This window comes from Neopelma chrysocephalum, unplaced genomic scaffold (assembly GCF_003984885.1).
Source record: "Neopelma chrysocephalum unplaced genomic scaffold, ASM398488v2 Primary Assembly neopelma1_141, whole genome shotgun sequence".
NCBI lineage: Eukaryota > Metazoa > Chordata > Aves > Passeriformes > Pipridae > Neopelma > Neopelma chrysocephalum.
The window spans coordinates 1,806,281-1,876,705 of record NW_020897803.1 but is presented as its reverse complement, the minus strand read 5'-3'; the positions used below and the strand labels follow the sequence as shown (position 1 = coordinate 1,876,705).

The 70,425-nt window shown below is 49.3% G+C and overlaps 1 protein-coding gene across 3 annotated transcripts; it reads right to left on the bottom strand.

Moving 5' to 3' along the window:
- Positions 1-16,846: 16,846 nt before the first annotated feature.
- Positions 16,847-58,369, bottom strand: SLCO2B1 (solute carrier organic anion transporter family member 2B1). Of its 3 annotated transcripts, none has more exons than XM_027699826.1 (15): positions 58,100-58,177; positions 48,739-48,829; positions 44,414-44,502; positions 44,119-44,281; positions 41,843-42,061; positions 40,706-40,804; positions 38,866-38,996; positions 30,529-30,637; positions 26,637-26,801; positions 25,099-25,291; positions 24,044-24,203; positions 20,788-20,951; positions 19,130-19,194; positions 18,207-18,327; positions 16,847-17,433 (listed from the first exon to the last, which is right to left on the bottom strand). In XM_027699826.1, the coding sequence occupies exons 1-15, from the start codon at positions 58,175-58,177 to the stop codon at positions 17,259-17,261; spliced, it is 2,022 nt and encodes a 673-aa protein (XP_027555627.1). In that variant the 3' UTR covers positions 16,847-17,258. The 3 variants fall into 3 exon arrangements, with proteins under 3 accessions (XP_027555627.1, XP_027555629.1, XP_027555628.1); XM_027699828.1 differs by having other exon boundaries at positions 17,259-17,433; positions 44,365-44,502; positions 58,100-58,369; XM_027699827.1 differs by lacking the exon at positions 58,100-58,177 and having other exon boundaries at positions 17,259-17,433; positions 44,365-44,502; positions 48,739-49,072.
- Between the last annotated feature and the right edge of the window lie 12,056 nt (positions 58,370-70,425).

Genomic DNA, 70,425 nt, shown 5'->3' with positions numbered 1-70,425 from the left:
CTCCACCTTTGCAAAACAGGGAAGGAAATTGCCAATAAACCCTCGCTCCTCGCCACCGCCGGCATTTATTGTGGGTCTTTGCCTTTCTCATTTATGTGTAAATAAGCCCTTTTCTCTCTGCCAACAGGCAGGTGCTGCAGGTCGCTCTGGGCACGGAGCTCACGCCGCAGCGAACCCCGAATGTGCAGATGGAGTTTGGGAGAACAAAGGGCTCCGAGAAAACCTCCTGTCTGGCTAATCCCACATGACCTGACATCATCCTGAGCGTGGAGAACAAGGTGTCAGCTGAGCACACCTATTAAATTGTGTCTGCTCCGTCATGAATTATGGATCTTCGCATTTCCATTTCTCCACTGCCGCCTGTTTGATGAAATTCTCCTCAGCTGATAAGGATTAAGGCACCTTCTTCAAAGCCCAGCAGCGAGGCAGCCCCGCGCTGAATAAAGCCGCGGGTGAGGGTGCTGCATTCCAGCATCGTCCTCTGGGGAGGGTGGGAGGAGAGGAGAACGCAAACCGAGGGTGGGCACCCAAGTGCAAAGGGTTTAACAGAGCTGATGGAGGTGTTTTGTTCAGTGTACAGGCTGGGGGGGTGGGCTGAGTGCTGCCAAACCTCACCCTGATCTTCCTTCTCTGAACCCCGGACCCGATGCTGGTGGAGATGCCCTGTAGCATCCAGCCCATCACCCGGGGGATACTCCAGGAGCAGAGAGGCTTCCCTTGGGTTGTGTACCCACCTCCCAGCCAGGTGGTGATCAGAGATCATGTTTAGCTGCCTGTTTTCACTTCAGACCTTGCAGATGGGAGGGAAATTACTGACTCAGCTATCACAACCTGGCACGAGAGCAATCCTCATCTCTGTCTCCATCTTATCTTTTGTCTTTCCTCCTGCTGTCCCTACAAATCCACGGCTCTGCTTTGGGCAGGAGCCAAACCTGCCTCAAAACTATCCTGAGACACAGCTCTGATTGCAACATCTCGGGGGTTAAACAGCTGAGGTGTCACACAGCCACTTGTAAATATTGGTCCAACACAAACAGCAGGGAGCATGTGGGCCTGCTGCTCTCCTCAGTGACAGGAGCCAGGGAGGGTTTGTCCTGGTCAAACACTGTCTGGGAGAGGAGGGATGAGTGTGTGTGTCTGGCTTGGACTTAGTTCTGAGGGATGTGGTGTCCAAAAAGGGGTTCAAGGACAATCCAGTTGCCGGTCCTCAAGAGTTTCCCCTGGACTCTTTAAGATCCAGCGTTTCTACAGGAGAGCTGTCCACCAGGGAAGAGGCTGGAGAGTACCTGGAGAAAGGAGAAATTAGGGAGACAGGGAGTCAGGGAACACCAGCAAACAAAAGCATTTTTTCTCTATGGAAAATAGTGATTATTTGTGAAACCAAGGGATCAGGAGAGTTCATGGGAGCCAAGATTGTGGTGTTAAAGCAGCAGGGGCACATCCCATCTGGGGTGTAGGTGCTGTGGATCCTCAGAGCAGCTTGTGCTGGCAAGGGATGGTGCCCACCCACTCCTGCAAGGAGTCGTGCATGCTCCTCCAGTAGCTTGGCAGCTTCCAGCCCCACAGCTGTTAACAGGCTTTTTCTTTGGATTTTACCCCAATATTCCCTCTGGAGTAAAAGAAGAAGCCACCACCTGCCATGAGGCTCTTTCAGGGGAGAGAAACAGAAGGTAAGAGGGGAGAAGAAACAGCTAAATGAGATATACCCAGTTTTGACATCAGGCCCTGGAGAAGAGGACACATCTCCTGCCTCTTTATTCCCCTTGGAGCAGATATTCCCAATGAACAGGCAGGGTCCACAGTGGAAGTGGGAATCTCTGGGAATGGCTGCCTAGAGTGGTGTCCACACCACAGCACTTCACTTCTGCAGGGTAGATAATTATTCCTGTCTCGAGAATTCTTCTTTCATGCTTCCCACCAGCTGAGGTCTCCTGCTTTTCCCCTCCCAAGACCTCCCTAACCCTCATGCATTGCCCCAGGCCTGCCTGAAATGCTCCTGCTCCATTTCAGACTTTCTCTGATGTCACTGTGACACAACTCTTTCAAAAATCCAACACAAACAGGAGCAAAGGATCCAGACAGCCTCATTCTCTGTTTGGCCACTGAGACAATATTTGCCTTGGTGTTTATTTCCTGAGGCGAAGGAATATTGATGGGAGAACCAGGAATGTGCTGATGTCCCACCCTTTGCTTGCAAAGTCCATCTCCCTCCTCTTGGAAGGAAGGAAACACTTGGTTTGTCTGGGAGCTGGTTAAAGCAGAACCCCCCCTGCCCCCTGATGTCACCACTGTTAACCCAGCGAACACTTGAGGGTTATTTCTCTGCTGAAAATCAGATTACTGAGGCTGGATTTCTCTTAACCTGGATCATCTTATTTCACTGGACTTGCTTGCTGTGAGCTGCAAAGGAAGGGTGAGCAAGCAGAGCCAAGCAGAAGAGGCCCCCTAAATATCCTTTGCTTTCAGCCTAACTATGGAAAGGAAAGTCCTTGCATGGTATTCAGAGCCAGCAAGAATCCCCAAAGCTCTGCCCCAGCCCTCTTCAGAGTGTGCTGTAAGTGCTTTTTGGCTGTCCTTAGCTCCCCAGTGCCTTGCTCACACCTACTCAGCCTCTGAGGATTCCCTGAGTTCCCAGCAAACCCCCCATCCTTGACCTCTCCCTGAAACTTTTCTCTTGGCTGCCATTATTTGAGGACATTTTCCCCCCCCTCCCTTTTACCAGAAAGCAGCAGAACTGCTTCATACACTGTTTCTCAAGTTTATTATCTGCACTAGGTTGAGCCCACAAAGTCGATGGATTTAATGCCTGCAGAGTTGTCAGGTGCAAGGTCAGCAGTCTCACTCAGATGGATAACATCTGCATGGACTTGTTTCTCCTCTCGTGCTCATCTGAGGGTAAACAGTTTGGAATGACAGTAGGAATCTTACAGGGACATGTGGAGACACTGCCAGATTTTTCTGCAGTCACTTGTCAGCTGGTTAGTCATGAAACCAGCCAGCAGGCTGGTGCTCTCCACCAGAGGATGGACCATTCTCCTTGAGGAACCTACTAGAAGGGTTGGAAAGGACCTCAAAGGTCACCCAGTTCCTGGGCAGGGACACCTTCCACCAGACCATGTTGCTCCAAGCTCCATCCAACCTGACCTTGAACACTTCCAAGGGATGAGGCAGCCACAGCTTCTCTGGGAAACAGTCTGGGAATGCTCTGAGTGTGGTGTTGCCTCTCCCTGTCAGTGTCTATCAAGGCAGGCAGAGCTCTGCCACCTGCGCTGCTTGCCCTCAGGCAGAGCCTGAATATGGACCCAGGACCTGCCTGCAGCTCCCTTGCCCACATGGGCACGGAAAAAAGGGGTGAATGGAATGCTGGAAGGACTCTGGGAAAGGACTTAGGCAAGGAATGGGCGGTGGATGCCAGGGAGAGATCAGGGGAAGGCTGGACCTTCCCATCTTTATCCTGGAGCTGGTGGTGGCCACCATGACCATCCCAACCAGCATCCTGGGCTCCAAGGGGCAAAAGCACTTGGTGCATCTGCAACACCCCCAGTGCACAAAGCTGTCCTGCTTATCTCCTTCCCCTCCCCATCCCCACAGACACCAAGCCCTGAACAATTCCAAGGCATTTAGACCCCTGTGGGCATGGGGCAAATGTGAGGATCCAGCTCATCCCCCTTCTCCTCTGCACAGCAGGAGCCTCTCCTTGCCCAGCTGCACCCCCAAAGAGGGCAGGCAGGGCTGGGTCAGGCCGTGGTGGTGCTGCCCAGGAGCTGGAGCTGGGATTATCCCTGCAGCCAAGGGGTTTGTGACAGCTCCTGGTGCAGCTGAGGCTGCTTGGATGGTTTTCAGCACAGGGTGTGATGCTCTGGAGTCTCCAGAGGACCCATCCACATGGAATAGCGGGATGAATTGGCTTTCTTTATCTCTGCTTCCTTTCCCCAGCAGTTTTTCAGTAGATCAGAGAGATGTCAGATGTTATCAGCACCTGCAACTCTTTTTTTGGAAGTGTTGCAGAAGCGAGTAGGTGACTTTGAGAGTGCTGGGAAAAAAAAAAAGGGAACAAGAGGTTAATAAATATTCTTCTCAGCAGTGTCCATCCCAGTGTCCTTACCCCATTCCTGGCCTTGCAAAGAGATGTGACACCTACCTTGCAAAGCTCTGCTTTGAGCTCCCTCCTCCCTTTCTGGAGATGTGGTTGCCCCACCCAGCAGCCAGACCTGATCTTCTCTTTCCTTTGCCCTTTCCAGATTGTTTTCCAGGAGTGCAGCTCCAGCACTGGGAGAGATCTGCCATCTATTAATTACCTCAGTGCCTGACGGGTGTCATCACGCTGGAGGGATTTTTGAGGACAGCATTGAAAATGATGAAGGGTTAGAAGGCAGTGATTTATTGGAGGAAGATTAAGAGAGTTAAATATGAAAAGCTCAAGTGAATGATGGCAAAGGAGAAGCTGATGCCTGTGCAGAGTGGTTTGAAGGGTATAAACACCCCAAAAAAGGTGGTGGCATTGCTGAGATCGGGCAGTTCAACAAAAGCCCCCGGGGAAGGGAGTTGCCCTTTGCCAGCCTGAAGTTATCAGAGTCCGTACTTCCAAGTCCTTCAATTTTAATGGAGTGAAGGATTATTGGCTCTAATATTGAAGAGAAATTATTACAAGGCCAGAAACTCAGTTTCTCCTTCCTTTTCCCCAGCACAGGCTCCCCAGTGCCTCCAATTGCTCTGTGCTCAGTGCTGCTGCACCCCTGGAGCATCGGGGACCCCTCACAGGCTTGTCCTGGCACATATTGCAAATGCCAGGCAAGGCAGAGGCACAGAGAGAATCCCTGCTTTTCTCTGGAGCACTGGATTTTGCTGTCAGAAACCTGCTTGATCAGAAGCTTTGGTTTGTAAGTGCTGGGCAGGAGCTGCCTCTGCAGGGAGAGGGAAGTGCAGTGGGGGAAAAACATAAGTTATCCAGGCTGGAAAAAATTCTTCCCTGTGAGGGTGGGGAGGCCCTGGCACAGGGTGCCCAGAGAAGCTGTGGCTGCCCCATCCCTGGAGGTGTTTAAGACCAGGCTGGATAGAGCTCTGAGCAACATGGTCTGGTGGAAGGGGTCCCTGCCCACAGCAGGGGGTGGAATGAGATGATCTTTAAGGTCCTTCCAACCCAAATGAGTTTGTGATTCTATGAAAAAGCCTCTCACACAGGGTTGTTGATAGAAAGATTCATCCAAAGGAGTTATGGATGGGCTGCGCTTCTTTCCACAACCAGTCCTGATTTCCTATTTGCAGAAATGCTCATTCCCAGCAATATTGGATTCCCTGGATTCCCCCAGTTCCCCTCTGTGTCTCAGTGGGCTGTAGAATGTTATCACCCTGCTCAGATCACAGTCAAATGATAACCCAGCTAATGATCCTTGGTGTTAATCAAGGCAGCTCAGAGGTCACTGCCAAACTTTATCCCACCTCATTCTTGCACAGAGCTCTGAGAATTCCCCAAAACTTCCAGAAGGTTTATAAAAAAAAAAAAAAGTGTTGCGGTTAGTCTGGATTTTAATCATTTTTTCTTTAAAGAGTTTGTACCTCTTAAACCAATGCTAATTATACCTTTTTTTATGGGCAGCTTTTTTGCAATACAGACAGCTGGGACTGGGACACCAATTAAAGTCAGGGAGAGAGCTACAGCTGCAGCAGAACACCTGTTTTTTTCCCCAGAATTATGACATCAACTTAATTGCAACTTTCCAATCCATTTTCCCCCCAATTAATCTGAAGTGCTCTATTCTTAAGAGAATTTCAGAGGTGCGATAAAGCAAGTCAATAACCTGTTTTCTGACCCTCTGCTAAACTGCTAATGACTTTTTTTGGGTTTCATCTCCCTTTTAATTGATGATGGACAGAGTCAAAACCTGCTTAGGAAGTTGTAAGCAAAGTTGTGCTCTGCCTTCTGCAGCAGGGCCATCTGGTTCAGCTTTGGGTGTGGAGAGAAAGAGGGGCTGAAATGACTCAAAACTGAAATTTGAGCTGCAAGAAAGGGAAATAAGCAGTGCAATTAATGCTGGCAAAAAGATCCCAGCTTCCAACATCTGTCCTTACCAAAAGCACCCTGGAGAAGAATCCTTGGAGCAGCAGGAAGGACACGTGAGGGGCTGTAATTGGAACAGTGCTGGAACAGGCAATTCCTTCGGGGTTAGAGTGCTCCCAGACTTCCCAGGAATGCCACCTGAAATCAGCCACATTCCCTAATTTCTGGCTATCCCCCAGCCTGTGCCAGCCAGGGCTTCTTCAAATAATCCTAGAATGTTCTCAGTTGGAACAGGCCCACAAGAGTCATCCAGTCCAGCTCCTGGCCCTGAAGAGGACACCCCAAAATCACACCATGTGCTTGGAGCATTGTCCAAATGCTTCCTGAACTCTTGAACTCCAACTCAAGGATCACTGGAGATCCCTTCCTATCCTCTGTCTTCAGCAGCCTCTCAACTTTTGTTGCAACAATCTCCACAGCCAGGGCTTCTTTCATCTCTCACGTGCTTTTCCGGCTCCTGAATCATTCCTATAACTCTTCCCTGCAGCCTCTCCCATCTATCTCACTGTTCTTTCAGAGCCTGGACACAGGAGCAGATCCATCATGTCAAAATTGCTTTCCAAAGGTAATGGAAGCTCCCAGATCCTGCACAGCTTTCTCCTCTCGGCACGTCCCAGAGCAGGGTCACCCCAAAATCTGTGGTGCTCACAGCAAACACAGGGAAACCAGCTGGGGTGTTCGGGCTGTGTGAGACCAGATTAGTCAAAACCAAGACTGGGAGGGACTTGGAGAGCTCAGCTGGACACCGTGGTGGGTGCACCTGACCCCCTGAATGGAATCAGCAGCAGTTTGGCTCTGAAGGAGGTGAAGGCTTGAGCTGCAGCTGAGCCAAGAGTTCCTCCAGGAAACCCACAAAGCAGGAGAGTGACCCCGTGAGAATCGCTGTGTGTGAGCTTGGGAACCCCAATCCTGTGATTAACACATGAGTTGTGGTGGCTTTTCCAAGTCTCATTCATCAGGGGACACAGGCAGCTGTGGGTACAGGGAGGCTCACGCTCACCTTTCCCATTGTATGCACTTTGGCCATGAGCCAAACACTTTATTCCATGGATACAATGCCCTGAGAGAGCCTTCCTGGAGCTCTCCCTGCATGGCTGTGTGGTGGGGACCTCCCCTTGAGCTGGGATGTCTCTCAGGGTTTGAGATTTCTCACCCAAGACTGGAAGACCCAAGGCAGAGAGACCCTCTGTGCACATCTAAGTCTCTGACAGCAAGCTGAATTAACACTAATTAAATCCATGTAGTCAATTCATTTAGCCATAAATCCTTGTCCAAGTCTGAGACCGAGACTGGACCTGGCTAGACTTAAGTTCCATCAGGAGTTTAAACAGTAAGGGGGTCTACTCTGAACCTGGTGACTGAGCAGGAGGGTCTTCCTCACCTTTTTGTGTCTCCAGTCTCTGTGTGAATCATTCTAAATTGATTGTAACTTGATTTTCTTCTGTATGTTCCATCCCTGTGGTCAGTAATGGAGTGAGCCTTGCCACTGAACTTGGTTAAACTGCTCATTTATGAGTTTATATCAAATCCATTTTAGCTAATATGGTGATTCTTTAAGGGACCTGAAGGCACTAATTCATCACAGACCCTCACTGTCCCAAAAACAGGGGTCCCAATGAAACCCCTCTTGGCTGACACCTGACTAAAACCCTCCCTCTCTTCACACTCAGCCCCAGGCTGTGTCCTCCTGGCTCTAAAGACTCTCTGTGCTGTAATTTCAGTCCAGGACTGCTGGTGCTGTCCCGGGAAGTTCTGTTCTCCCCCTCTTTGCAGTGACCTTTTGCATAATTGAACACTGCTCTTGTGTCTCCTCTCGTCGTCCTTCCTCCAGGTTAAATGACACCAATTGCTTCCCAGGGGCTCATGTTTTCCTGGCCTCTGACTATCCTTATTCCTGTCACATGAACTCTCTTTGGGCTGCCCTTGAGGAGAGATGTTGAAACTGGACCCAGTGGTCCAGCCATGGCCTGGAAGGGGAGAAGAAGGGAAGTGCCACCCTTGCTGTCACCTCCTCACTGTGTCAGCCCTGCAGGGATCAGCCAGAGCTCTGCAAAGGGCAAATAAACCCAAAAGGGGTGGGATTGGTCATGAAATCACAGAATAATGGTTTGGGTTGGAAGAACCTTTAAAAGGTCACCTAGTCCAGCTTCCCTGCCACAGGCAGGGACACCTTCCACCAGATCAGGTTGCTCTGAGCTCTGTCCAGTGTCACCTTGGACGTTCCCAGGGATTTGGCAGCCACCACCTCTCTGGGAAAACTGTGCCAGTGCCTCACCACCCCCATTGGAAAAAATTATTCCTTATGTTTAGTCTTAATAAAGTCTTCCCTCTTTTAGTTTAAAGCCATCACCCCTCACCCTATGGCCCTCTTAAAAGTCTGTCCTCATCTATCCCCTTTAAATATTGAATATTGTCGTTATTTATCCCCTTTAAATACTGAAAGGCCAAGAGGATGCTGCTCCTGGGAATTGTGCTGTTTCCCTGCAAAATCATGGAGATAACTGGACTGTGGATCTCCAAAACCAGTTTCATTCAGGGAGCCACAGTGACAGCCCCGAAACTACTGAGGACATTGCTGTCACACAAAGGAAGGCTGAGGAGGGATGACAAGAGGAAGGTAATTAAGATGCTCCTAAGCTTTCCAAAAATGTGATGCACCATTTGTTTGGGACAGGAACCCTCACGTTTGTCAAAGCTTGAAGAGGAACCAACACAACTGACCTGGACTTAAAAAAACATCAATGAGAAGCAACTGACAGTTGTAGGAATGAAGCAGGTCAGATTTGACTCCCTGTTCACAAAGGAAATTATTAGAAATCACTGAACCAGATTTTTTTTTTGGTGATGCTTCTCTAAACTAATGAGTCTGCAAGTTCCCCGAGCCTGTTTTACTGCCTGTGCTGCTGGAGCAGGGTGGTTATTGGGGAGGATATGTGTATTCACCATAGATTTGAAGGTTTCTAAAGAGGAAAAAAAAAAAAAGCTGTTTAAAAACTGCCCCAAATTTTACAGTCAAAGATTTCTCAAGGTCAAAATTTACACAGAGGTGAAGCTCTTTGTGGTGTATTCATAGCATGTTAAAAGCCCCAGGATCACTCAGTGGAAAGCTGTTTCAGGGGTCTCTTGAAGATTTTGGCTCCAGCTGAAGCTGGTTTTGCACTTATTTCTGGAAATCCCCAGTGGAATTGTTGACCTGCCCCAACATGGCCCAGAGCCCAGGCACAAACTCCTCTGCTGCACCAGGGCTTCTCCTTTTCCTCTCTTCCCACTAACCTCTAACTGAGATGTTATTTTGCATTCAGAGACTTGCTCAGAGTTGGCTGGAGAAGACAGACAACAGCCAGGACAGGAATGAGAGCAGGTGGAAGTGCTGGCTGAGGAAATGGAGTATTTTTACGCTTACGAGGTCAGTCTTGAGGCGTTCATACAAAGAAAAAAGGCATCTGAACTGCAAAAAGTCTGTAAAGGATGGAGGATTTACCTAAACTAAGCTTAATCTTGCAGCCTTGAGCCATTCTTATCCACACTCATCCAACTGTGACCACCATAGCCAGGCTCCTCCTCTGAGTATTCACTTGGAAATAAAGAAAATGATGGAAAAGAAGAAAGTAAAGTCCGAGGAGGGTTCACATATCCTGTGGTGACCACGCTCTTCTTAAAGCTGGCCACAAAGGATGTCCCATTTCACAGCAACCGAGACAAAGATCATCCCAAGGCAGCAGGAACAAGAGCTGTGCCTTCTCCCAGGTATCCCAGCACAGTGGGAAGGACATCCCTGGGATCATGGCAGGGGATTTCCTGCCCCCAAATCTTCACCAAAGGGTGGTGGGGAATGGCTGGAACCCCCTCCCTTCATCTCTTGGGTTCTCTGCCCACCAGCGATGGCACAGAGCACCACACTGAGATGGGAGTGAACAACATGGATTTCCTCATACCCTCCAACAAGGGAATCTTTCCCCATTCCTCCCCTTCTTTTTCCTTCTCTATGCTCATCATCACCCTGAGGACCACTTGGATCCCCCATTCCCCATCAGGAATATCCCTGGAGGTGTCTTAGGGTAGGAGATCCCACCCCCATCCCAGAAGGGCAGGCACCACCTGTCATGGCACAGGGATGTCTCCTTGACCTGGGATGGAGTCCTTCAGGCTGGAGCTGAAGAAGCAGGAGGCACACCTGGGACTCACAGGGGTGCAGGCTCATGGCTTTTTGGAGCACAAACCTCTTGGCAGTGCAACCATCAAAGTTCTAATGAAAACTTTTCCTATTTCCCCGGGGTGTCATTTCAACAACAAAAAAAAGCAATTTCCCGGTTGGTTTTAGTTCTTTTTGATATGCTACCTTTATCTTTGGTACTTTGTGGTGTTAAATAGCTGCTGCATTTCACTCTAGGAGAGCACAAATCCCTGTATTTCTGCCCCAAAAGGGCAGGAATAAACATGGATGTAGTCACAAGTGAAACCACTGTTCTATTTCTGTCTCCCTTATCTCTGGTACTTGAACAAGATTTCTCCCAAGTCTTTCTTCTCCTTGATCTTGCTTTTTTCTGTTCCCACCATCTTCTTATCCTCTTTTCTTCCTTCCCTGGGTTTCTGGAGTCTCTGCCTTTTATGCACAAAGCCAGCAGCTCTCTTTAATCAACCACAGCAATTAAGAAGCTCTCAATTACAAGTGTCACCCATGTCACGATTTATTCCTGGCTTCAGGACTTTGAATTCCCTTTTTATTGCTGTGTCTGAACAAATCTGAGGGGAATGAGGCACAGAGGGCTGGATCACAGGGAGCAAGTGCCCCCAAGAGCAACATCCCTGTCTCCAGCAGCCCCAAACTGTCACTCAGTTCTCCAGCTGAGGTGTTTTTGCAAAGCCAAGAGGCACCCAAGAGCTTTCTGAGAAGTGTCCCCTGCCCTTCCCATGGTACATGAGGAGACTCCAAGCTAAAAGGAGGATGAATCTTTGCTGGAGGGTTTCATATCCCTGTATTTCTGCACACAGCCTCCACTTGCAATGTCTCCCAACCTCAGGAAAATGGGTGGGTGAGAGTCCATAGGGGCAGGTCCAGAGGGTGGGAATGGGATGGTGGAGACAACACAGGACATTGGGCATCACCCTGCTGGGAGATGTCACTGCCTTGCAGCATGTCCCTGCAGCAGATCCCTGCTTGAGCTGCCACACACTCCTGGCTTTTTTTTTGGATACCCCTCACTCCTGCATCCTCTGTTCCCAGAACATCTCCTGCAGCTGCTCCCCCGAGGAATGAGGAACGCAGGAAACTTCGCAGCTGGGCTTTCAGGGAACAACATTCCAGCTGCTAATCACAGCTTTTCCCCCCCAATTTCCTGGAAACTGGAAAGCTGTAATTTCCTCTGGGTTTGCCTGTCAAATCGCCAGGGTCCAAGAGAAACCTCAACACGGTTCACAAGGCAACTCTTGTGTGCTCAAACATCCTCAGGCCAGGAGGAGCCCCAGCTCAGCCCTGGGACATCTGGATGTGTCACATCCCTGCTGGAGGGGACAGTCAGGAGGGCTGTGCCCCTTTCTGCTCCAGGGGTGGGAGAGCAGTGCAACAAGACTCAGTGTGAGACCTTTTCGGAAAAGAAGGTGATATTTCTTTTAGTCCAGCTGAGTTTCAGTCTTTTGCCCCTGGATTTCACCCATTCCCCCTGCCAGCACCAAGGCTGCTCAGGATCACCTGAGGAATTATGCAATGATTCCAAAATGTCTGTGCCATTCCATCTGTCTCAGATTCCTTTTCAACGGCAATAACAACTATTTTTTGGAAAGGGGTCTGTGCCAGGTGTCTTTTTCCTTCAAATCTTGCTTATTTTGGCTCTTTTTGGGAGTGTCTGTGATTTTTTTGTGAAACAAGTAAAGCTGCTGCATCTCCTTTCCCTGGGGATGGACATGGATCCATCCTGTTTTCCCAGGGGACATCAGGATGAGGGGCATGAGATGGTACCTCCTCTTGGCCTCTCCTACCAGAGCTCAGCCTGGCCAGACCCTCATTCTCCCTCAGTGACCTGTTTGCAAGGATTTTGGAATATCTCTATTTTATTTGTGCCCAGCCTTTGTTCCAGAGCACTCCTGCAGAAAGAAATCAGAAACTGGGGGGTAAAGAAAGACGAGTACAGAGTCCCCAAAACTTCCTGAGCACACTTTGGATACACAGAGTGGCCAGTGTGTATTTAGGTCACAGCACTGGGAGAAACAGGAGATGGGGAGAGTGGAAAGGGAAAACTTTTTTTAAGAGCAACTATGAGGATTCAATAGCAAGTTTAGTCTGGGAATGTTGTTTTTTCTTCCTGAAGTTTGGTCAGAAAGTTATCCCAGTGTGCACAACTTGGAACCATCCGGGGTTCTGGTCTCTTTAGCAAATGACATTTTAACTGGAAAAGTGAGGGATTAAAATGTTCCGGCAGCGTTTTATCAGCTCTGTCTGAAAACACTCCTGTCCTTCAGCACCCTGAAAGTAGCAGATTAGGATGAAGCTGGGAATATGCTCAATGATGCAGTGTCAGCTCTTATCAGATCCTTGGGATAAAGGATGTTGTTCCCTCGCCACAATCATTTCAGAACCTTCCACAACAAGCTCCTGCACAACTTCGGAGCGAGTGCATTAAGCCCCGAAGATGAATTTCATATTTCATGAGCAATCATTACTCAACCTGTCTCCAAACACAGCAGATAATTCCTGATTTATTCTGCTCTGTTTGCTTGGACCTTCGAGTGAGCTCAGCTGGGGGAGATACACTCTGCAATAAGAAGGAAAACATATTCTATTTAGCAACAGGGGGAGATAATTTTTATGCCTCAGAGTGCAAGGGGTTGTATCTTCTCCTCACAGGACAGCAAGTGAATTCTGGTGAATGCCAAGTTAATTTGAAGGGATCATATGAGCTTAAAACTCCTGCCTAAACCCTTCCACCACTGGATCCAGGGCACTGCAGCTCGCTCAGGCTCCTTGTTGAAGGGAAGTTTGTTCCTGTCCCTCCATCTTTTCCCCAAATTACGTTTTTCCCCCTTAAAAACAACTGATCTTCCCTCTGCCTTTGGATGAACTGGCTGCCGCATCCCCTTTCTCACAGGGCAGATTTTGCACTCCAGCCCTCCTTCCTGTTTTGCTCTGGGTGTTAAATCCCAGTATTATCCATTTCAGGCCATTTCTCCCAGTCTGCTGGGAATTATTTGAATTCCAACCCTGCCATCCACAGCACTAATTTTATTAGCTCCTGCTTCTCTCATCACCCAAGTAATTAATTAAAATATTGATTAGCACTAGAGACAGGACAGATCCTAGTGAGATTCTTCTGGAGAAATCCTTTTGAGTAGGCAGCAAACTACCTGAAACCCCTGGAAGTGAAGCTTTCTAATTAAGCCTGTTCTTTCTCCCTTTTTTTTTCCCTCCTCTCTGCATAATTCCATGTGTCTGAGAATTATGAGGTTATGAGAATAAGGTGGGGTCAAAATCCTTCCCTCAGTCAAGAGGTAGCACAGCTTCCCCAGGTGGGCCACGAACCTGCCCAAAGGAGAAATCAGATGTTTGATGTGTTCTCCCCGTGACAATTCATGACATCATAATCCAGGTGATGGATTAGGAACTTCTTCAGCATCTTTCCAGTGCTCAATGGGTCTGGATCTGCCTGATTTCTGTTTTCCCTAAGATCCTCCAGAAACTCCCAGCTTCTGGGAATTGTGGGGTTAATTGGCAGCAGCTCAGTGATTCCTTGGCTCATCTTTCCAGTGTCCTGGTGGGAACTTCCCAGATTTTCCTAAACTAAGCATTTCTGCCTTTTATATAAAGGTATTTGGATTACTTGCCTTCCTCTTCCCCAGCCTGGGGACTGGATTTTATCCACAGTTCCAGGCACAGCAATTCTTTGTCTTTTTGCTACAAACTGTGTCTCTTCAACAGAGAAATCTGGGAACAGATTTCAGGTTGCCAGAGGCAGTTTGAGTGAATCTGAATGGAAACATGCTCAGAGTTTTGATACACATGTTGTTGGCACTCTGTGAACAGTCACCAAATCCACATGGGACCGGGACCATCCCCTCTGGTGAAAAACCTGCTCTTGCAACAGCAGGAGAAACCCTCTGGGTTTGGTTGCAGTGGAGCAGTGGCCCAGGGACACTCCAGGAAGAGATGGAGCTGAGCTAAATACACCACAGGAGGATTGCAGGTTATTTAAAAGCTTCAGCTTTGCTCTTTTTTCCAGAGCAATGAGCATCATGATCAGCTATAAAGCAGCTCTGGGCTCTGTGAACGCTTTGTTTTAATTCCTCCTCTTCTCCCTGTGCAGTTCTCACCAGCACCTTCAGGTCTGTGACCTCCTGGTACCACAAAGTGCTGCATGAAAACATCCAGTGCTTCAGTTCCAGAAGTCCATGGAGTTCTGGTCCAGCTGGATTCACCCCTGTTAATCTCCCCAAGAAACGTATGGCTGCTGAGGTATGTCCTGAAGTGCTCTGTACATTCTATTTTAAGCTGCCTCCAGGGGAGTATCTCCCCTGGGGAAAACCTGGAGAACAGAACAGGGTGGCTTTTGCTGCTGCAATGCCTTCCTTTGCTTCCTTCTCTTTGCAACCCTCCTACCTGCCTGCCACTTGCTCCCCATCAAACACTCCTCCTCCTGCTCCCTGGGTGCTGACAACCTTTTCATATTCCCTGAGTTTTATCCTCCTCTCAGCCTTTCCAAACTGCCTCCTTTTAATCTTCTCTGCCAAGTCAGTTCCTTTCAACAGCCTTCTCAAAGAGCACAGAGGAGGGGAAGGGGGAAAAGTGGGTTTATTTCTCTTGATAGAAACTCCAGCCCAAATTGATGGAAAGTACCAGACCAAAGGCATAATAACAGGCCCACCACAAAGCTAAGACACGCTGTTTGCAATTACCTTGGATGTTTATCCACAGGGATCTCTCCTCTGCTGGAGGGGTAACCAGGAAAGGAAGAATTCAGGCTGTGCCACCTTGTGCATTGCCTGGGCAAAAAACCTTCATGTGATGGGATAGGAGTTTTCCAAGTGGAAAATGGAAGTGGAGCCCCAAGCCCAGCAGGGAGAACAGGCCTTTCTGGGAGTGAAAGATCATCCAGTCCCACCTTCCTGCCACGGGCAGGGACACCTTCCACTAGCCCAGGTTGCTCCAAGCCCCATCCATCCTGGCCTTGGACACTTCCAGGGGTGGGGCAGCCACAGCTTCTCTGGGCCAAGAAGCAAATCTGTGGCAGATTCCTGGCAAAGCACGTGGCAGCTCCTGACTTTTCACTCCATGCAAAACAAAGTGTGTTGTTATTTATTTGTTGTGGTTTGGAAAGTACCTTGGAGTGACTTGGGATTGTGCAGAGCAAGGCAGGAAACCGCCTGCGAGCCGAGGGCTTGTGCAGAGCCAGGAAAGAACCTTCTTCTCCACAGGATGCAGCAAGGATGCCACAAATTCCTGGGCTGCCAAGAGCTGGAGTGACCCTGGAGAGCATCCTGAACTGTCTCTTCCCTACCCAGGTCCGAAGAACCTCATTCTTATTCCACTCCTGTCTGGTTCAGCAACAGATGCTGCCTTGAAAACTGAAAACAGTGCAAAACTCCCCCAGATCTGGGGTGTCATGGCCAGCATATGCTACTTGTCTTTCTTTGAGTGGGTCCACCCACATCCACTCACACAACTGTCTGCCTTCTAGTACCTTCTCTGAGCCAGAAGTCAGTTCTGAGTTGATACCTGTGAACAGGGCTGTAGACTCTCTCAACCATCTCCATGAACACGAAGCACTGCACAAAAATAGGGGGGAAAAACCCCCAAGACCCTAAAAAATTCAAATTAATCTCTCAGTCTGCACTGTGATATTTGGTCTCTCAAAATGGCTGGGCTAAGAGCCTGGTAAATATTTAGAAATATCTAAACCAGTCACTTACAGGCTTTCCCATCCTCCCCCACAGCTCTTCTCTGCACACCCCAGCCCTCACCAGGGGACTATTTGCCAGGGTGGGAGGAGTTAGTGAGTTTTCTCCACTGTGTGTTTCTCTTCTGCATATTTGGGTTGAACTTAGAGGTTTTGTCTTCTCTACTAAATTCCATTCTGGAGTCAAAAATGACAAGTTCCCCCGTGGTCTGTGGTTGCAAACTGGTGGTAGGAGAGCAGCAACACAACCTGGGCTTGAGAGGAAAGGAGCCCCAGGATGGGATAAATGCAGAAAATAGAGGCAGCTGCACCAAAATAACCCCAGACTCAACTTCTACCCCATAATCACAGACAGAAACCCCTTCAAGGAGCACAAGGCTGATGGGCTTTGTGCTCAACTCAGAGCTCTGCCCAGTCTGGACAGGGATGGCTTCAACCTCCCTCTGTGATACTGCATCCCTGGGAAAAGTCCTGTCTTTGTCAAGCTGCAAACTAGGAAGGAGCCTGAACACTCAGGTGTTTTAGTAACCTCCTGTGAGAAGCACTGAGAATCAGAAAATAAGTACTGATAACTCAAAAATAAGAGTTGTTGTTATTATTATTATTGCAAAATATGGCCCTGCTGGCAAAGTGCCCCAAGCCTGCAGGTATTGAAGTTTCTCCAGTTCCTTTTGATGTCCCCCACTCCCCAGGATCCTCCTCCCTGCCCCTCACCACCAAAGCTTCAGCAGATGTGTAGGCTGGTCCTTGGAAAGGTCCACAGCCAGTGACAAAAATCCCAGCAATGTCAGGTGGAGCTGGATGAAGCCTCCAAGGAAGAGAGACCATCTAACACCCCGAGAGGAAAGGCAATAAGCACAGGTGACATTCCGGGGGCAAGGACAGACCATCACTCACGGAGATCTATGGGTTCAGTACAAAACCATTTCTTAAAAATGATTTATTGCTAAAAAACCCCTCCCCCCACACACAAAATTCTTCAGCTGTGTGGTTAATGTTCAGTGCTGGCATCACCGAGACTGTCAGCAGGAACAAATGCTTTGGAGGACATAAATCCTGAAGGCTGCAGCATCCAAAGGTTACTGTGAGTGGAATAATCCTTGTGAAGGAACAAGTTGCACCACCGAGGTGGAAGAGGCAGAACAACGTGTGGATGGACTCCCAGGGCAGTGCAGGAGGAGTTACTCCCACCCAGAAGATCAGGAAAGCAGCCCCATGGTCCATCACCATCCACCCTTCACAGTTCAGGGGTGGGCGGCTTCACCCACAGGTGGCTTCACCTCCCCGGACACAGATCACGAGTCACCTTCTTGGTGTCACACTTTGGATTCCGGGGTCTTTGTGGACTTCCCTGCCAGCTTCTCCTTCTCTGGGTCTGCCTTTGTCTCCGCTGCCTCGCCGGCTTCCCTCTCCTGCTTCCTGAGGATCACGTACACGGCCACAAAGCACAGGAAGGCTCCCACCTCAAAGAAAAACTGGAGACCCAGGTACCTGTGGTGTGGGAACACAACAAATCAGGGTGGCCAGGGCACTGCCCTGGGCTGGAGGGTGGAAAGGACTTGACACAGCTACTGGTCAGAGAGTCATTCAATGATGAACCTGCCATGGGGATGGGATATCATCACCTAGAGCTCCTTCCCACCCTCCTCACCATGCACAGGCTGCATTTGGTGTCGAGTTGGGGTGTTTTATTGGAAGATGAACCCCAGGGCACCAATACTCAATGTCCCCAGGCCCCCTGCAGCACCTTACAGGCAGGTTTGGGGCTGGGGTCATCCCCTCTGCTGCATTTCCCCCATGGAGAAGACATCAGGACAGGCTGCTTCTGTCTGTCTACCACAGCATCACACAACAGCTCAGGTTGGGAGGGACCTCAAAAACCCATGTGGTCCAACCTTCCATGGGAAAGGGAGCCTGGGGGAGATGGTCTAGAGCTTTGTCCACTCTCATCCTGAAAGCCTCCAGTGATGAGGACTCTACTGTGTCCCCAGGGAGGTTGTTCCAGTGAAGGATTGCAGGGGTTCTCCTGGAACTGGACCTCTGTGGGCTACAGCAGCAAGTTTGCACAGTCCTTGGCGGGGTTTGGGCCTGTGCCAGTGGTTTTCCAAACCATTCCTGGCCACTGCTGGGGGTTTTCCTGGCCCAGGGGGTTGTGAGTGCCCCTGTTGTTCACCAGCAATTTATCCCATGTCAGAGGTGGGTGCCACGTTCCCCCTGGGTTTCCCTCTGCCCCCTCGGCCCTCCTACTGCTGGGTCAGCCCTACCTTTGCCTGAAGAGGGTGTTGTCATAGTATCTGCAGGCTGCCTTCCTGTCACACCTCTTCTCCCACAGGATGCAGGTGGTGTCGATGGCGCTGCCGTACAGGATGGGCCCCGGCATCCACGCTGGAGGCACAGGGGGCTTGGTTATGCCAAGGAAGCTGCTCTGCTGGCACACACCCAAGCCTGGTGGCTTCCCCGTGTGCTAAAGGGCTGGGAAGAGCCTTGGGATGGCCTTTGCTGTGGCCCATGAAGCCACTGGTCCCGCACAACACGCCAAGGCCTGGCTGTGCGTTTGCTCCCCATGGAGATGGAAGTTCTTCTTCCTCATTGCTCATCCCAGGAATCGCAGAATCATCAAGGCTGGATGAGACCTTCAAGATCTTCAAGTCCAACCATCAACACAGCACCACCATAATCACCCCTAAACCATATCCAGGCACCTCTGGAGCACTCCCAGAGATTGTGATTCCACTAACTCCCTGAGCAACTTATCTCAGTGCTCAGCTCCTTCATGCCCTGAGCATTTATGCCCCTTTCCACCACTGCTGTGGCATGTTCTGGGAGCCTCCAGGTGAACATGGATTTTCACCATCGGAAAAATAACTAGTGGGATTACAGGACGAGGTTTGGAGCCACCCTGATGTGCTGGAGGCAAACCCAGCAATATCTACCCACAACCAAGGGCCAACCTTCTGAATCTAAAGGTATTTCCAGCCTCCTTTTATCTTATTAAATTATGTAATTTACCCCCATGGAAGTGCCTTGTCCCCTCCCCATGTGCAGCCCCCCAGACCCTGCAATGCAGCATCTTTCTCTGGCTTAGGACAGGCTTTGATTAGTCTGCTGCATCAGGGATGAAATCCCTACAGACCTCCAAGAGCTGCCATTATTCTCCAGGATGGGTTTTTAACACATTTTAATTTACCTAAAACTCTCAGCAGCATGAACTGTATCCCAACAGCAAAGGATTTGTCTTCAGGCTGGATGCTCCTGAAAAACAAAAAGGAAAATTTGCCCTCTGGCCAATCTCACAAAGGTGGACGTTTCCCTCCCTGGCACAGCACCTCACCCAAAAAGCTGTCCTTCATCCCAGCCACCAAGGACCCCAGGGAGTTCCCATTTAGGTCAGCAAAGATGATGAGGTTTCATTCATTAGGGCCACACACTGACCACAGCTTTTCCTTGGCCTGAAAATCCTCCCTGAAAAATGGGGAGGAGCTCAGGTTAAGTATTTTTGCTTTTCATTTAAAGAATCCCTGTGAGTAAAACACAAGCAACACAAGGGATGCTTTTTGTAACTGAACAAGGGATTTACATGCTGAGGAAGTGGCTGGTTTTGGGCTGGGAAGCCTCAGTGTCTATTTTGGTGGTACCCCAGTTTTCTGGAATCAATATTCCAGGCTGTGGTTCCTGCTGGTCACACATGGGAGAGGACTGGGTGGCAGATGACATCCAGGTCATCACCCTCAGGGGACTCAGCTCCCCTTTCCTCTTGGACTGCCTGGAGCACTCACAGCTCCGGCAGTCAAAGTAAAAACAGATTTTTAACCGCAGGTTTTCTCTAAAAAGCAACTGTTTGGAATGTTTCAACCACAGAAATGTGCTTGGAAACATCATTTATAGATTAATACAAGGATTCCTCCATGGTTTTCCCCTCTCTTCCAGCACATTCCCAGGTCAGCCCATCCTGGGGTCCAGCCCCACTAGTCTGGGTCTCATGTTTAGGCTGTTGCTGCTGCCCCATAGGCACCTTTCCAAGGGGGTGGGAAGCTGGAGACCTGATTGCCTCTCTGCCCTGGGAAGGGAGGCTGTATCCAAGCACAGGAAGGTAATTAAACTTCTTAACTCAATACAGAGCTGCATTAAAACGAGCCAAAATACTGCTGAGCTAAATCAATGCCGAGTTAATGGTGCATCTCCTTGCTGAGGTACCAGCCGTGGGTGGGGAGCAGGAACAGGATGGCTGCTGGCTCTGAAGGCTGTGCTGAGACCAGGAATGGGGCTGCTGAGGGCAATGTGGGGTTCCTGTGAGCCTCATGGCCCCATGGGTGGGTGGAGATGCCGTGGTGTGACACCCATCAGGTGCTGCTTGGGTGTGACACCCACCACGGTGCCTTCCAGGAGCAACTGGCCACGCAGCTCCATGGCAAAGCCTCCACTTGCTGCTTAATTCTGCAGGATTCAGCAGCAATGGCCAAGGAGACCTTGGAAGAGCCTTTGTGGTGTCACAGCAGCAGGAACTCTGCCAGTTCAGGGTCTTCAAAAGCAAGTCTCAGCTTGGAGATACTTCTGATGTTTCTGTCCTGCCCAGCCACGCCAGGGCTTGCCAGCAAAGCCCAGCCTGCTCCCATTCCCGGTCTGGAAGGTGGACATCCACGTGCAGTGCCAGATGGCAGGAGCAGAGGCACCAACACATGCAAAATCCATGTCAAAGCACCGGGAGGAACCGGGCACGAGGTGTAACACAGGGCTGGTTTAACCCTCAGCTGGAGAAAACCTTCCTCCTCAACCCAAGGACCCCCAACCAACCCCTCTGGAGGCCTTTGTGGCTGCACCCAGCCCATGACTGACCCAGCTGCTCACCTGAGGATGAGCATGAAGGATGGGGTGTGGGATGTGCTGGCGAGGATCCCGGCCAGGCAGGACAGGACCACGAAAGGCAGGAAGAGGTGGGAGCAGCCGGTGCCGCAGGTCCCGGGAGTGGCGAAACTCCCGTTTTCCGAGATGCAGCTGCAGTCGGTGTAGTTCTGGAAAGGGGAGAGAAAAGCCAGAGGCTGCTCATCTGAAGTAGAAGGGAAAGCTGCCAGCTGCCATACTGACGGTGTCTGTAATGAATTAGTGGTAATTAGCACTCAGGGACACCTCTCTTCCAGTGCCCAAAGGGGCTCCAGGAGAGCTGGACAAGTGATTGAAAGACAGGACAAGGGGGAATGGCTTCCCACTGCCAGAGGGCAGGGTTATGTGGGATATTGGGAAGGAATTCTTTGCTGTGAGGGTGGTGAGGCCCTGGCATAGGTTGCCTGGTCTCTGTCAGCTGTACCCAGGTTGTGTCCTGCTGGGAGACCCTTCATCCAGAGACTGTGTGCAGGGCAGAGCTGCAGCCAAAGCCAGAGCCCAGGCTCAGAGGAGTCTTAAATCAGAAAACTCTTACAAGGGGAAAATATAAAACCTCACCTTTGAGAGAGGGTCATAAATAACTGGCAAAGCCTTAGCAAAGGGAAGATGCCTCGAGGTGATGGATGAGGATTTTTTTCCTTTTCTCCATTTTTTAGTTCCAGTTCTCTTCTTTTTTTTTTTTTTTTCATTTTTGGAAGAGACTTTTAAATAAAATGAGCATGATCTTTTGGTTGCCAGAGGGGCACAGTTTTACAAAGGGGTGGCAGTTTGCAGAAGGGTGATCCCAGAGGCAGGAGCAGCTCAGGGTCCCCCAAAACCCTGTTCCTACAGCACTGCCTGCAGAGTGGCTTTGTTGACCACAGGGAACTGCTCCTGGCTGAGAGCGTGGGGGGAGAGTTAGGATGAAAAGGGACACAATCCCTCCTCCCACCTCTAGCAAAGAGGATCCAATATTTGAAATGAACACTGGGATTTATCTTCTTCAGCCACCCGAAAAGGACTAAACCAAACTCATCCTTTGGGCTCCTTCTGCAGCCATGAAGGAAGAGGTGGGTCTGCAGAGGATCCCCCACAGATAAGTGAGAGCTGGGACGAATTTGGGCCCAAGCAGTGAACAAAAAAGCAATCAGATAAATAAAAACTCTCTCCATCTGTGTCACCACCACCTTCTACAGAGAATCAGGGTCACCACACTGAGGGGACTCACACGAAGCCAAGTGGAGACAGAGGGCTGGGGATGAAGGCTCTGCCCCTTTCATTCCAAACCCCAGAGGATTGTAGAGCAGGGAGCATGACCCCAGCTGCAAAACCCTCTGAGCAGAGGGCACAAACCACAAAGCCTCTCTGGGGGGTCTGTCCCTGGGAGATGCACTGTCTGGGCAGCAGTGCCACCAGGCTGATGCAACACCAGGGCTGGGAAAAACTACCTGGGGAGAGGAGAACAACCCAAGAGCAGCCTCAAAACCAGGACTGTGGCTTCTGGCACACAGCCAGCCCAGGGTTTTTCAGGGTCAAACATCACCAAAGCACCATTTAGAAATTGTTTTCTTCAGAGAAAGCAAGTCCCAGCTGGGACCTCGCTGGACTCTAAATTCAGGGATGTGTGCTGACCAGCTCAGATCTGACCTGGCTGGCAGCTGATCCCACCCATGGCTGTGGACAGGGAGAGCTGAGGGGGCACAGAAACCCAGGAGAGCCCTGTGGCAATGGAGATTCCAGCAGGGAGAGCTTCCCAGGGAAGTCCATGTGGCCACCTCACTTCAACAGGTCACACTGCACCCAACCAAACAGCAAAGCACCTACGGGTTGTCACTGCAAGGTCCTGCTCTTGGGTAAAATTTGGAGGTTCCTGCTGCTGCCCATGGAATTTGGGGATAGCAGCTGATGCAAAGAGCTTTCAGTGTCCAAGAACTCTAAAAGGAGTCAAAGCAAGGCTCCTCTGGAAGGGATGCAGGAAAGCTGAGCACACAACTGTAGGTTTTTCTGCACGCTGGGAGGGTTTCTGGAAACCCTAGGACACGGAAAGCAGCAGGCAATGAGTGCCACGGGTCCCTGCACTGGCAGAGAGGCTGCAAATGGTAAGAAAAGTGTAAAATTTCCAACAAAACAGGTGCTGGAACAATGCCATAAATGCAATAATCTCTTTTTTCCTTTCATTCAACAGGTAATACCTGAAAGGAAGAGCTGATGGTGGCTTTGCCAAGTAGAGTTGGCCTGGCACCATCAGAGGAGCCCTGGTTTTGCTGTAAGCTGTGGCTACACATAATTATAGGAATAATGGTTGCAGGAGTGGGACATACTGAGGAGAACAGGATGTCAAAGGGCTGGAGGCATCTTTGAGCAAGAAAAAAGCAGCTGAAAAGGATCTGCTGCACAAAAGGCAGGCCCGGGGATGCAGAAAAACACATCTGGGACTAAGCTCTGGCAGAAAACATAATTGTTATTAAAATGAAGAGCTGTTAATTAACAAAATGCTGCTAACTGCCCAGACAGTCCCATGCTGACATTATATCCTGTGCCAAGAACACAGCGGGAAACTACTCATCCTATATGGATTGTTAATGATTTTCAAGGTATTCAAAGCACTCAGAGCTGCTCCCTGAGGCAAATCCTCTTGGGAGAGCAGCTTGGGTGACACCTGGTGCAAGACACAGAGGTATGTGACAGTGGGCACCTCCTGTATGGATATTTTCCCTTCATAACCCCAGAAAAAAGAGGAAGCACATGGATTCCATCCAGTTCCAGGGAACTTCAGGTATGTGGTGCCTAAATTGGGATCCTGGTTTTGGGAGGGCAAATCACAGCAGTATAAGGGGCATCCACAGACTTGGGGTCATGCAAGGTGCTCTGTTTGGCCTTCCCATCCTGCACATCCTCCTGTGCCACCACAGGAAACACAGCTCAGGAAGGCGACCTTCCTGGTGACCATTTGGGGATGAGGGGAAAGCAGAAGGTCTTTGCATCTTCCGGGGAAAAAGTCCACCCAAGGAAGGAAGCCAGGGTTTGGGAAGCAAAACCTGCCCTTGGGGGTCTCAGGTGAGTGTGGAAGGACACCTAAAATATTGGATGCCTCAGAGGTTTCCCCTTGCTGTTTTGCCCAACCTTCCCTGCTCATTCCACATGGATCACACAGAGCTTGTCCAACACTAACAAACACCACTAATTGCCAGTGCCTTGGTCATCCCTCCTCAGCCATCCCACAGGCACGGTGGGAATGACTCACCAGGACTGTGTTGGTGCCCTCCTGGATGTTGACAGCCCTGCAGCCAGCAGAGCAAGGCGAGGTGTACTCGATGGAGTTGGAGCCACAGATGGGGTTATAGGCCTTCTCGGGGCAGTTGCACTGCAGGTTACACTCCAGCTCGTGGTGCCCAAATTCAGAGCTGCAGCAGGGAGAAAATATTAATGCAAGGTATTGAGCATCACTAATATGCATCTTGCATAGAAAATATACCACGTGTACGTTGAGATTAGTAAAAAACCCCTTGATTGCTCAACCAAACCTTCCCCATACGTGAGTGGGGAAATTCCACTGTAACCTCCCAAGGCTTTGCTCTGCCTGGGCAAAGCATCCTGACCACAAATGGTCAAGGCAGTCACCCACTTCCCTCATATTTGGTCCCAAACGTGGGGGTTTGGGGTACTTGCAACGTTCTGAGCTTCCCACTGAGGGCCAGGACCGGGTTCCACCAAAACCGCAAGACACTGAACATGTGGATTCACAGAAATTTGGATCAAGCCTTGAGAGAAGACAAGAAGCTCCTGCCCACGTTGTAGCTGCACAGGGAAGCAGCCACAGCTTTGAAGGTGTGATCCCAGGGCTGGCCCCTGCCCAAATTATTCACAGGTGCGTACTTGTTCTGCTTTCCAAGATGGAATTTTAATCCTGTGCTGTTTGTGCCAAAAATGTGTTTACTTCAGGTTCCACACTACACTTGCTCTTCAGTAGGAAATCCCACCAACTGGACTCTTATAACTCTGCTCCTAAACATCTTTATGTTAAAACAGTTTTAATTTTAAGGAGATAAAGCTCAAATGACCCCACGCACGGGATAAATTAAAAATATATTTTCTGCCCTAAACCTGAGGACGCAGCGGATTCAATGTTTATCCATAATAATTCCTAGCCTTATTTTATCACCATTAAATGTTTCTCCTGAGGGAATAAACCTATTTCTAGGCATTCTGCTTAACTCACACCTCCCCCTCGAGGAATGCACCTGGACTGGGGTGTGCTCACAGCCCTGGGAGTGACCTGCCCGTGCCCATGCCTGGTACCTGTCGCTGTAGGTGACGCCCGCGACCTTCTGCGTGGGGCAACCGAGGAAGAGGAGGGGGAAGGCCACCAGCAGGCACAGGAGCATGCCCAGGACACACATGGCACTGCACTGCCTCAAGGACATCTGGAACCGCTTCAGGATGGCACCGCCCACCACGATCCCCACCATGGCCCCCGGGATGTTCACAGCACCTGGGGAAAGGCAGGTCAAGGAATCACAGAGTCACAGAATGGTTTGGGTTGGGAGGGACCTGAAAGATCACCTTGTTCCAAACCCCTGCCATGGGCAGGGACACCTTCCACTAGCCCAGGTTGCTCCATGCCCTGTCCAACCTGGTCTTGGATGGGGCAGCCACAGCTTCTCTGGGCAACCTGTGCCAGGGCCTCACCACCCTCACAGCCAAGAATTCCTTCCCAATATCTGATCTAAAGCCATTCCCCCTTGCCCTATCATCATATGTTGTTTTCCATGCTCTGAGCCATCTCAGTCCCTTCACACAGCAAAGGCCCAGAAGATTTGCTGTTGAAGTTCTATTTTTCAGCACAGGTGATCCAGAAGGGACCAAGGTTTTTGCAGGGACTGCTGGAATAATGCTATGAAAAAGCTGCTTTTCAAACCCAGGAGGATCCCACTGCAAACTGGCTGCCTTTTGTACCCATGGATGAGGGATGTAGGGAGCAGTGGGAAGCTGTGCTTCACCCAGAAACTGTGACTTTTCAGTGTAGACAGGAGGAAACACAAAGTAAACCTAAAATGTTTGATTTTCACACAGTGCAGGATTGTCACCCTTGTAAAACTGTGAAGGTTTCCACCACAGACTTGGTGTTCTGCAAACCCCATTTTTACAATGGGAGCCCAAAGTTCAGCTCCAGAAGTGCAAACTCTTTTAATTCAGCGAAGAACCAATGGGGAGGCTGCTTTCAGCCCATAAATACCCTGCAAGGAAGGAATTTTCAACTACAGAAAGCTTTTTGATCTATCAGAAGGCGGCGAAGCAAGATTCAGTGGTGGGAACAAAGAGTAGGGAAGTTCATCCGTGAAATACAGAGAGGGTAAATCAAGGCTGGGGACAGCTCAGCTGGGCAGGACACAACTGCTTCAGCATTTAACCTTCCTGCCTGTGTTAAGCCCAGGGTGGTGGGCTTTGCCAGCCTGCTCTGCTCACTGCCTTCTGATTTATTTGTTGTACACCTCAGCTCGTTAACCCAACGATGGATGTGAAGTAATCCCTGATAGAGAACACGCAGAATTCATATCTGATGTTTCCCTGCTCCCTTGATGCAGTGATTTCCTTTCCTCTCCTTGATTACAGAGAACAGCTTTAGATAACACACATTTCTCCAGGTCTTAAAATATCCCAGCAAGCTCAGGCTGCAGCGGAAAGGAAGGAAAGCAAGCAGATAGGAGCTGAGCAAGTGTACAGGCAAGGACCTTGTGCCGTGTCTGTCTGTGGGTCACGGAAGGAGACCAGCAGCTCCAGAGGAATTCTTTGTAATTTCCACATTATTTTTTTAAGGAATGCTCAGCAACACTTACCAATGATCATGTTGGCAAAGGATGCTGTGAGGGAGAACTGTCTCTCCAGGAACTTGCCCATGAACGTTGCTAAACCAGCAACCATGGCAGAGATGTTGACCTGAGCCAGCACCACCAGCAGGTAAACGGGGTGACGCAGGTTCCTCAACAGCACCAGAGGAAAACCTGAAAGGAGAAGGGCAAAGCTGTTGCATACAGAGCAGGGGTACAGCAGAATATTAATCCTAGAATCACAGAAAGGCTCGGGGGGGGGGAAGGGACTGTAAAGCTCATCTCGTTCCAGCCCTTTCCCTGGAGCTTTCTGGCAGGGCTTCTGCTAACACAAACACAAGAGGAGATGGGAAGTCATTAAAAGTTAATTTATTTGTTTGCTGCGGTTGCAATTTCAATGTCCTTTTTGTTTCAATAATAAAAAATGCAATTTTTCTTTGTTTACAGGCAAGAAACACTCCAGCAAATTCCCCTGTGGCTGAACCCTGGAGAAAGAGGGATCTTCAGCCTGCTTAGCAAAGACAGACACCCCCAGGGGAATCAGGGTGCCCAGTGCTGACATCCTCCAGCTGGGAGGCTGGAATTGTCCATCCTGGAGTGATTTCTCCTTTGTGACACCCCAAACCCACTTTCTCTGCTGCTGTTGCTCCCCCTGAGCCATTGCCTCCCCCCCGTGCTCCCTGCCTGGCTTTGCAAAGGGCAACTTCCAGACAAACAGATGACGAGGTTCCCAGATGAGGTCTTGGAAAGCCAATATGCTGGAGCAGAGATAAGGAATTAACAGGGAGGATTAATGAAAGGGCCTGCCATAAATTAATGGTGTTAACTCTTAGCAGCTCCCAAACAACTGGGACAATCTTTCTATCTGCTCCAGCACAGCAGCTCTGGGAGAACTATCTGGTGCTCTTCTGGGAGGTGCCCCAAGCTGTGTGTTTATTTTAGTTGTCCTAAATGTTATGTGAAGAGCAAAAGGACCCTCTGTGGATGCAGCAGGGTCCTCCAAATCCACAGGCAAAGCTCCTGTTCATGGGAGTGTTGCCTCTCCAGCTCAGCACTCTGCTCTCAGGGTCAGGCAAGCAGCCAAAAATGTTGGGGAGTAGCAAAAGCAGGTCATTAGAGAGGGTCCAAGCATGCAAGACGTGGTCAAGGACCCTAAAATACTGACCCACTGGAGAGCTGGGAGGGCAGCAGGCAGCTGGAGAGGGAATGGGCTGTTAGACCAACATGAACCCAAGAGGGGAGGTGGTTTTTCTCCTAAGTATCACTAAAATCCTGATTTTTGAAGCATATTCCAGCCATATCGCAAATATGAAACCTCAGCTGAGACCTCCTGCAAGCTAATCCAGCTTTTTCTGGATGTTGGTGGGAATCTTCCACCAAAAAGCTCTTTTCCCCAGAGTTTTTGGTCTTTTCAATCAAACTATGCCCCCTCTGCCACCCCAGATCAGAGCTAAAAAGTACAACACTGAGCAGGTCACAGGAAGATTTCTGTCCTCTGCAATCACCTCCTCATGACTAACTGGATCTCCCTCCCAGCTCCAGGGAGGAAGCTAAGCAGATATTAAAAGCAAGTGGAAACTGTACAATAATAATCAAAAAATGTCTTTGAAACTGTCTGTAGGGACCATAAGAGTAACAAACAAGTCACAAACACAGTGTTCTAAATGCTCTGAAGATCACCTTTAATGGATTAATTCCCAGTGTGTGCAACAGAATCTGCACGTCCTCCCAGGTGTTTTCAACAGAACCCTGGAAATTAGCAATGGAAATTACTCCAGGCTGGCTAAATCCTAGTTTTTTCATTACTGTGAGCAGATCCAATGCCTGCAAAAGGAGCACCTTGTGAGTGTGAGGAGCAGGGTGCAAGCCAGTGTCACACCTTTCCCCACAGAGCTCTGGCTTTCCTAGGTTTGGAGAACTCCAGGAGGCAGAGCCTGCTCCCTTCTGGGGCAATCGACCTCCTTGCTTGGAAATTTATCCTGTCCAGAGCTCCATCCTCTTATTGCTGACTGGGGATGGAAAAGCCCTTCCTGTCCCTGAGGCAGAGTTTCCAGGGCTTTGCAAACTGCTCATCACACCTTGCTCCAGAGAGACTCAAAGCCCAGAGAAAGAGACACCCTGAAGAACCTCCTGGCTCTAACCCATCCTTGGTTTGTTTGCTCTCTGCCTGTCCCCACGTGCCACAGGACATGTGGCAAAATGCTTCCTTTTCATGGAATGGTTTGGGTTGGAAGAGACCTTAAAGATCATCCCATTCCACCCCCCTGCCATGGGCAGGGACACCTTCCACTGGCCCAGGTTGCTCCAGTCTGGTCTTGGACACTTCCAAGGTGATTCAGGATGGAAAATCTCCAAATGCTGTTTTCATAAATTAGTTTGTAATTAAAAAAAAAAAATAGAGAGAAGAAACAAAACAAGCAGGAGAGTGACAAAATGGGAAGGAAAAATCTTTAGACTTCACCCGAATTGTCCCCATCTCAGCATCACACACACTACCCACCACCCAGTTTCTGGCTCTAAAAAAGGGGTTTGTATCAGAGATCCCGGTGATTTCAGCAAAATTGCTCTCTTGACAGAAAATAGACACTTCGTTTCTTTCAGAACTGGGTTTGAGGGGATAAATTCTCAGAAATAATGAGTTTTTAGCACAACCCTGACACAGCAACTCTGATACAAGCCCCAAGCCAAACCTGCAGCTCAAGCAGAGGTGGGATATCTCCTTCTCTCTCCACCCAGTGGCAGGGAGCTCATTTTTATTCATGTTTCAGAGGCAAAGTGTCAGTGTGAAAGTCCCATCTGAGCACTATAAATCTGTTCCCATGCAATTGCTTCCGAAACACAGGTTTTCTAAATGACAGTGCCCCAAGGTCAGGGGGGGAATAACCCCCTGCCTGACTCCCCTAATTGAGCATTAGGCCAGAGAGCAGCAGAAGAAAAATCTGCCCACGCTCATCTGGCTGTGTCTGCCCTGCACTGACCTTCAGAACACTGACAATTTCCAACAAATTAAAGGCACAATATTCAGGAAATATGAAGGAAGCTGACATGGACTGACTTCAGAAGGCCACTTCTTATAAGTAATTACCAAAGTGCAGAGTATTTCCTTCAAAAAACACCCAACCAAACCTTTAGCAGTTGCCTCCCCAGACTAAAACCCAGCTGAAGCTCTTCAGCACAAAGAGCTCACTCACTCCTAAACAAGTTAATTGCAGTGGATTACTGGATTCTAACCACTCTTCTGCTTTGAGCTGCTCAGACCCTGTCTCCAGGCAGTGCCAGCCACCCTCAGTGGGACAGGAGGTCAGTCTGGCTTGGATACTGTCACCAGCCTTTATGAGGGGGTCTGGAGAGGTTTTCTGAGGATGAAAAGTTGCCAGTGCTGCTGTGGGTGTGATTCCTGCTGTGCTCTGAGAACCGAGCAAGGGCAGCTGGATGCACCCAAGCTGCAAAACCCCTCCAGCTGAAGGGGGTCTTTCCCTTCCCATGGCTCTGCTCCAGGCTCACATGTTGCACCCCTCTTTCCTGCCTGGATCTGGGCTCTGATGAGATTTTGGCCTCTGTTTCCTGCCCACCTGAGCCATAAAGCATAGACTCACTGAAGGGTTTGAGCTGGAAGGGACCTTAAAAGTAATTTTGTTCCAGCCCCTCTGCCATGGGCAGGGACACCCTCCACTATGCCAGATTGCTCCAAGCCCCATCCAACCTGGCCTTGGACCCTTCCAGGGAACCCAACAGTGTGCCTAAGTTGCATCTTGAGGGGTTCCCAAGGAAGTGGGCTGAGCACAGGGAGGAATATCCCTCTTTCCTGCCGGCATTGCAGCCCACGGCACATCCCACTGCTCATCCTCTGTGCCGGCACAGGAGCCCTGTCCGTGTGGGAGGGGGGAATTCTCACACTTACGTTTGATGAACTCGCCCAGAGAGAGGTTCTGTGTGTGTTCAGGCCTCGCCCTGAGCTGGCTGAGCATGTCCTCCTTCTTCTTGCTGTCACTCTCCTTCCCACTCACCACCTGGGGGCAGAGGACAGGCTGTCACCGCACAGATCATGCCAGGGTTTCCCCTGATCTCACTTCTCTTCTCCTAAATCCCTGCAGACACCAGATCGTGCTTCTTGCCGATGGAGTTTGGAATGTTCCTGGGCTTGGCCATCACTGTCCGTGTCCACACTGTCAGGATTCCAATGGGGCTGAAAGCATCCATATATCCATGTTACAGGGGCACAGAGCTTCCCCACCTTTCCCAACAGGAATGGATCACACTTCAAAACGCCAAGGTGTGGCATTACCCAGGTACAGCACACTGTGTGCTCAGCTCCCAGGAATATGGAAATCCAGGAGGTGTAAACCTTTGCAGTGGGAAAGACGGATACCCTTAGGGAGATGGGTTTCCCCCCCAGAGGTTCTTTTTTACCTCTGAGTGTGTGGGGGGAACAGCCATAAGAACCCAAGGGGTGACACACCTGGATCTCCACCCAGCCTCCAACCAGTCTGGACACTGGTTTTGGGTGGAGGATGAGCAGGTCCCCTGTGCCTCTGGGTGCAACAACCGGGTGTGCAAGTGCCCTCTTACAGCAAGGAAAGAGGCAGCAATTGTAAGGGGGAACAAATCCAGGCAAGAAGGGGGTCTGGGACGGAGGCAAAATGTTCTTCACCTCCCAGAGGCTGCCCAGGGCAGTGGGGGAGGCCCCATCCCCAGAGGGATTTAACAGCCTTGTGAATGTGACACTTGGGGACACGGGTTAGTGATGGCTTTGTCTGTGCTGGGGGAATGGTTGGACTGGGTGGTCTCTGAGGGCTTTTCCAACCTAAACAATTCTGTGATTCTATGGTTCTGTGTCCCAGAGCCACCTGGAGCAGGGATGTACTGGCAGAAACAGGGAGCAGCCACTGACCCCTGACCTCTCCCAGCCCCTTTTAATTCTTCTTCTGCTCCTGCAAACTTCCGCTGGATTCAAGCAACTCCTCCTCCTTTAGTGCTTTTAATTTCTTTTAGCCACACTGAATCATGCTGTGACTATCACTGCCACTATCCCAGGATCATGGAAGATCACCCAGTTCCACCCCCTGCCATGGGCAGGGACACCTCCCACTAGCCCAGGTTGCTCCAAGCCTCGTCTAACCTGGCCTTGGACACTTCCAGGGATGGGGCAGCCACAGCTTCTCTGGGCAACCTGTGCCAGGGCCTCACCACCTATGGAGTGCTTGGAGCATCCAAGGTCCTCTGCAGCCTCACTAGATGACAGCCTGCCAGAGGCAAGTGTCCAACATCCCATGGCATCCTTCCCCCATCAGCCAGCGGAAGCCAAGGGAGTGGAGGATTTCTTGGATGAGCTTCTGCAGGCTGCAGCCTACTCTGCAGGCTTTTAGGGGAATCACTGGGCCAGAGGGCATTAATTAGTTTAGATGTGCTACTGTGCATGAGTAACAGCAGAAGGGGTTCGAGCAGGAGTGTGGTTTTCATGGAAAACCACAGAGTATTTCCAGGCAGAGCCAACAGCCTCAGTTCTGACATCCCCCACTGGCTCAGCAGCAGCTCTGCTGTAGCTCCCAGCACGGATCTGAGCTGGACAAATGAGTTCATTCAACAGCAATTAATGTTCTTAATGGACAGAAGGAAATGGGCAGCTCTTGGGCTAAAATGATCTCTTTTGCCCTGAAACCCAGCCTGGTTATTAAACACCAGAGAGGGCAAAGTGCCTGTGCTGCAAGTGCCACGTTCCCTTTTTGAGGGCAAAAGTGATGAAACCCCTTTCCTATTTTTTTTAATGCTGGAGCTCAGGGTTTAATACATTTTTCAAATGCACAGATAAAATCCAGCTCTCCCTTTCACTTTTCAATTAGTTACAAGGTCTCTCCGCTCTGAAGCTGCAGCGTTTTCCAAAAATATATTCAAGCTGTTACTGACTGTAGCTTTCTCAGCTTCCACCTGATTATACTTCTGGGAGTCAACAGCCTGTACATTCAGAAAAAAAACCAAATTCCCCCAAATTCTCCAGTCTGGGATGTCTCTGTGTGAGTGTGACCCTTGCAAGTGGGATTTCTGTGCTGGCTCAGCACCCACCCCAGGAGCAGCTGCTCCCTGCACATGGAGCAAAGCCCTCCTGGAGGAGGAATACTCCTCTCCCCACACTGGCTTGGCCCCTGCTATATTTTTTTGCTGCCTGAAAAGATCAGGAAATGCCTTCCTGTGGGATGAAGGAAAGCAGCAATCCTGCCTGCTTGCTGTGGATGATGCTGGAATGATGCTGGAATGATGCTGGCTGTACCATCAGGGATGCTCAAGCCCTGCAAGGATGCTGTGCATCATGCCAAGGAAAATCAAACTGAGCTTTGCAAAATGCCCCCACACTTGGATTTTTCTGGGTGATTCCTCAAAGGACTCCGTTTCCTGGTGCACCCGATGTTTCTGCAATGGGATTTTTAACTGTCTGGAAGATTTTGCCCAGAGAAGCTGTGGCTGCCCCATCCTTGGAAGTGTTCAAGGCCAGGCTGGATGGAGCTTGGAGAAACCTGGGCTAGTGGAAGGTGTCCCTGCCCATGGCAGGGGGTGGAATGGATGAGGTTTAAGGTCCCTTCAACCCAAACCATCCTGTGATTTTCTATCACCATCCTCATGGGGGATGGAGGAGGCAGACAGGCTTGTGAGGAAGGAGGATGAAGCTCCCACACACTTTGAATTAGGAAGAGCATCCCTAGTGTGACCCTGACCTAGGGAAACCTCCCATTTCCCTGTACAGACATGGATAAATCAGGTATGACTGAGTGGCTTTGCAGGAAAGGATAACAAAGGCAGCTTCCCTGCTTTCACCCACCTGCTCCTGCACCTGCAAGAAGGGCAGCCAGAGGTGCCAGCAGCCTGGTTTTATCCAAATCCACCACTGGAAACAGGGATAAATGACCTGCTCTGTGACAGAGAGGTATTCTTTATTTAATTTGAGGTGTCTGCAGAGTTCCTCTCTGGCTGTGCAGAACCTGGCACTCCCAGCTCAGTGAAAAGTAAGGTCAGATAAGTTATTTTCATGTTAAACAAACAAAATGTAAAACCTCACAGCTTGGAAAAGAACTATTTTCCTCTTGACAAGGTCATGCTCCCTACAAACACTTCATTATGGCTCTTCCAGCAGGTGTGGGTCCCACCAGGGACCCTATTTCCTGGAGTGTTAAAATAACCAGCCAAGGGGCACCTTGCTCCTGTGAAAGGGGATGAGTATTTTTAGCTGCTGTTTGTGCCTGTCTTTAAAGCTCCCTGGGGAAAATCTTAACGTAGAGACCAGCCCATTCCTTTCCTGTGTCCTGCCTCTTGGCCCCCTCTTTACTCCCCAAATGATGCCTTGTATTTCTAGGCTGCCTTTGGTGGTGCTTTAGGAGCTTTAATGAGGCATCACAGAGCAAAGGTTTCCAGAAAAATGCCCCCATTTTCAGTACCTACAGGAATGCTGGAGAGGGACTTTTTGCAAGGGCACAGAGTGACAGGACAAGGGGGAATGGCTTCCCACTGCCAGAGGGCAGGGTTAGAGGGGATACTGGGAAGGAATTCTTGGCTGTGAGGGTGGGGAGGCCCTGGCCCAGGCTGCCCAGAGAAGCTGTGGATGCCCCATCCCTGGAAGTGTCCAAGGCCAGGTTGGACGGGGCTTGGAGCAACCTGGGCTAGGGAAAGGTGTCCCTGCCCATGCACATGGCAAGGGGTGGAATGGGATGGGGTTTAAGGTCCCTCCCAACCAAAACCATTCTGGGATTCTGTGAAATGAGAGGAGGAGAGTGAGAAACATGTCCAGGACCAACTCTGCACAAGCATATGGGGGATCCATGGAAGGAGTTAAGTGTGATGTGAGGAAGAACTGAAGATGGTGCTTCCAGCAGGCCCTGCTGCATCACTGGAAACCAGATCCAGACTGGTCCAGCACTGGACAAACCAGCTTGTGGATGGGATGGGTTACAAGCAGAGCTGCTGGGATGGAGAAACAGCAGAGGATCAGCAGCTTCCCTGACCCAGCCAAAGGAAGGCTTTCCATAACCACGCCAATACAGCAATGACTGGGAGAATGTTTAATCAGGATTAGGGACAGAATAACTAACTAATGACTGAAATGTAGACTGGAGATTGGACAGAGCTCTGCAACATGCAGGGAAATCAGTTTTTGAAGCCTCCTGGCAGTGAGGCATAGGAGGAAAGCACTGGTGAGGTGACCTGATATCCAGAGAGGGTCGTGTGAGAGCAAACTGGAGCCACCAGGGCTTGGACACGACTGTGACATGTAAACCTATAAAAATCCCAAACAATCCATCAGAGCTTTGTCATGAGACATCTGTCTGCAGATGCCAAGTGCTGACACTGCAGGGGAAGTGTATGCAGATGTTTGGGTTTGTGTTTGGAGTGTCACCTGAACCAGGAGATATCTGGGTGGACAAGACAGATCTTGCACACGAGAAATGCTGAGCGAGGGCAGTGCTCCTGTTTCTGTTTAAGATGCTGCTGAGAGCACTTTTCCCCTTTTCAATCCCTTTTCATGTCACCCATGGAGCTGCCAAGACAGAGACTGTGCCCAAAGAACAGCACAGGGATAACCTTGAGAAGTGGGAATACAATCAGCTGGGGTGGGATACAAGAACAGCAACAGACAGCAAAGCATGAGCTAAACCTTGGCTACACAGCCATGGGAAAGTCCTTAAATGCTGTAGTTGCTCACAATACAGGACACAACTCCAAGGAATGTTTCCGGCTCATGGAGGCAGGACTAAGCTGGAATTACTGGAAAAAAACCTGATCTTGACTGAAAACAGTTTTTCCTGTCTCATCCCCTTCCTGAGATCATGACAACTTCATAGCTTTGCCCTCATCATCCCTCAAATAGGATTATTCAGGATACTTTGGTGCTAGAAACTCACTGACAACTAGCAAAGCAGAGAAATAGAAATGTTCCGGGCTTGGAATGACTGATGTAGGAAAAAAGATCAGAAGAGCAACCTCACATGATCATGTTTACAAGGACAGCTGGGCCTGGGGCACCTGAAATGCCTTTTTTGGCCTCTAGAAATGGAAGCCACAGCTGATGGTGCAGAACTAACTCAGCTGCTTCTGTGGGCAGAGCAGAGCTCTGCTCTTCCCATGGGTGGTTCCCGTGCTGTGCCTGGAGGGATGGGCTGTGGGGAGGATATTTCTGGGGGCTCTACAAACACTGTGGAAAAGCCCAGTGGATGCTTCAAATACTTGCAGCTTGTGTTTATTTCCTGTTTTGGACAGGCAGACAGGCTTCCAGGGACGGGGCAGCCACAGCTTCCCCGGGCAACCTGTGCCAGGGCCTCGCCACCTCACAGCCAAGAATTCCTTCCCAATATCCCCTCTAACCCTGCCCTCTGGCAGTGGAAAGTCATTCCCCTTGTTCTGTCCCTCCATCTGTTGTCCAAAGTCCCTCTCCAGCTCTCCTGGAGCCCCTTTAGGCACTTTAAGGGGCTCTGAGGTTTCCCTGGAACCTTCTCTTCTCCAAGCTGGACTCCTCCAGCATTCCCAGCCTGATTCCAGAGCCCTTTGTGATGGAAAAGCTGTCCTGTTTGTGTCCTTAACCTAACACTGATTTACTCCAAGGCCAAGCAAGAGAAAGTGATTTATATATACACATATATATATTTTTAGATACACATATTAATATATATATGTACAAACAGAAAAACACCCGTGACAATGCAGATTTCCAACAATTCTTTGAGTGCTCCCACAGCAGACATGTTTTACCCAGAACAGCACCTGGCAAAGTTTCTACAGAGGCTTTTATTTTCATTTTTAAGCAGGGCCCCTTCCTGCTGCTGATGGTGCTGATACCCCCATGGGACAGGCCTGGCTGGCCCTGGCGTCTCCCATCCTGCAAGGAGGGCAGGATTTTGCTATCACTTAGACTATTTTGCTATCACTTAGACTGTTTTCCTGTTGTTGCTTTTTAACTGTCAGCAGATTCCAAAGGCTTTCTGAGGGAGATGGTAAAATGGGGAGAAACTCAAGAAGATCTGGGCAGCAGGGGGATATGTGGGTGCTCAGCCATGTGGGAGCATTCCCTACAGGTCCCAGCCAGTGGAACGGTGAAATCTGTTCTTTTTAAATCAATATCCACCCATTCCTTCCTTAAATTCCTCTGAGCAGCTCAGAGTGCAGAACTTGCCAAAAAGTGCACCTGTTTTATTTCAAAGTACATTATTTTCACTCCAGAGCCGTTTATGAAATTAATATTCCCCTCAGCCCTAATAAAGAACCTTTCCCCTAAGATAGAGTGTGGTACCCTGAGCAGGCTCTGCTAATACAGATTATCCCTAAGGACTTCAAAGCCATCCAAGCTGCAGGAGGATAAATCAGGCACGTTGAATTTAGGAGCACACTCATCCTGCAATGCTGAGCAGTTTTCACCCCGTCACCTCATAGCACCTTTGCAAACCTCAGGGCCTATATAACCCAGGAGTAAATCATTACATCCCCATAGGTTTAACTGGTAAAACAGGTCGCATTTTCCCAGGCAGGGAAACCCCAAACCTCCCTAAGAATCACTCATCCCTGTGGAAACTCAGGCAGAATTATTCTGCACCAGACAGTGCATGGACTTGTTCAGACAGGAAAGTTTTGATGCTGCCTCAAGGTAAAACATGTGGAAGGCAGTTACACAGGTCAGAGTGTGGCCAAGAAATCAAGATGAGCACAATTTCACCAACTAAGCGTGTCCCAGCAGCGTCCCCTAAAAGCACAGTTTGTTCTGTGTTATTCCTCCCGACACGCCAGGAAGCGCTTGGGAAGCTCACAAGTTGTTTCCCATCTTGGCATGAGCACTGAAGCTCTCAGGAGGGCTTCAGAGCAGGAAAAACCCTGGCAGTAAACACAGAGTAAAGCAGTGTCCTTTTTTGGACAGTGGACTCCAGTGGGCTCCAGAAGGAGGAGCGTCCCCTGAGCGAACAGACGCTGTTAGGACATGCAGCAACAGGCTCAGGCTGCTGGAGGTTTTTCCCTGCCAGTTATTTCCAAGGACTTCACAGAGCCAGGGTGTTTATGGGCTGGGAAGCATTTAAAATCCTTTTGGCCAGCAAAAAGGTTCCAGTGAGAGGTGGTGGGAGTAGCTGGATGTGGGAGCAGAAGCTGAGCTGAGAGGATTTGCAGTGGAAACAAGACAAACCACCCCCCAGCCTGAGTATTACCAACACCCCCAGGGGACACCCCACTTCCAAGAAAAGGCTCCTGATGAATTATTCACATTTCCTATAAACTGGATGGATCATCTCACCCAGCACATGTGGCTCCCCCGGAAGGGAAACAAGGGCCACTGGTGCAACATCTCCCACCAGCTCCCCAGAGAGATCATGGAATCACAGGCTGGGTTGGGTTGGAAGGGATCATTTCATTCTACCCCCTTGCCATGGACACCTTCCACTAGTCCAAGTTGCTCCAAGCCCTGTCCAACCTGGCCTTGGACACTCCCAGGGATGGAGCAGCCACAGCTTCTCTGGACAGCCTGTGCCAGGGCCTCCCCACCCTCACAGGGAAGGATTTCTTCCCAATATCCCATCTCTCCCTGCCCTCTGGCAGTGGGAAGTCATTGCCCCTCGCCCTGTCCCTCCAGGCCCTTATCCCAAGTCCCTCTCCAGCTCTCCTGGAGCCCCTTTAGGCACAGGAAGGGACTCTGAGGTCTCCCCAGAGCCTTCTCTTCTCCCAGTTGAACAATCCCAGCTCACCCACCAACATCCCCAAGTCCTTCTCCTCAGGGCTCCATCCACACCCCACCCAGCCTGTGCCTGAGTTTGCAGAAGGAGCGGGACCATGGAATCACAGAATCACTTAGGTTGGAAAAGACCTCTGAGATCACTGAATCCAACACTGCCATTGCTTCCCTAGGGAAGCCAAGGAGATCCACCTGCAGGTGAGCCAGGAGGGTGGCTTTGAGAAGAACCACAATCCACACAGAACCTTTCCACTGCTGCACATTCCCACGCAGAGGAATCAACACACAGGCACTGCTTCAGTGCTCCACCACAAAATGATCACATCCATAAGCTGCTGAGCCTCACAAGGACCTCTGACATGAGAGGAGAGAGCAAACCAAGCTCCCCTCCAACTCTGGGTTGCAGCTCTGAGCTGCACCACCACTTCCCTGCTTGTGTTTCCCATGGGTGCAGCAGCTTCTGCCTCTGCTGGTGAGGGAGGGATGTGCATTTAAACACGAGGGGTTTGTGTGCAGTGCCAACAGGTCCACCTGCAGCACCTCTCCTACCTCTTTTGGCATCTCCCGTGGGAAGAAGAAATATGGCACTGCAGACAGAGCCACCAGGCTGGCTGCCACCAGGAACCCGAGCCACCAGGCACCCACCCACCGCGGGTCCTCGTGGGTGAGCTGGACTTCAGCTGCAACACAGACAGAGAGAGGGGCATCAAACCAGCAGTGAAAACAGGGAGGGACCCCACTGCACCAACAGGATGGTGATGGGCGGCCCCTGGCACCCTGAACATCAATCAGCTCCAAAGTGGTGGCTCCCAATCCGGGGACCATCAGTTCTCATCCCACGGTGTTAATTCACATTTCATTCTTTGCCATTGCCAGGGTCTCCAAAAAGCCACTCAGCTCTTTGGATGGAGACAACTGGGACGAGGATGTCCTACAGCTGGGAAGGCAAAGGAAAGCACCCCTATCACAGCTTTTCCAGAGAAGGGACACCCATATTGTGGAAAAGCTTGGAAGTACTCACTCAGGGGGATTAAGTCATGATGGCTGTCAATACAGAAGGAAGAATTCCTTCTGAAGTTTAAAATTAAATTAATTACAGTTAACTTTTGGCATCCAAGAGCACTGGTTTAGTTGTTTACAATCGCTCTACCCGCACAAGGATCCCCTGTTGGCAGAAGACTTGGATCCTGGAGCGGTGCCCACCACTCTGGTCCATCACCCAGTGCCTGCTTTGCAGCTCAACCAAAGGAAGCTGATCTTTAAAGATGCTTTAATAAGAATTATATCCCATTCTCCTGTCTGTCTGCCCTCAGTTTTCCCAGCCTCCTCTCCTGCCATCCTCAGGGCTCTGTGCCAGCAGTAACATCCCCCACAGGGAGGGTACCTGGCACTGATAAAACGGGACATGCAGGAGCCACAATGTAAATTCACAACAGGGTGAGTCTGAGCAAGACATATTTCTCCAGAAGAAGGTGGTCCCTGTGGTAAGACGGCATTCAGGAGCATATCCCAGAAAACAAGTCCTCCCAGAAACCTCTTCCTTGAGGTTTAACATCAGTGAGCTGTTCACACCAGGGAGGTACAACTGAAACTGCAGTTTACTGGGTTTTGGTACAGCCACATCTGATCTCCCATCTCGAGAAGTGACAAGTGATAGGAAGAAGAAATTGATAATCTCCTCTCTGCATTTCAGTAAAATGCAATTTGAAATCCTTTCCTGATAAACACCAATTTATTTTTTTCCTAGTAAAACAATAGGTTTAACTCTAGGCAGCCACAGCTTGCCAGTTTTTCCCAGCTGGCTGAAGACACTTTTAGGCTGAAGGGAGCCTAATGTCCCATCTAACCCTGCCCTCTGGCAGTGGGAAGCCATTCCCCCTTGTCCTGGCACTCCAGATCCTTGCCCAAAGTCCCTCTCCAGCTCTCTTGGAGCCCCTTTAGGACTGGAAGAGGCTCTAAGGTCTCCCTGGAGCCTTCTCTTCTCCAGGCTGAATATTTGCTCTGTTAACAACCAGGAAAGAGCCTCTTATTTTCCAGACCAGGATTCAAGAGCAGCCAAAAAGGAGATGACTACAAATGCCTTAATAGCACATCTCAGGGAGAGACATTTGAAAAGGAAATCCCTTTTGTGCTCCTTTCTTGCCCTATCCAGCATTTCCCTTCTCCTTGTTTTCACCTTCCTCCCATCCTACCATACTTCTTCACACCTCAGGGCTGGTACCCATTTTCCAGCTTCATCTTTCTCCTTCATGTATCTCCCTGGGTTTTGGTTGTTCTCCACATCCCCACTACTGGCTGGCAGCAAAACACTCCTGCCAGTGGTGCTGGCATATGGCAAGAAATTCGTGGAATTCTGCTCAAAAATCCCTCTCAGGGCACGTTCACTCACCTCCGCTGACTTTGTCGATGTCCACGTAGAATTGCAGCATGGCAGAGCCCAGCATGAAGGCCACCCCTGGCCCAATGACAGTCACAGAGAACAGGATTCCTGCAGAGGGATGAGAGCAGAGAGGGCTCAGTGCTGTGGGAAAGGACCACAGGGACAGGAGGTGCCTCCAGACAGGATCAGGCTCCTCCATGTCTGCCTCCAGCACAGCTGATTTTCCTGGCAGCTTCCTCAGTGCCCCTCTCACACAGCAACAGTCCCGTGCTCCCTTCAAAGAAAAGGTTTTGCAAGGCTCAGACCTTTCCTGCCCCTCTTCTTCAGCCTCCTAGAAAGACTGGAATACGCCCAGGAACAAGATGTGCCTCTCAGCATAAGAAATCCAGGAAATGCCGAGATTTTTTACAGGGGAAGGAGATAAAAGTTATCAGTGAACTCTCCTGTGTGAATTACTGATTAAAAGTATATCAACACGTGTGAGATTCAACTCCTGCCTTACATGTGATCCTTTCAGCTGTGGTTCAGAGGTTTGAATCAACCACCAGAGCAAAATTTCATGCTGTACTTCCACTTTTTGACAGTGATGACCTCGTTTTGATCCACCTTTGCTGTTCCATTCAATTCAATTCAACTCAATGTTACTCACAGATAACAGTTAGAAAAGGAGTAGAAGGACCTGCAAGGACCATCTTGTCCATCCCACCACTCTGGGACATCCCTTTTAGGCCTGTGCCCAAGTAGTTCTCCAGCACCCCCCTCTGCTGAAGGATACTCTCCCATCCCCAAGATGCTTCCTATAATTTTGTAATAATATTTAAAAATTTTTGAATTTTTAATTATTTGATATTTTTTAGCTTCCTATAGTATTCCTAACATCTAAACAGAGTCTTCATTGCTGCACCTTAAACTCATTGCTGCCTTTTGTGAACACAGAGATCAGATTATTCCTCTTTGCCTTCCTGAAGCCTTTTTGGAGGAGGACATGGTTATTAAGTCTGTCTCCAGGTTATCACACTCAGGCCAAAAATCCCAGCATTTCCCTCAAATCATGTTTTCCAGCACTCCAGGTCTGTCTGATGTTTGTTCAAGCTTGAAGCTTTGCCATCAGTCTCCTCCTGGCTCCCCCTCTTCCCACAGCCTTACCCAGATAGAGGGGGGAGTTCCTCTTGCTGGCAAAGTCGTCGATGTAGGAGATCCCAAAGGGCTGGATGGGGACACCACCGATGCCCAGCAGGGCCTGGGCAATGAACATGACCAGGAGAACCTCGTGGTTCTCCCTGCTGGCACGGGGGGTGCAGTTGGCATCACTGAGGTTCGCCCAGGACCTGGGCTGGCACAGGTCGGTGGTGTTGCTGAACGTGCCTGTGGGTGACAAGGGGAACAGGTCTGAGGAGCTTGGTCTGGATAAAGGAGCTTCCCAAAGATAGCAGCATGTGGGTAGTGACTCAGGAGATCAGAGAGTCACCCTGGCCTTGGAAACTCCCAGGGATGGGGCAGCCACAGCTTCTCTGGGCAACATGTGCCAGGGCCTCTCCACCCTCACAGCCAAGAATTCCTTCCCAATATCCCATCTAACCCCACCCTCTGGCAGTGGGAAGCCATTCCCCCTTGTCCAGCCACTCCAGGTCCTTGACCTCAGTCCCTCTCCAGCTCTCCTGGAGCCCCTTTAGGCCCTGCAAGGGGCTCTCAGCTCTCCCTGGAGCCTTCTCTTCTCCAGGTGAGCCCCCCCAGCTCTCCCAGCCTGGCTCCAGAGCAGAGGAGTTCCAGCACTCTGAGCATTTCCATGGCCTCCCCTGGACTTGCTGAAGCAGCTCCACATTCTTCTTATCTTATCCTTAGATGTTATATGGGAGAAAATTTAAAGCAAGTGCAAAGGTTACTGTACAGATGTTCACAGAGATAGATGCACATGCCATGAAAAGCCACCTCCACTGAAGAAGTGGGGCTGAGGTCACTTCCAGGACCTTTGATATTCCTTCCAAGAAAGGTAAATGAGCAGAACCGCAGATTTTGTGAACAGCTACTCGGGAAATGAGAACTCATTTTCCCCAGAAAAGGCTTACAAAGCTGCCTCAGTGAAAGTGCTGATTCGGGCACCCTTATCTTCCTCAAAATACTGAGGGAGAGGTGCTTTTAGCAGGATTTCCATGGTTATCCCCTAAATCCTGTGGAACTCTGAGTGCTCAGACATGGGGTCACCTGCACCAACAGGTGGCTAATTGTTTCCAAACTGCCATTAGCATCCTGTTTGCAACCATGACTTATTCACCTGTTAAGTCTTTCCCTGGTGCCTATTGCAAAGTGGTGCCTTTCTTCAGCTGAAAAGTGGCTTTGGACAAACAGATCATTTCTGTGTGAACCAGCTGAGCTCCCTCTGCTGAGCCAGAGGAGGCTTCTTAAAGATTTGCTGGAGCAAAAGTTTTGGAGATTTGGGGAGGTAACAAGAAAGTGCTTTTCTCCTTCTTTTCTCATCCCTTCACTTTCTTTCAGGGAAAAAATCCCAAATCCACCCTCGTCTGTTCCCTCCATGAGTGATTTAAACTGCATGTTCCTCATGGGAGGTTGATTTTCTGGTGGGGTCTAAAACCTCAAAGCATTCCCTTGAGCTCAGCTAGGCAGGGGAAGACAGGTGAGGCTGGAGAAACAGGAGAAGTTGGGTGTGAAACCAGCACCCCCTCATTGCAGACAACAACATTTCACCCATTGGGGTTAGCCAAGCTCCTTCCCAGACCTCCTGTTTCCTTTCCATAATGGGCTACAGGTGACAGAGCTCACGAGACTTTATCTTATTCACATTATAATAAGTTCGCATTCACGAGGACAACTTGGCTCAACCCATGGAATATGAGAGCCCTGATGGCTGGAGAAGACCTTCCTGGCACCCAGAATTTGTCTGCTGTATGGGTGTGCACAAAACAAGGTCAATCAGAGGCACAGCCTGTGTTTTGACTGTTTTCATGTCCTTTCCCATGGTTCCAGGGTTCCCATGTCCCCTGGCTCTTCTTCCCGCCACAGCTGTTGCCTCTCAGGACTGAAATGGTTTCATTCTCAGAAAAATAAAATTCCTTGAGGACAAACTTGCAGCTCCCAACCTCCCCATGGAAGGAAATTTTGTAATGGCTTTCCACTGCCAAAGGGCAGGGTTAGGTTGGGTATCGGGAAGGAATGCTTGGCTATGAGGGTGGAGAGGCCCTGGCACAGGTTGCACAGAGAAGCTGTGGCTGCAGCTGTGGCTGCCCCATTCCTGGAAGTGTCCAAGTGTCCAAGGCAGGGCTCAGAGCAACCTGGGCTAGTGGAAGGTGTCCCTGCCCACGGAAAGGGATGGGGTTTAAGGTCCCTTGCAACCCAAACCATTCTGGGATTCTGTTATTTCCCTTTTCCATCCCAAAAGGCCTAAAATAAGTTCCTAGAGCACTTACTGGCAACAGACTGGTCAAACTCATAGGGCCCAGTGATGAAGTGGGGCAGGGACATGAGGAACCCGGCCAGGGACACGAGCAGGGCGCCGGCGCCGATGAACCGGGGCCTGTGCACTCGGCTCCCGAAGTAGCTGATGAAGACGATCAGCAGCGTGTTCCCCACCTGCAGCAGGACACAGAGGGCGAAAGGTCTCGCAGGGGAACACGAGGAGCGTGGGGAGAGCAGGAGAAGAAAGCTGGTTTCACCTCGTTGAAGGAAGCCAGCAGCCCTGACGTCCGGCTGGAGAGGCCGTACCGTCTCTCGATGGTGGAGATGGAGCTCTTCAGGTACCCGGAGACCAGGAGCTGGGAGAGCTGCAGGAGCCCGTGGCAGAACACAAAGAACTGCCAACAAAAAAAAGAGAACATCCAGCACGGTTACTGAGACCTGCAGCACAACAAACTGCATCTCCAGAGAAAGGCACAGTTATTGAACGTAAACCTTTGACCACGAGCCTTTGAAATATTATCCCTGCTCTGCCATCAGTGAAATCTTCTGAAATTAATAGGGACATGAAATAGTGCTCTGCCAAAAATAACAATGGGGTCACTATCTGCAAGGAGGGTGTAATTTCTCCAGATGAAAAGTGGCCTTGGACAAACACGTTGTTTCAGTTGGGATGATGCTTGTTTGTGTTGGCCTTGTCCCTAAGATCCAGAAGCAGAAGTGGGAGGTTGCACAATTCCTGTTCCCATCCAGCCAGAGACAGCAGCCATCCCCAGTGCTGGGAGCAATTCTGGGACAGGAACTTGCCCTTCCAAACACAGCAACAAACAACTTCTTCAGAGAAAACCAGGAGAAGGTCAGGGAGAACAATTCAGACTGTTTTCCTTTCCTTCTTACAAAGCCCTGGGCGTAAAGGACATCCCCTTTGGAAAATGTGAGGGTTCTTTTCCACTTCCAGAAGGACCTTGCCAAAGTCCATCCTCTCCCAGAAGATAATCTGACCTCATCTCCTCCAGAGTTTGGGATGTGCAGGTGCTGGGCTGCCCAGGGGAACACGTGGCTCGAGCTGCCCCACAGAGAACAGAGTGGCTGGTCCTCTCACAGAAGCATTTCCCAAGTGCCAAGTGACCTGTCCAAGGAGGGAAGAGGAGGGATGGACCTTCCCTTTATCCACAGCTCTGCGAAGTACTCAGCAAAGGGAAGGAGCTGGCAAGTCATCTCCTTCCCCACATGGCTCTCCACGGGCATCCTTCCAGTGCCCAAAGGAGGCAAAAAACCTGACCAGCCCAAACATTCCACATTCCCTAAGGAGGCAGACCACCCATCTCACTGCAGGACAGGCTGGATGCCTCTGGGTCATTCCAGAGCTGCTGCCTCAGCCTTGGATGATGCCCAAACCCTCAGGGCACTGCTTTTTGCAGATCTTTACTCTCTTGCTGACCAGAGCAGGGCACTGCTCCAGCTCTGAGGATTTTGCAGCTCCCACCACAGAGCAGCCTCACCTAGAGGAGCTGCTCAGCCTGGCCTGAGTTCTGCTACATCTCCTTCTGATCCAGGGCTGGAGTGGGATCACTGCCAAACTGGGCTGCTCTGTCAGCCAGGGGAGTATTTACAGCTCAGAAAGGGACAACGAGGATGGTCAAGCCCCCCTGGGTCCCTGAGAACTGCAGTGCTGGGGTTACCACCACCCAAAGTGATGGGTGGGTATCATGCAAACCAGGATACAATCCAGGACCTTCCCCCTTCCAGGCTCATGTCACCACTGATGGGTGCAACGTGTGTGGACAAGGAAAATGTCACCCAGCCAAAGGAAAGCTTTCCCAGAGCCAGCTTTGCCAAAACTCCTACATTCCCACAAAACACTGGCTTTGTCCAGGCTCTGTTTCCTGAATACATGAGCTCAGAACAGAAAGGTTGAAGCCAGATTCATTTATTCCACACATCCACAGCACACAGCCCAGTGTGTATCCAAATCCAGGACCTTCAAATCATGCTGGTTTACATCAGCCCAGCAGCTGCCCACCACTGCCCCACATCCTCTGCAGCTCAGGAGGTCAAAAGGGGTTGGGAATCTGATGTTTTATCCTCTCATCTAGGCAGAGTAAAGCGCAGAAAAGAGAGAGGGCCCTGCAAAGGACCTGCAGTGGGTTGGGGTCAGCACCAGGCAAGGCCCCCAGTTCTGGCTCCAGGGGCTGTTTGCTGTCAGCCATCAGAACACAGCACAGCTGCTCTTCTGTCAGGGAAAGAAAGGACAGACTCCTGGACTTTAGATCTGCTGGACTGCTGGGGCTGGCCTGGGTCTGATGGGCTGCCCTAGCAGCTGACCTGGGTCTGCAGGCACCAGCCTTTTCCCAAGTGCTGTGTCCTCACAACACAACAAATCCAGGAGCAGCCCCAGAGCTGGGTGCTCCCAGAAACAACCCCAAGTTCAGCTGTCTGGCACCTGTTTCCCATGGAAAGGCCAAGACATGCTTGTAACATCTGCCCTCTGCATCGGCAGAATTAAAACAACGCAGAGAATCCACAGGAGCACTTCCGTAGGGTGAGGAGGAAGGAAGGGAGAGGTTTTGCAATGGCTTTTTTAAATAAACATCTGTGAAGCACTAATAGAAGAGCCTGTGTTGAGGTGACACCAAACACCTGAACCAGGGACAAGGGGTGCTTGGTACCAAAAATAATCCCCTTGCAGTGCCAGGGTGCAGAGCAATCTCCTCCACTGTCCACACCCTCCACAACCAGCTCTGGGAAAAGTGCATTTCTGCTCTGCTACACATCCAAGGAGGAGCTTCTCTGATCAGATTTGCTGCTTTTCTACTTTTCTAGATAATTTTTAATGTATTCTTGCTGACTTTGCTCTTCTAAGCCTTGCGCCACGTTGCTGAGGTGTTGCTGCTCCCACCCCAGAGAAACACACTCCATCCCACGCAGCCAGGAAACTGCAGACCTGGGGACTAAACACCAACATCTCCTCTCTCTTAGTGGTCCAAAAAAACCTCTTTACAAAGGTTACATGTGTTTCTACGGTTGGTTGTGCAGTTTGGCAACAAATCCTCCCCATGAGGGCTCTGAAAGCTGCACACACTGTCCTGCCCCAGCTGACACAGGGAAGTCCCTGTCACGCTGTTTCCATGTGTTTGGGAGACTTTGGCTGCTATTTTAAGGAAGGGTTTTGTGCCTTAGCACATGGTAAACCCCTGTGCACTGGGCTGTGCTTACAGAAAATGGGGCTGGGAGGAACCAGCCTGTTCCAGTTTAATCCAAACCAGGTTGGTTGGGTGTGTAGTTGGAAGCGACCTTAAAGATCATCCAGTTCTAACCCCTGGAGAGCTTCCACTAGCCCAGGCTGCTCCAAGCCCCATCCAGCCTGGCTTTGGACACTTTGGGGCAGCCACAGCTTCTCTGGGCAACCTGTGCCAGGCCTCCCCATCCTCACAGCCAAGAATTCCTTCCCAATATCTTATCTAAATTTTAATGCTCCTTGAAGCCAAAACAAGCCAGTTTTTAGTTATGCCCTTCAATTGCCTTTTGACACGTGGCAACTAGTTTTTTTGTGACACACTCTCTGGGGATATAAATACATATACAAACTGCAGTGCTGTGATTTTTGGTCCTCCAGCCACTTCAAACACGTAAACCACATTGTGCAATGGTTTTGTGTTTCTGCAAGAGCCATTGAAACCCTGCACTGGAAGTTTTGTTTTCTGAGGAAGTCATTTAGAAACCGGACAGGGTGACCTAAGTTCTTGAAAAAAACCCAAGAGATCTGGGGAAAACATCCTGTGCTGAGCATAACTGTGTGAGGATAATGCATGGTCAGCTCTGCCTTGGGGGTGAAAACAAGTCTCACTTAAGAGACATTTTAAGCCTTTAACACCAGCTGTCACCTTTTGCTCTACAGGCTGGTGAGACTCTCTAACAAGCCAGGTAATTGGCTTCCAACTACACCGAATGTAGCAGTTAATTAATGTTGTTAATTACTGATAAACGCAATTATTGAGCCAAAAGGGAACAAAGCAGATGCTGCAGCACAGGGGGAGCCACCCCAGGTCCAGCCTGTAGTTCTGCAGAGCTCTTCAAACACTCACCTGGAGGACCTGGGGTTGCACCGAGTCCAGGAGGGCATAACACTTTGAAGAATGGTTTCCATCTGGCACAGGGCAGGGTTAGATGGGATACTGGGAAGGAATTCTTGGCTGTGAGGGTGGGGAGGCCCCGGCACAGGTTGCCCAGAGAAGCTGTGGCTGCCCCATTCCTGGAAGTGTCCAAGGCCAGGTTGGAGCAACCTGGGCTAGTGGAAGGTGTCCCTGTCCATAAAGATCAGCTTTAAGGTCCCACCCAACCCAAATCATTCTGTGATTCCATGAAGTTAAATACTGCAGAACCTGGAAGTTAAATATGCATTTCAGCCTTGCCGTCCCACCGCTCGCTCTTGGAGGGAGATGGTTCCACACCAAACAGTGCTTCTGCCACAAGCATGTGGAAAGCCACGGGAAGCACATGGAAAACTTTCCAAATACACTCGGTAATCAGAAACGCTCTCAATGCCTTCTGCAGAAAGCCAAACTCCTCTTTGCCAGGCCAGTGATCCAAGGGGGTATTGCAGAAAGCAGGATAATCACAGGAAGCACATTTACCTTGATACTGAGGAACGGGCTCCTGCAAAGTGTTTTCCGTGTTGGATCCGGGTAGCTGCTCTTGGTAGCTGTGCTTGTCATCCTGCCAGGCCTGCCAAAATAAATCATCCAGCACAATGCTCAGTTCCTCTGCCTGAATCGCCCTTGCTCAGCACGGCAAGATGTTGTTGTGCTCTGCAAACACCCACACAACGAGCACAAGAAAGTACTAATCATTCCTGGGTTTCATTCTCTCGGAGCACTCCCGCAAAGCAACAAAGCAGCCCTGCAAAACATTGATCACCAGGAGGCCTGGGAGGTTAAATGCTGTGCCACAGAACCAAGGACAATGTGTATAAACATTATCTGGGATCATCTGACATCCTTATCGATGACCTGGGTGAGGGGGCAGAGTGCAGATGGCAGCAGAAGAAAAGACTGGGAGGAGCAACTGGCAAAGCTGGTGGTTGTGCTGCCATCCAGAGGGACCTCAACAGGCTGGAGAAATGGGCACTGAGGGATCTCAGTGGGCTGGAGAAAGGAGAATCCAGAGAGATCTCAAAGGGATGGAGAAATGGACATTGAGGGACCTTAACGGGCTGGAAAAACGGGCATCCAGAGGGATCTCAAAGGGTTGGAGAAACGGGCACTGAGGGAGCAAATGGGCTGGAGAAATAGGCATCCAAGGGGAAAAGGGCATTGAGGGATGCAAATGGGCTGGAGAAACAGGCACCTAAATTTAACAATGCAAAGAAAGAGGGTGGGAAGCCACCCCACCCCCCTCCCTGCGCTGTTTACCTCCTTCCCTTCTCTCTGGACCCCCACTCCCTCTTTCCTGAGTGACCCATGATGTCTTTGTTGGGATTTTAGGCTTCCCACTCAGGAAGCTGCATTGTTTGGAGGCACGCTAAAGCCATTAGGCTTTAAATTCAGCACACTGTAATAGATGTTTTCATCTCTGCAAGCGCCAAGGCAAATGGGGTGAAAGGCTTTCCATTATTATTTCGTGTAATTCCATTTCCCCCATGATGGGAAGCAAAGGAGCGAGGACCCGTAGCCTCAAACAAATTAAAAAATGCAGGGGTTGATGTAAATTCTAGCAGGAGGAGACTGTCTTAACTGTGGTGTTTATAAACCCTTAAGCACAGTGCACAGGAGAGGTAAATTCCAGAGGGGCCCTGCTCATCCCTGAGTTACAAGCTCCACAGCATCCTCTGCAAAAAGCAATTGCTGCCCCGTTTCCAGAGATATTGCTGCAACAAAATCCAGGGTGGAATCAATAAAGTAAATTTGATCATAAATTAAAGCAGCCACAAAAAGCTCTCCTGAACCTCTGGAGGGTTCAGCAGTGCTGGAGCAAAAGCACCTGCCTGTCTCCAGCCTGCAGGGTCTGATATCCTGGCTCTCGAGCAGGGCTGGGAGGAATTATTTACAGCCACTGAGCCCCTCGAAAGCTCAGGGGTGACACAGTGGGAAGGGAAGGAAAAGGGTGGAAAACCAAAGGGAGGAAACCAAGAGGAGTCTAAGGCTAGATTTCCCTGTTCATGGAGCTGGGAACCACTGTAGGTTTAATGCCCTGGTTAACTGTGTTAATGGCTTTGCCAGCCCTCCTCACCAAACATGCATTTAGTTAGACCTGCAAACCACAAATCCCACGGGGCGTTGGAGTATTTTAGTCCTCCTGCCCATCCTTTCCAGGCCCTGCTTTAAATGTGTGCATCCTTTAACCTGTCCTTTAACACCTGGGATTAGCCCAAGCTCTTCCATAATCAGCTTTCAGAGTCTTCTTGGGAGAAAAAAATGCTAGAAAGCACCAGTAGAAATGTTTTCACTAATCCCTGCCCAAGCAGGGGGTAAAAGCCCCTCACCCTTTGCTGTGCACCAGAATGTCCCCCAATTTCCCATGCTGCTCTGGAGGAACTCAGTTCTTCTTTCCCCAGGGATGGCCTTTGGATTAAGGGCAACCTGCACCACCTGTCAGCAGCCAAGGAGGCACAGCCAGGTCTGGCTCCATCCCACCATCCACACCTTCACCTCACTCCAGTGAGCTGTCCTGCTCCCATGTTACCTGTGGAAGAGGGAATGTGGCTGAGCCCCGAGGGGAAATGCTCAGCAGGGATCTCAAATGCTGCAGGGCTTTGCCAGCAGTTCAGAACGAGAATAAACCTATTAAATCCCATTCATCCACAACACTCCTTAAAGAACAGGAGGAAAAGTACTTTGATCCAGCCCAAAGGACAACGAGCAGATCAAACAAAAAGCCAGATAAGATTTAATTGATTTTAAAAAAAATTGCATGAAGAGAGCAGCACACTCAGGTCAGTCTGAGTTCCCTTTGGCTGGATCGAGCCCAGATGTGGCAGCAGCCTCTGGGAATGGCACTGGCTTGGCAAGAGCCACGTTTTTCTCCATCTCTGGATGGAAAGAAGGATAATTTTCGTTCAATGCAATTTCTCCCAGGTAAGGTCAAGAGGTGTGAGTGAATCTGCTCCTCTGCAGGAAGGAGGCAGAACAGGATTAGTGCTGTGGGCTGGGGAAGGAGGAAAAGGAGGGATGAGATGGCAAATCCCAGAAGATATCCCCAGGTCAGAGGAAGGAGAGAGCAGAAAGAGCAAAACCAGGGGAACTGGGGGACACACACCTGCCTGTATGAGATCTGCAGCCCTCAGCTCCCTGATGGCCCAAGTCTCCTCCAGCACTCCAAAAAGGAAGATACACAGTGGGAATTGCTATTCCTGCCTTGCTCCAGGCATCCCAGCAGGTTTGCCATGGAACATGGGAAAAGGTGAGAAATAGCCAATCCCAGAGTGGCATCCCTGGATTCCAGAGACCCTGACCTGGACACACTCCCAGAGCAGCCCTGCAGGACCAGGACCAACAGCACCCACTTCCCAACCTTGGCTCCACAGCCAGCTGCTTCCCATCTTTGTGCCTCAGCTTCCCCAGGAACAAGTCAGGGAATAGATCTGACCCCATCTACCTGTCAGAAGTGTTTGGGGAGCAGGGGGTGAGCTGGGCCAGGCAGAGCCTGTGGGTTGGGACAGCAGGGGCTGATTTTCCCAAGGCTGAGGCATTTTGCAAAGCCTTTTTGGGCGTCCGAGGCACCACGAGGAGGGAGCTGCCCCTGGTCCAGGCTCTGGCAGACACAGATGGGAAGGGATATGTTCCCTCATGTACAAGGCAGAGGTGCCACCCCAGCCCAGCCAGGTGTTTCTGACACCAAACACTGCCCTCAGAGCTCTCAGTGGTGTCTTTCACCTCTTCTCCCCCAGATCACGGGAGCGTGAAATTGGTTTTTTAGGGAGACACAGACATGGAGAGCCTGGTGCAGGGTGGGACACAGGGTCAGGCAGGGGTGGCAGGGTCTGTGACAGAGAGTGGTGTCCCTGACTCTGCAAAAAAGCCCTTAGAAACCAGTGCTGCACCCCGATGGAGCAGAATATTGCTTCCTTGTGCACCTGCAAGGGAACTCTCCAGGGAAATTGCTTCTCCCATAAAACAAAGAGGGACTGTCCATGCCCACCTGGTGTGTTTGGGAGCCTGGGGGTGTGCACAAGTGGCCAGGTTTCCCCAGGGGTCACCTCTGATGTTCTCAGTGCAGGGGCTTAGTGGCAACTACACATGGGCTGTGCTCAGATACCCCAGGGAAGGTGATGGATGGGTGGTTGTTCAGAGAGCAAAGGTGCCTGATGCTGCACATCCATCAGCTGGTGAAGGAATTGTCCTCAAACACTGTTTTCTCCCTGCTTCTGTCTTGGGTCACTGCACCCCTGAGAAAGGCAGGGCCTGGCATGACAAACCCGGGATGGAGTGGGCACAGGGAGCTCAGCTTGGAGGGGCAGCAGCTCAGCCCCACACCAAGTGATGCCATAAAACACTGCCATTAATTCCAGCCTTGCTTGCCTGACATTTCCTCACTGCTCCCGGGGACCTGCAAAGTGGCAGAGCAGGGGAATAACCCCCATCTGTGCAGAGCCCGGGGACATACACACAGATGGGAAAGAGGGATTGGATGTTACCTCAGTCCAACCACCCCCCACCACCCTGGTACCCCTCCCAGCAGGGCTTTTCCAAATGTGTATCAAAAAAGTTATGCTGAAAAAAATGATGTCAAAAGGAAGAGTAACATTACGGAAGAACAGAGAGATAGGACTGGTGAAAGATCCCAGAATCCCAGATTGGTTTGGGCTGGAAGGGACCTGAAAGCCCACCCAGTTCCACCCCTTGCTATGGGCAGGGACACCTCTACTGCCCCAGGTTGCTCCAAACCCTGTCCAACCTGGCCTTGGACACTTCCAGGGATGGGGCAGCCTCAGCTTCTCTGGGCAACCTGTGCCAGGGCCTCCCCACCCTCCCAGGGAAGGATTTCTTCCCAATATCCCCTCTAATCCTGCCCTCTGGCAGTGGGAAGCCATTCCCCCTTGGCCTGTCACTCCATGCCCATATCTGAGATAATCTCACAGACCTTTGCAGCACAGATTAAGATGCTCCACTTGTCCCCACGCTGCCCTTTCCTTGACACCGGGGCAGCAGAAATCTCTCCAAACCTCTCCCAGCTTCTCTGGGACCTGCACAATAGTCCTGGCTGCCACAGCAGGGGACCAGGCTCGGTGCCACCAGTGTCCTGTCCCATTCCCAAGGACATCAATCTATCCAATGGCTTTATTAATGGCAGCTCCTGCGAGCTGAGCAAGGAAAAGCACCCGCTGGGCTCAGCGGAGCATGAGTAAATAACAGCGAATGTAACACAGCAAATTAAATCCCAGCAGGGGAGTTGAAATGCCAGCAAATATTCCCTAATCTGTCTTCCTTCTGCAGGATAATTTTCATTCACTGGCAGTAAAGCTGGGATGGCGTCAGTGTGTGTATTTATGAGTGTGCCTGTGTTAAAGGGGAAGCTGGTTTGGAAAATGTGGGGGCAAAGATGATTGATAACACAACAGGAGGAAAGAACGGCGGATACACATCACGCCCTCCCTGGAAAAAGACTGAGGAAGGAAAAAAGGGATGCTTAGATGTGCTCAAAAAGCTGTTTCTGTCGTGAACCAACTGGCAAAAAGAAAGTGAAAATGAGATTAGCCCAGCTCAGTGATTCTGTGTAAGGAGAAATGGGCTGCGATGACACATCCCAGAAACCTTAGAAGAAGTTAGATACAAAGAAAAATGTTGCTTCAATTTAAAAGATTAGAAGAAAGAGGAAAATTAGTGTTGAAACCCATGGCATGTAAACAGAGGCCATGAGGGAGAGGTTCCAGCTCTGCTCTGGCACAGGGCAGGACTGGCTGCTCTCCAGAGGTCCCTACCAGCCCTGACCCCCATGACTTGGGAAGGATGAAACCCTCCTCCCCATTTCTCTGACGAGGTCCCGCAGAGCTCCTTCCCTCCTTGGCACACGCTGCCAGGTGCTGGAGCCCTCCCTGGAAGGGTCCTCACCTGCTCCAGGTGTGGTGAAGGAGTTGGAGCTCACCTGGTGGTACCAAAAAGAGATGGGACCTCTCACAACATCCCCTGTGGATGGGGCAACCACAGCTTCTCTGAGCAACCTGTGCCAGGGCCTCCCCACCCTCACAGACAACAATTCCTTCCCAATATCCCAGCTAACCCTGCCCTCTGGCAGTCCCTCCATCCCTTGTCCCCAGTCCCTCTCCAGCTCTCCTGGAGCCCCTTCAGGCCCTGGAAGGGGCTCTCAGCTCTCCCTGGAGCCTTCTCTCCTCCAGGTGAACCCCCCCAGCTCTCCCAGCCTGGCTCCAGAGCAGAGGGGCTCCAGCCCTGGCAGCAGCTCCGGGGCCTCCTCTGGACTCTCTCCAGCAGCTCCACATCCTTGTGCTGCTGTTCCCAGGGCTGGAGGCAGCTCTGCAGGGGGGTTTCACCTGAGGGGGCAGAGGGGCAGAATTCCCCCTTTCCCTGCTGGATCAGCCCAGGGCATGGGGGGTTCTGGATGCCAGAGCACATGGACAGGGCACGTCCAGATTTTCATCCACCAGCCCCCCCAAACCCTCCCCAGGGCTGCTCTCCTTCCATTCCTGCATCCTTGCAAGGCAGTGCCATCACTGGGCTGGGGGAACTTTTCCTTCCAGAGCATAAAGCACCCAAAAGCAGCATTGGAGAGGGAAGGAATGACAGAGGTTCCAGCCGAGGGAGGTGTTGTGCAGTTACATAAGCAGTGAGGCTGGGAATTGCATCATTCCATGAATCACTTGCTCAGTTTTGCTTTCAAACACTGTCCAGGGCTATGGAGCCCTCGGGGTCTGCTCCCTCCCCAAGACCCCCTGCTCAACTGTGTTGCTGCTGCTTCCCAAGCTTTCATGGGATGCATCCCATTCTGTGCACAAGCAGCATCCCATTAAACCTCCTGCCCTTCCTGCCCTTGTGACCCCCGGGTTAGTTTGTGCTGGCAGTTGTGCTGTGTCTGAGAGCAGCTCAGCTCAGGGATGTGTGAGACATTTGCCAGGGCAGGATCTCACGGCTTTGCAAGTTTTACTCCTCCTCTGGAAGGTTTTATGCAGGATATTGAATAAAAAAGTCAGCCCTCTCCTCTGGATCGTGCCAGATGCTGAACATCCTCCCGATGGGGACGGGCAGATGTGGTGAGTGCTACAGAAAAGCCATGTCTGGTGTCCTCAGTGGGGATTTTCTATTTAAGCAACACCTCCTGTGTGTTTGGCAGGGAATTAGTCCCTGCCTCAAGCAGCTGAAAACCCCTGGATAGGAGTTAAGATGATGAATGAAGTATGAAGAGCCTGTTCCCCAGGAGACACCTGCCTTTCCATAGGCTGCAGATAGTGCACAAACACCTGCCAATATAAGTCTGATCCCAAACCAGAGTTTGCCTGATTTGGGGTTTTATACACCATAAATACCTTCCTGATATTTTTTTCTTCCTCTGTATTTTCTTGCTGCTTGGACAGGAGTGAAGATTGAGAAAAACTCGGAATCTTTGCCGAGTCCTTGGGCAGAGTTGTAAGACTTGGCAGTGCCTGGAGCAGCTGGAGGAAACAGGCAGAGCCAGAGTGGCTCCAGTGAGCGACAGATGCAGCCACTCCAATGAAAAAAAGCTAACTTTTAGAAGGGGAAGCTCTTGCAAAATGAAGAGCAGGAGCCACTGCAAAAGCCTCGTGCCTTGAACACAGAGCCCGAGTGAAAAACCACAGCAGTTCCCTGGAGCTGAGGCTTCCTGGAGCAATCCAAAGGTTGTTTGCTGTGTATTATCTATAACTTCAAAAAAAACCCCCATCCCAACAAACCCAGGATTCTCTATCTGCACATCTGGTCTGCCCAGGGCCAGGACCTGCTCCCCAGCAAATGCTGAGTATTCCATGAGGAGCACCTACACTCCAATTCACCTGCTTCCTATCCTTTTATGTCCACAGGACATCCAAGGGCAGCTCTTTTCCTCCACACTAATTCTGAGATAAACAAGCAAAGCATGCCCAAAAGTCTGGGGGAGACCAGTAAGATTTGCTTCACCAGGAGCTGGGAATGCTGCCAGCCACCTGCACACAAGAGGGATGGATGGAAGAGTAGGAGCAGGGAAATGCTGCTGCCATGAAAAGGAACTGAGCAGAGCTTAAAAGTGAGAAACTTCCGTAGCCAGCAAGAGAGGAGCTGCTTTCAAAGCCCAGGAGGAAACACTGTGGACAGGAGAGAACTGGTGACATTTTGGGGCAACGTTGGGACAAGCAGCAAAACCCCAGTTCAGAGCAGCCATTGGAGGCTGGAGCTGGCACAGGATATTTTGGGCAGCAAGGGGAATTAATTCATGTCCTTCTGCCATAATTTAAAGTTAATGGACTGCAAAGTCATCTATATCATGGAGGAATGTTGCTTCTTTTCTTTCTGCTGCCAGGTTTTTCATATCCTTTAGAAGAGGCATCTCCTGCTCAGCCCGAGGGCAGTTCCAGGCTGACACATTCAGATGGGTCAAGAAAGTCCAGTGAAAATGGAGATTATTTTCTGGAAGTCCCCAGGCCTGCAGCTGGAGCCACATCTGGCCCCAGCCAAGCTGCCTGACAGCAACAAGCCCTTTCCTGCATCCCTGGGAGTGAGCTTGTCCCAGGATTTCTCACTCTCAATTTCCCTCAGATGACATTTCAGAGCCTCGTGGGGTTTGAATCGAGTTTCAAGCCAGAAATTCCCCTCATCCCCTGCCGTGTCCTACACACTGCCTCCATTTCATTAGGAAACGAACTTTTCCAAATCCTGGGGGCTAAAGATGGGTAATGAAGCTCCCAAGCCATCCCTCAAGTCCACATTTAGCCACCTCATGGCTCGAAACACCACTCATTTCATCCGCCTCAATCCAGGGCACACGCGGCAGGTTCGGGATAAAATTGGGATGTGCTGCCGAGCTGCAGCACGGGGCAGACCAGCACCCCCAGTGAACCACTGGGACCAAACTGGGAGCCAGGAAAACACGGAGAAAGTGGGGTTAGGATCTATTTTTGACCAGACCAAGGTCCCACGGAGAAGCTCAGCCCTGAACACGGGGCTTGTCCCCAGGTTAAAGCCCACACCTCTCCGGAGCAGCACAGCCAAGAAAGGGATGCAGCCCAGCACCGCGGGCTCTGGGCTGCTCCCAGATTCCCTGCACAGCAGCACTAAGGCTTCCCCCTTTTCCCGGACTTAACCCTTTCCTGCCCCCTGCCCCCAAATTGCTCAGAGCCAGGAGGTCACCTTTGTGGAACCACCACTGGGATCCCGCTCTGGATCGCCGGGAAGTTCTGGTGGAAGGTGACCCTGCTCCGGGCACGGGGGTGGAACTGGGAGAGCTCTGAGGTCCTCCAAACCCACACCATTGCATGATTGTACGGATGGGTTCCCCCTCCCGAGCAATGCACTGCTGAAGAAGCCCGGGCTTGGCCAGGGTGCCCCCGTGCCGGCCCAGGCACAGGTCAGGTCCGTGCCCGCCTGGCATTTCCACAAGATCTGGGCTGGGAAGAGGCGTTGCCATAATAGAAACAGCAAAACTGTACGAGAAACAGGTATTGGGAAAACTGGGAAAACTCCCTGCGAAGGGAGAAACAAGTGGAGCTGCCTCACTGGGAGGGGAAAAAAAAAAATCAAAAAACAAAAAAGAGAAAAACAAAACCCAAACACCTTAAATAAATAAGCACAGAGAGGAAGCGACAAAACACGTGCAGAAAGCCGGCAGGGAACAGGCGCGTAATCACTCCTTGTTTTTTCCCCTTCACTTTTTAAGTTGCTCGGAAAATCCAGCTCCCCGAGCCAAAGTGGCTCAAGGAGTCTTGCAAAACAAGCCGGGGAAAAGCAGCTTGAGAAACTTCACCTTTCCCAACCCCTAAAGCCGGGAGGCAGCCCGCGAGCTCGGGACCACAGTCCTGCTCAGCATCTCCTCGCAGCGAGCGGGCGCTGCCATACTCACAATTCCAGGACTCTGCTGATCCCAATCCCACCGCGCTGGGAGCGAAAGTTTCCCTCTGCCAGCAGCTGCTGGGACCATTCACCACTTTCCCTCCCCGGGCTGGAGGTGGGAATGGGTGTGTGGAGGTGGGGCTTCGGCTGCAATCTCAAAAGCCGGAGCGCGTTTCAACTGAAACTTTTGCAATCCCTTTCCAAAGGATTTCTTTTATTTTTGCTTTTGCCTTCTCCTGGAGCTGCAATCCCAAACCGGCGGAGCTGCCCGTGCGGTTTGCTGACCCAGGGCTTTGGGAGCTGCTGACGCAGTCCCAGTCCAAACTGGTCTTGGCTTTCGCTCCATCCCCCGGCTCCAGTCCCCTCTCCCCTCCCCGCGAGGGTCCCATTCCTCCAGGGCATGTGCCTTCCATTCGTTTTCTTGTTCAGTTCACTTCATCTGCATTTATTCTTGTACATTTTGAAGCTGTGCTGTAACCCTGGAGTTTGTGAAAGGGAAACTTTTTTATCTAACCCCGGATGGTTTATTTTTCAATAAGTCTCCCCAGTGCTCTCTTGCTCTGAGCTCTGAGGCGTTTCTAGAGGACACACAGGGTTCACAAGCAAGTGGCCCCCGTTAAACCTACAAAGAAAAACCGGGATTCCTCCCTTTGGGGTTCTTCTGGTGCCTTTGGATGTCTGGGTTGTGTTTTGGGATGTGACCTGTGTGTGCCCACGGTGCCATGGATGGAGTTGGCCCTGTCCATCTCTGTGCTGCAGGGAGATCATACAATCATGGACTGGTTTGGGTTTGGAGGGATCTCAGAGCTTGCCCAGTTCCACTCCCGTGCCAGATCACCTTCCACCAGGCCTTCCCAGAGATCCAGGGCAGGATCCCTGGAGGAACCAGTGGTGGTTCCTCCTGACTGAGCAATTCGGGAGGCAGCGAGCGAGGAAGGGGGGAAGCCTTTGTGCAGCTGTGCAGGGAATGTGCCAACAGCCCAGGGATCATGGGCTGCATCCCTTTCTTATGCACATTTGCTGCTCCGAGGGGTGTGGGCTTAACCTGGGCATGAGGTGGAGCTGGTGTGTCCCTGAAACCCCCTTAAAGCATTGGGGGTGTCTTTCTGAAACCCTGATTTTTAAGTTCGAGGTGAGATGAAATGCTGTAAGAAGTCTGGGAGAATCTACTCTTTTCCAGTGGGAAGCCATTCCCTTTGTCCTGTCCCTCCATCCCTTGTCCCCAGTCCCTCTCCAGCTCTCCTGGAGCCCCTTTAGGCCCTGGAAGGGGCTCTCAGGTCTCCCTGGAGCCTTCTCTTCTCCAGGTGAACCCTCCCAGCTCTCCCAGGGCTGCCTTGAACACAGGTGCCTTGGGCTGTCTCAGCTGCAAACAGGTACACAAACACAGCTCAGGTTTTCCAGGACAAATTCACACTTGGATTTCATAAAGTTGCAGCTTGGAGACCAGGACAGCTGCAAAGTCACATTTGAGGGGAATATAAAGGGAGATGGAGAGACCTCAGGTGAGCTCCCTGTCCTCTTTTCATTCCAAAGAGCTCTTAGATGAAATCCCCAAATGGGATGTTTTCCAACTCAGGTGCAGCAAGAACAGAGAAAGGCACAGCCACTTTTCCCACCTGGCATTCCTTGCTGGGGTCTGATGGATGGGACAACCAACAGGACACGCTGGGCAGAGGGACTTGATGCTTCCCAAGGGAAGATTATCTGTTTCCGCTCATTAAACAATAATTAAACAATCCCTTTATTAGCTCTGGCAGCAGAGAAACATTTTGCTGAGCAGGAGACAGCCAAACCAGCGTGTCCCAAAGCCCTCTGTGCCCAAGTGACCCTGAGCTGTCCTCCCAAGCAGGGCTGCTCCAGCCAGATAATGCACTGCAGAGAAAATAAACATTATCAGCTCTCATCGGCTCTGCAGTGTCTCAGGAAGGCATCACTGCACTGAAAACCCATATTATTAATATTTTACAGCTGCAGAGCTCCTTTCTTTCCAGGGAGGCTGTGTGGTGTGCACAGACAGTCCGGGGGGAACTAGAAAACCACAAAACACCATTTGTTTGGGGGTGGGAGGTCACAGCTCCTGGGGGGGGGGGAAGAGGAGACTCTCCAGCTGCAGAGGAGCAGAAGAGCATGAGACACCCCCAAAATGGCCAGGATGAGGGGGGTCTTCATGCCCCATGCCTGGAGAGAGGCAGGGAAAGGTGGACATCCCTTCCAGCAGGACTCTCACGCTGCATGAAAGGACAGCACCATCTATCGACTCCTCTTCCTCAGCACCTCGTTTGGAGCTGCTCTGAGCTGGCACAGCTGCAAATCCTGCTCCATCCCAGGTCCGGGGTGTTGGCCAGAGAATCTTTATCCCACTGGTCCAAGGTAGCTCCTTGATATCCCATTGCATCCCCAAAAGCTGCACATCCACTCAAGGCCAGGTTGGACAGGGCTTGGAGCAGCCTGGTCTAGTGGAAGGTGTGACACGGCGTGGAGCAAGATGAGCTTTAAAATCCCTTCAACCCAAACCATCCTGTGATTCTAAAATGCCCATGAACTCCTTGGAAGGGAAGTGTTTCCCCTGCTGCTGTAACCTCGTGTGTCCCAGAGCCATCTCCTGCCTGCTGCTGCCACTTTCTGGCAGAAGCTTTCCCGCAGCTCTTTCAGCTTTTAGGTCCTTGCAAGCCTTTGACCTTCAGATATTTGGACATGCAGACCCCGAGTGCATCCTGGGTGAGTGAAAAGGAGAATTCCTATTAAAATCCAAGTGTTCAGAAAGTCCCAGTGACTAAAACTGAGAGGCTGACATGAAGTGCTCAGCCAAGTGAGGGGTGTTAAATCCTCTGGAGGATGTGGAGGGAGGACTATTCCCTGGAATACACAAGAGCAGTTTCCAGGAAATGATAGAAGCACTTATCTTGTGCAGAGATTAGAAAATCTCACGTATCTGAGGTTAGAGATGTCCACAGATGAAGAAACTGAGGCTTCCAGCCTGGAAAAGGCCTCATTAGGAAGCCCATATTTTCCCAGGTTCTGCTGCTTTCTCTGACTCTGCTCTTGGTCCAAGAACTTAAACTGGGACTGCAAAGGAGCAGCTCAGTGCCCTGCATGGGAAATGAGACACATCTCCACTTGTGGGGCTGAGGCTGATCCTTTTCTGCATGTGGGGTTAGGAAAAAAACAGCTGGATTAAGGCTGGGATTTTCCAGCTGGGCTCTGCTGACGTCTCACAGAGGCCCAGCCGAAAGCTGGGACACAAATGTTTGGAATTCTGCAAGGAAGTGTTTGCAGAGCAGGGGTTTAAACTGGGTGGCTGAAGGCCACTGGTGGAAATTTTATATATTTTGGGACTGCTTTGAGAATCCCTGCCTGAATCCTGCCTTTTGACGTGTGTAGGAGCTGCCCTGGGAGCTGTTGGCAGCCCTGGGGATGTCGCTGCTGAGCCCGCAAGAGGAAAACCAAAACAGGCTGAACACGTGGTTCCCTTTGCTGTCCTCAGCCACGGGACTTTCCCTCCCGTTCTGAAGAAAGAGGAATCTCGTGGGCTGTGCAAACACAGTGAGAATTATCCTCATTATATTCTGCTGCTGGGTGTCATCCTGGAATTCTTCTGTAGCAGCGGAGGAGGGAAGTTTTGACTGGAATTTCAATTCTTGTGAGCAGACAGTGCTATGGAGACAGGCAGGGGGAGGAATTGCAGCAGGGCTGGGGTTCAACATCTGCAGCAACAGCTGGGAAGGAGCAGGGAGAAATCCTGTCCTGGGTGAGGAGGAGGAAAGGGAAACAAAGGGAAAAAGTGCAACTTTCCCCTACTTTGTTCTTGTGAAACTGCCAGTCCAGTCCCTTGGTGGCAGTATTTTGGGACAGCATCACCTGCGAGGTGAGAGATGTCTCCAGTCTCAGAAAACCTTCCAAAATATGAGGATGTTTTTTCTGAATCACACAGAAGGAATTATTTCTCCTGAAAGTTGTGCTGTGACTTGACAACCTTCCAGCTGGGGATTAACACTGAGGCTGCCTGAGCTCAGAGTATTTCTGTTACTGCAGAATTGCACCAGATGCACTTTTTGGGGAGTTCTGAGTCTGTTAATGCAATTCATCCCTTGGGAATATGGGGTTAAAGAGCGAGATTTATGGACAGCAGCCTCTGTGCTTTTAGGAATTCAGTTTAAAAAAACCAGCTGGCAAGTGATGATCCTTCACAGCCCCATCCAGGCATCCCCCCCTTGCTGCATGTGCTGGGAATTAACTGGGAGTGCTCAGGGAAATATTCTGCCCTGGGAGGGTGGGGAGGCCCTGGCACAGGTTACCCAGAGAAGCTGTGGCTGCCCCTGGATCCCTGGGAGTGTCCAAGGCCAGCTTGGAGCAACGTGGGATAGTGGAAGGAGTCACTGCCCATGGCAGGGGTGGAACAAAATGATCCTTAAAGTCCCTCCCAACCCAAACCGTTCTGGGATTCTGTGAAATAATATTTATAATAATGCTCATTCAGAACACACCGTAGCTTTCTAAGGATATTATTAAAGAATAGTTTTCCTTTATACTGGATATTGTGGGCACAAATAGACCCTGTTCCACAGAGATTTTGATTAAGGGGTGTGAGATACCCCAGTGACAGGATTTGCAAAGCACAAGGTAAACTATAATCTCATTTTAGTTTCAGGACAGTGTTTTGACTTGCTACCTACAGAACACTTCATTAGACAGGGATTCCAGGCTGGATTATCATTTTCCTGACTGTGTTTGAGTTGCTTTGAAGAGGAAACTGAGGAATGAACCAGCTGATAAAATACTTCTTTCTGGGAACATCAAGCAGAGCAAAGCCACTGAATGATCACTGCTCACTAGGAAATCTGGAGGTTATGTTTATGAGGTTCACTAGAATCTGAATATTTGCTTGTGCGCAGTTTTGAACAGCAAAAATAGTGTGTGAATGTAGTGGTTTCTTTCCCCTGGGTGCTCCAGTAAAAAGGACCTTTCAGCTCTCTATATATCTGCAGATGTATTAAAAAAATAAGGATTCAGATGAAAACTATCAATAATTTTTTTTAGCTTCTAACAGAAATTTAAGGCTTCCTGTAATTTGTGCATTTTTTGCTGATGGAAAACTGATTTGCCAGCATAATGTTCCAAAATTAGGTCAAAATGAATGTATTTGTAATGCCTAGAGAGGACATCAGAAAAGGGTCATCTACTTTTGGGATTTCAGTCAGCACCAAATTAAATAAGGAGCTCCTTTGTTTGTTGTCTCAGGTTTTTTGGTAAAAAAACCCCAAACCACCACCAAAGTAAATGAACCCAGGATGAGTCAGATTCGGGAAGGCAGAAATCGGGAAATCACAGCATTTCCACATCAAAAAAAAGACTTTTCTGTTATTTTCTTAACAGAAAAAGAGCTTTCTAGTTTTGTTACAACGGAAATTTATCACAATTTTTATTTATTTATTTTTTTAAACCCTCAGATTTCTTCAAAATTGGCTGTTCCATCCCTGGGAGTGTTCAAGGACAGCTTGGAGCAACCTGGGCTAGTGGAAGGTGTCTCTGCCCGTGGCCGGGGTGGAACTGGGTGAGCTTTAAGGTCCCTCCCAACCCAAACCATTCTATGATTCTGTGACTTTTCATCACAAAACATCTGTTGATTTGGGATGGGGGTGGTGGGGAGACAACTAGGAACTGGTCCAACTCTCTCACTCATCTTTTGGGAAGCCTGGACAACTTCCCTTCCTCCAGTGTCACCTCTCCAGTGGCTCCTCTTGTTGTTTGAACTGGTTCTTTTCTAGTTTAAAACCACAGGTGGCAGCACCGTCCTGTGTCTTGCCTTCCCTGCTGCTTCCCGACGTGGGAACCACCATCCCAGCTTGGTTTAAAGAAAAAAAACCAACCCCAAAAACTAGCAGAAAAGCGAATTTAAATTATTTGTAGAAAAATCAGCACAACCCCTCTGCAGAGCTTCAGGACCTGGAGCACCGGGAGCAGCTGAGGGAGCTGAGATTTGATTGTGATAAAATAGATCCTTAATTATAACAATGTAGATTTAGTTATAATAAAATAGATTTTTAAGTGTCTAATTATTTTGCTGAGAAACCATGGGAGTATCTTTGCTGCTAATGCTATGCCAGATTAAGCCTAAGAGTGTATAATAAATGAAGTTACAAGCTCTTGTGTCAGTTGTGGGCTGACTCTTTGTATTGTTTTCAGTTGTTTCCACAGATAAAGTACTTGAAAACTCAGTAACACACAGGTGTTTCTTTATCTGTTGTCCCTCATCGGCTTAAAAAACCCCAAATTTTTTAATTCATGTGTGGTTTTTTGCCATAACTTACAAAACCCACAATTATCTTTTTATAAAGCTCGGTAATGAAAGTGCTTTGAGGGATATTCATGTGATTGAAAAATTACAAGCTGGACTGAAAAACAGCTTTTTGGTTGAACAATAGGTAGAAAAGTCTTTGTTCTTGAGGTATTAAAATGCAAATGTTGAAAGCAAGAGTGTACTGGTGTCATAAAAAGAAAATAATTATTTCAAGCCTGATTATTATTTTAAAGTTACGAGAAATTTCCAAGCACTTCAAATGCTTTTTCTTAGTAAGGGAGGGTGACCTGTGGATAATTCCAACCTCAAAAATAGCTTTTAAAAAATCCTTTATTTGAGCCATCAGAAATTATTTCTGCCCCCTATCTTAAAATCAAACAGTTGTGCTTCAACCCAGAGAGTGTATTTTACACTGGGCTATAAAACTTTGAATATACAGCCTGAAACATTGATGGAACCTGGAATACAGCACATTAATCCTTCTTTTCTCTTCTGCTATTCCTTTGAGGTGAAGATCAGGTGTCTGATCCCAAAAATATTCTTTGTTGTCTGGAGTGCCCCGTGGAGCTCTTAACGGGGAGAAAATAAACTGGGAGAAGGAAGGCTCAGTGCTGCAGCTGAGGCACTCACCTGGGAATTCCAAAACTTCCCAAGGTATTTATCCCTGGAGGTGTTCAAGGAAAGACTGGACATGGCCCTCAGTGGTGTCGAGTCACAAGTTGGACTCGATGATCTCAAAGGTCTTTTCCAACCTCGTTGATTCTGTGATTTGGTGATTTTCTTATGGCTGACTCACAAATTTAGGGAATCTATTCATGAAAAAGCCCTTTATCCCAAGAATCCAGCTGCTGAGCATCTCTGGGACTCTGGGTTTGTCTCCCAGAGGAGCTGGGATTTGAGGCTCAGGCTCAGGGTTGGCATTTGGGCGTTGCAGCTTTTTGATGTGCAACTCTTTCCAGGGAAAGCTGCTTAGGGAGAAATGTGGTCTCCCATCCCATGGCAGGAGGCATTGCATGGTACAAAGTGTTCATTCATCTCCTCCAGGTGGCTGGGAAAACAGTCCTGTTGGTGCTGAGTCCTGCCTGAAAAAACAATCCTTGGATTTTGCTCTCACAGCAGAAACCAAGTTGCAGCAGCTGGTGACAGAGTCACTCCAGCTGATGCATTTGTGCATGTTTGCAAAAAAAAAAATCCTTTAAAAGGCAAATTATTGATAAGCAGCAGCAGTTTTGATTTTCCCCTTGAATGTCAGGTCAGACTGAGCAGAGCTGGGGAATGTTTGATGTCCCAGGGCACCACGACACCCTTCGTGCTCAGAAGCACTGGCACAGCCCCTGCTCGTGTTGTTAATTATCTAAGGAAGGGAAAAGCCCTTTACACAGGCTTTCTCTTTTCATAATGTCCTTTTTTTTTGCCTTTCTCTTCCTCCCAATTTGCAGCTCATCATCCAAAAGAAGAATCCTCCTGGAGGATCCCTCATCCTGGAGGATCACCACTCAAGCTTGGGAATTAGTAAGATCCAGGACTCTCCTGTTCACTAGAATGTGATTCATGTTTTTTTTCCTATATAAATAATAAAAATATTGTGCAAGACTTAAGAGAAGTCCTGTGCTTTTGCTGATATTCTTCTGCTCTTTTTATCCCTTTTAAAACCTGTGTTGTGCTGTTCAGGTGGGAAATAAAACCCATGAAAAAAAAGTGATGTAATACTGGTCATGACTCCTCAGAGGTTTTAAAATGACTTCACACAATGGCTTAACTAAATATTTACAGAACATCTCAACTTCTTAATTTTTCAACAGTCAAACAGCAGCTGGAGCTTCCAAAAAGCTGAACAACCAACCTCTGGTTTGCTGATTTTTTTTTCCCACTCCAAAATTAAATGTGAGGATTAAGGATCTTCCTCGTTATTCACACTGTTTTTTCTTGTTCCTTTCAAAGACCAAGAGTTGTGACAGGATCCACTGGGAAAAAAAAGATAATCTTACAATTCAAGTGACATTAACAGACCTCTTGATAAAAATGGAGATTATTAAGTGGGGCTGTATAAGCTTTAATTAGGAAAGGTGGTGGAGAAAAGGATGTTTCTAAACAGTTTCTTAATCCTGAGCTGTCTTCCTCAAGGGGGGAAGGAAGATCTCATCCTAATCCTTGTATTATATGAATAACATTTATGTTACAAAGGCACTGCACAAAAATCAAGATGTCAGAAGCCACACTGGAAATGTTCTTTTTTATTTGCTGAGGATTTTTTTTCTTGTGTTTATTTGCTGTATACAAAATGTCTTTTTCCTTTTGACCTTTCCTTGCTCCTCTAAATAAAACCCCAGATAATTTTTGCTATTCTGTCCAGCCTTATGTGCTCTTTAAGGAAACAATCCAGATTAAGAAAAGTTTAATTCTAGCTCACTGGCAGCAAACTAAGTTGAAAACAGTTCAAAACTCTTACTGAACTTCAGGAAATTACTTTCCCATAGACTTTGCCTCTATTGAAGCAATTGGAATAATTCAGGAACAGATAAACCAAGATAACCATCACTAACAATGATGTAAAATAAAGGGGTTTCTGTGGTGGAAAGTGGAAGAAATTTAAAATTAATTGTGAAATCGAGTTTGGTCTTCTCCTGATGTGGCTGATTAAGAAGGGTCTTTATTCTGACCAAAGGTGTCCCGTCTCATGGCCACCATGGAATCCCTCCAACATCAAATAGGTTTAAAGTGATTTCTTAGTCTATAAGAACACCTGGCCATCTTAAAAGAGTTGCTGTATTCCTAATTTTTTTTAATACTGTCCCTACTGCAAAGAATTTACAATAAACCCAGACATGTTTGGTAGGAGGGCCTGGAGCACAAGACCTGTGAGGAGCAGCTGAGGGAGCTGGGGGGGCTCAACCTGGAGAAAAGGAGGCTCAGGGGGGACCTTCTGGCTCTGCAGCTCCCTGACAGGAGGGATTTTGTCTCTTCTCCCAAGTAACAAGTGACAGGACAAGAGGAAACGGCCTCAAGTTGCACCAGGAGAGGTTTCAATGGGATATTAGGGAATTTTTTTTCATGGACAGGGTTGTCCAGCCCTGACACAGGATGCCCAGGGAGGAGGTGGAATCACCATCCCCAGAGGGATTGAGAAGATGTGTGGATGTGTCACTTGGGGACATGGGTTAGTGAAAGCCAGGTTTAGGGCTGGACTTGATCTCAGAGGTCTTTCCCAACCTAAACAATTCCCTGATCCTATAGCTCTCCCTCTCCTGTGAGAAATCTGGCCCAAAGAGAATTATATTCCTGTCACAATAATGATGTTTTAAGAGAAGCACACACAGGGGCTCTGATGGATTTTAACTCTTCCAACCCTCTGCCAGAGGATATTTGTGCACTTTCCTTCTCCTCCTCAGACCTTTGTACAGGTCTGAAATGCTCTGACTGTGAGGAGGAGAAGGAAAAGGGGAAGCAAACAGCTGCCTGCCAGAGGCAGGTCAGGCTCCCCTAATCTTCCATTTTGTACATACAAGATTAAAGATCTGCTTTGAGTTTTGATTAAGAATGCAAAGTTAAAAGATTAAATACCGGGAAGCCAAATTAAAGAGGTTTAAGTCAATCTCAAAACTCATCAAAGTACCAAATTTTTAAGCTGTCATTACAACACAGGATTAGTGCAAAGCTTCCCTGAACCCTGATTTGATGTCCTTCAGTCAACAATGTTATTCCCCCTGCAGTTCTGTGCTCTCCACATAAACCCAGCTATTGTCTTGTATTTCGAGCTCATCTCACCTCGATCCTTCCCTGATTTCCCCTTTTTTCACCCCTGTGCCCCAGTTAGGCTGGGAAGCCCCATTTTGCTGGGCCCCCCAGTCTGTGTTTCAGCAGGGATGTCCTGCCCCGTGTGATGCACTGTCACCCAATGCATCAAAGCTCAGGAAATGTGGCTGCTGGAGAAAAATGGCCTCAGTCACTCAGATAATTGCAGCCCGTTCCTGGGAGTCCCAAGGAGTAAATACATCCCACTGCCTTTTGATGTTTTGATTCCGAGGACCCAGGAAGAAGGAAAATGTGATGAGCAACCAGAGCGAGATGAGGGTAATGTGGTTGTCACCATCACGGTGAGAGTGATGGTGAAAATGAGTTTTAACAGTCCATAATTGATGTTCAAACCTTTTTGGAACCACAGGTCATTCCAGCTGAAATTAGTGAAGGCCTGGGGTGGGGAGGGATTCTGGAGGGTGGTTCCATGCAGGGATCTGCTAATGCAAATAACCACCCTGGCAATACATTTTACAAATGTTATTTAAAGCTCATGCTGTAATGCATTAAAGTAAATGTTCCCCTGGTTTTCAATGCAATAAATCGTGGCCTTTCCATTTTTTATTTATAGAATTCAGGCTGTCTCAGCTACATGAAGGTTGTGCTTTCCAGGGTTGCCTCCACGAAAGACAACTTAATAATGCTCCTAAATGCTGTACTAATTAAAGTTTTAATTTGAATTTATTCCCCCCGTGCCAAGAGAGCTATTTCAAAATTTTTCATAAGAGTTAGGAACAACAATTCAGCTTTTTGAACTCACATTTGACCTTTCCCATGTACCTGTCTTATCCAAAACATCAAACCTATACCCTAAATCACACAGGGTTCTTTTTGGAAAGAGGAAAAATAAAATTTGTGTTCTTTATTGCAATTTATTATCTTCATTTATATATTTATGTATTATAATACTATCTAATTATAATATATAATTAAATATAAGGATAATATATAAATATAAGGACTTTTTTCTGCCTGCTCTGTATCTTGTGATCATTTTTGAGGCTGTTTCTTTATTAAGGGACATTGAAAAATACTATATAAGTATATATACATATATATAGTACACACACATACACACACACATATATACACAAGTGATATAAACATGCAGTTCTCTTGTTAGTACCTAGAAATGTTCTTCTACTTGGTGGAAGACAAGGGATAAGTTCCTGAGCTTTTTTCCTTTGGAAAAAAGGTACATTTGTTCCTTGTCATTATTTTCCACCATTTTTTGGAAACTGGTTCCTGATCTCATTTGTTTTGGGTATATAACCTGAAAATGCTTTCATTCAGCAAATAAAATTCAAACTATCTGGATTTTCCTAAAAAAGAACTTTCTATGTACCTTTGGAATAAAGATGAGAGGGAAAAAAACTATAGAAGAACAGGGAGAATAATGAAGGAGGGAAAACAGATATTGCTTAAGAATTTCTTGGCATTCTGCTCCTATCAGGCTTTTTATTATCTGAATTTCCCTTGTTGATGGTTTCAATTACTGGTGCCCAAGTTGCAGGTAGAGTTGGAAAAGGGAGGATATGATTTCCAACCCACAACAACCATGGCAGGGAAGGGACTCACAGCAACCTCCAGTACTCTCCACCCTGTTTCTTTTAGAGCATTTTATATCAAATCTATTTATTATCAATTTTTATTTACTGCCAAATTTACTTAATGTCAAATTCCTTATTTGATTCATTGGCTGGTCCATGGGATCTCATAATTTTTTCCTTTGGCAATAAAAATTCCCAAGGAAAGCTGCTGAGTAGAGAAAGAAAAGGCTCTGAGTTCCTTTTTCAAAGAACCATTTACAAACACAGTTATTATTAGTATATTTTTGCCGCTGGAAAAACCATATTAGAATTAAGCTTTTCATTATATGGAATTATTTTAATAATTGCACAATGCATCCAATTCAGCTGCTGCATTGTTCTGGTTCTTTCAAGTGCATTAGAGCCCTCGATCTTGTTGGGCACTAGAGGTCTCTAATTAACTCTTTTTCAAAATCCTACCAGTTCATTTGCATTCTCAACACCATGTTGCACTTGCTCCCTACTTTATTATGTGCATTATGCACCATAGACCAAAAAATACCATCAATTAAGAGCTCTAGTTATTGAATGTTGCTCCTTCCTGCACAAGCAGTGGGCACAGTTCCACCTGCGGGAACAAAGCTTAAAAAAATATTTTATTTTTCTTAAGAAAAAAAAACTCTACAGGACAAATCAGCTTTTGTGCCTTTGGGA

Bases quoted from the DNA above. Each gene is read 5' to 3' on its own strand.
- SLCO2B1 (XM_027699826.1), bottom strand. From the start codon at position 58,177: ATGGTCCCAGCAGCTGCTGGCAGAGGGAAACTTTCGCTCCCAGCGCGG. The intron at 44,503-48,738 runs GTAAATGTGCTT...TTTTGTTGGCAG, and splicing joins GCCCGTTCCTCAGTATCAAG to TTCTTTGTGTTCTGCCACGG. The intron at 44,282-44,413 runs GTACGGCCTCTC...GTCCTGCTGCAG, and splicing joins ATCTCCACCATCGAGAGACG to GTGGGGAACACGCTGCTGAT.